This window comes from Mastigoproctus giganteus, chromosome 7, assembly GCF_048544385.1.
Source record: "Mastigoproctus giganteus isolate SK-2022 chromosome 7, ASM4854438v1, whole genome shotgun sequence".
Lineage (NCBI taxonomy): Eukaryota > Metazoa > Arthropoda > Arachnida > Uropygi > Thelyphonidae > Mastigoproctus > Mastigoproctus giganteus.
Window position 1 is genome coordinate 19,848,725 of NC_143581.1, and position 54,071 is coordinate 19,902,795.

At 36.3% G+C, this 54,071-nt stretch overlaps 1 protein-coding gene across 1 annotated transcript; it reads right to left on the minus strand.

The window, feature by feature from the left end:
* Positions 1-3,281: 3,281 nt before the first annotated feature.
* Positions 3,282-46,345, minus strand: LOC150082623 (solute carrier family 52, riboflavin transporter, member 3-A-like). The gene is made up of 5 exons (XM_090377868.1): positions 46,300-46,345; positions 27,639-28,509; positions 17,006-17,317; positions 3,560-3,790; positions 3,282-3,407 (listed from the first exon to the last, which is right to left on the minus strand). The coding sequence occupies exons 2-5, from the start codon at positions 28,314-28,316 to the stop codon at positions 3,282-3,284; spliced, it is 1,347 nt and encodes a 448-aa protein (XP_090233994.1). The 5' UTR covers positions 28,317-28,509; positions 46,300-46,345.
* Between the last annotated feature and the right edge of the window lie 7,726 nt (positions 46,346-54,071).

Below are 54,071 nucleotides of genomic sequence, written 5' to 3' on the forward strand. Positions count from 1 at the left end.
AAAATAAGGATATGGCACTCAAGAAATATTTTTATGCAGTAACAATAAAAATTATCTGATATAAATTTAACTATCCCCATAACTAGAGAACCTTCACTGTCTAACCTTGTAAAACAGTATTTAAAATGTTTCCCTTTGTGCTACCCTAATTTAAAATGAACAGCACTTCCTAAAAAAAGGATTTGCTATTTTCAAAGAGGTTCTTTGGGAAAGAATAACTGTATACATTTTAAATCAAATTTACTCTTCCACAAACCACATCAAGCAATGGAGACAGGAAATAAATCTAACAGAATGAAAGAGATTTTAATCCAAAGGAGATCAAAATGAGGAGACTAGAGGAAAAAAAAGAGAGAAGGAATCACAGAACATGTGATCAATAGAAATGAGACAAGGTATGATCAACAGAACAGATAGTTCATATTCTATTAGGGAAGGGGGGGGACCCCTAGCCTAGGAGATTTTCATTTCCATCTAAAATCTAGAACTGGTACCATGTACATTAGGACGTTTTGGGAAATGGAAAATAGACTGATAATGTTAACTAATGTTCCTGCAAAAAACTTGCAATGTCAAATTAAAACATGGAATAATAAAATAAAACTGACAATTATAATATAATCACCATATTTTTGGTCCATATGTGCACTTTTTCCCCTCAAAAATTCCCCTACACCTTATAGTCTGAAGGTATACTAATTGCCCACAGAGAATTTTTTCATCTCTGGATATTGCTAGAGAAAGTATGGTCAGGACATTCAAGTGGCATTCTGAAAAAGCTAGCTCAGTGTGCGACCACTTCATATTACACAAAATGTAGCATGAAGTTAATTGTAATTCTAGCAGACCTTAGCCAAATGCACCGCTGGACATCTAAATTAACAAATCCTTTAAAAGTATTCATGCATGCATGAGGAGTGGATCAAATGGATGGAGGCATCAGATCAGAATTTGGAAATAGAAATTGTGAAAATGATCACACACCTGTGACCATTTTCAAATACTTGACAACTGTCTTATGTTTCACTAATTCCCAAGAATTTTTCAAGCATGAGATAGTTGCCATGTAAAATTAGCAATGTTCTTTACAGCACTGATAATGTACTCTTTGATGAAAATGAAAATTCGGGCCATAATGTCATCAACAATGAGTTTTTGGAGTCCTATGATATGTAAAAGCTTCAGCACCGTGCTGAATTTGTTTAATAATCAATTGTGAATTTTTCAAATATTTTTTCATTTGAAAAAATATTTTTTTCAAATGAAAAAATTTACCTTTTAAAATATAGGTGCATCTTTTCATCCAGAAAATATGGTAAACAAAATTCAAGTTAAGATTTAGCTTGGTCCTCTCACCAAGGGAACCTACGTTGATGAAAATATATAGTGTCTCTTATCTACCAGTTTACTACAAATAGCACTGTGGTGATGCATTAGTATATGCAAAACTGTAATGTAACCAAGAACTCAAGAATGACTCAAAGCAATATATACTGCATCAGGATACCTGTTTAATATGTACTCAAATGGAGATGTACTTCAAATAGAAATTGCTTAGGGATTCCAACATACTATGAGCTAGTTTGAAACAAACCAAATATCTGACACCACTTTGCTTTAATATAACTTACTGGGCATTATAGCCAAAGTAGCTTATGCACCATCAAACCCCCATATAACTTACTGTATATACAAGAGTGACTCAAACCCAGAGTTTCTGCAAATTATAATAAATGTAAAAAAAATAATGAAAATATTTTGGCATACTGTTTCCTTAAACTCTGATCTAATCGTTAATCAGACAGAGTAAATGCAAATGGCTCTGCTACAAGAAGATAAAGTCAAGAGAAGATTGGCATGCAATCTGCAATCATTTTTTGAATGCAAAAGGAGTAAAACTACAAAGCAAGCACAGTACCATATCAGGTAATAACCACAACCATAGAAATTTCACATCCAATCATCTGCTGGAAAGACAAAGAATAACTTTGTAATTCTATATTTACAGAGAAGAAATCTCAATTGAAAATATGAGCTTATCAAGCTCATATTTTCAATTGAGATTTATGAGCTTATCAAGCATATTGCGATGTGAATTATCTAAATCCAGCAATTTCGAATAAATAGCAGGGTTTTTTGTTACCTGGAGGTTCTGCCTGCAACAAGACAATGCCCACACCGGTGTTGGATCCACTGTTGTTTTGTATATTTATCAATGATATTGATGAAGGTATATCAGGCTTAATGTCGAAGTTTGCAGATGATACAAAGGTTGGCAGGGTTGTTAATGACAGTAATGGCAGTGTGCTACTGCAACAGGATCTAGATAATTTGGGCAGATGGGCTAAGAAGTGGCAACTGAAGTTTAACCTTGACAAATGCAAAGTACTGCATATGGGTAGAAGTAAGCCCAGAGAAACGTACCAACTGTGTGGTACTACACTTAAGGTGGTAGAAAATGAAAAAGACCTGGGAGTAATTGTGCAGTCAGATATGCAGTTTTCTGAGCAATGCAGACAGGCTGCCAGGGCAGGTCATGGGGTTTTGTCAATGATATATAGGAATTTTGCTAGCAGGGAGAAGGTGATCGTCCCTCTGTATAAGGCAATGGTCAGGCCACGCCTTGAGTACTACATACAGGTCTGGAGGCCTCATTTTAGGAAGGATGTAGATTTACTTGAGCGTGTACAGAGAAGGGCAACAAGATTGGTGAGGGGAATGAAGGGATCCTCTTACCAAGAGGCTTAAGTTCTGCAAATTGCATTGGCTGGAGACTAGGCACCTGCACGGTGATCTGATTGAGGTGTATAAGGCCTTGAATGAGTTGAGCACGCTGAATTCTGATGGGATCCTTCCAGTTGTTCAGATTACGAACCTAAGGGGGCATAAATTCAAATTAAGAAAGGACAGATGTAGAATAGATGTGCAGAAATTTGCCTTTAGCCAGAGGGTGGTTAATTGCTGGAACAAACTTCCATCTGTCGTTGTGGAAATTGATAGGTTGAATAAATTTAAGGAGGAACTGGACAGGCATTTGGAGGGAATGGTGCAATTTTTTTTTTTTTTTTGGCTGATGCTGCATAAGCTCATACACTTGCTTTCTTGCATCACATGCCACTACTACTACCTTTCATTCTACACTGGAAATGACACAGCTTTGAAGTGTCATTTCCATGATTTTGTTTGAAATGTCTCCTCCCCTGTAAACACTAGACTTAGTGCAGAGTGATTTTCATTCACCTTTCTTGACCATTGAAAGAGAAAGAGGATATCACTTCTTGTCAGATGGAGAGGTCAAGGCAGGGATGGAAAAATAGATCTGAGAAACCAGCTGAAAGAATTGTGTCAAAGAATACGTCAACTAGTTTGGTACTGGGTGAAATGTCTAGAAAGTAATGGGAACTACCCTAAAAATTTAAATGTATAAATATGCTCTCTTTTATATGTAACTAGTTTTATTATACAATAAAAATTACAAAATTTATATAAAAACTTTTGCAATTTCTATTTGAATCACCTATATACACACATATATTAGCAGCTATACTCTTTTACTTACCACAAGGGTTTCTCCAGCTGATGTACCCTGCAGTGGTGAATGTTGACCAAGGGCCGCAGTTGCCATTAGATAACAAGATATACTTGTTGCTATAAATGCCATCACTGATACTGTTTTAACTGATGTGACAATAATAAATATAGCTACAAAGCATGCAGTAGTATTTGATATACTTGAAAGAGTAGCTGTCATGTGGTAAACCAGATTTCCATATGGAAGGCAGGAAAATGGCTGAAAGAACACAAGTAATAATATGTATTAAGAATTTTATTTTGATTTATTTTAATTATTTCCAGAATACTGAAAGGATTACTTAAGAGGAAATGGAGAACTTTACTTCCACACAACTTTTAACAGATTTAATTCTTTATTATTACTAATATTTCAGAATCAAATTAGTTTCAATAAATATAATGCTTTTAATGAATGATTTATAATTTTTTTTTTTGTTACTTGTTTACTTAGTTTCTTACTTCTAAAGAACAGTCAAAATATTTTTTAATGCACAACAGCAACACTAAGGTGTGTGTGTGTGTGTACGCACATGCGCGCGCACACACACACACAATATTTCTTATCTTTGCAGCTCACATGTAAATCACTAATTTCCAAATTAAATATTATGTATAAATGATATCTGAAGAAAACATAATGGCAAACAAGTAATACAAGAACAGGAACTTTATGATCACATAATTATTGATTAGATTTCTTTTATATAATCTATACCCAAACCCATGACCATAACTGGGATACTCCAACTGCAAAAGTTTTTATCAGTACCAGCTTATGGTATGTAAGATAATCCACTATCTGTTTAAAAATGCCTTCCAAGAGAGGTTCTTCTGTTTTAGCAAACAGTTCAAATTTCAGTAACTCTGCAACTGAAAAAAAAAAATTCCAGAAAGAGCACTATGCAAAGTGAAGGTTATGCTAATTGAAAGTATAGCAATCTCCAAAATGCTGTGCTGAGTAGTACCATGATCAATCCATAGTACCATTACTCACTTCTTCAGCACTATTTTGTGACTTAAACGCAATGAAAGCAGATACATTAGTTAAGACACTTTTGCCCATTATCCTTTATGATACTATGATGTGAAAGCAACTTATGAACAGAAGTGACCACAACACATTAAGGCAACCATAATTCCTTGACATGAGCCCCTGCTGCTTTGACTTGTTCCCAAAAATGAAAGAACCTCTCTCAGGTTAGAATTCTGGAAACATATGGAAGGTCTTACAGGCCACAGGCTGGCCTATAACAGATACTGAAAAAAAACTGCTCTTCAGATGGAACTTCCTGATTATTACATCTATGCAAAATGATTAAATAAAATTTAAATGCTCAAGGCATAATATATTATTAGTTTAAAATACACTATAAAATATCGATTATTTCACCATAGTGAAATAATAATGAAAAACTACATAAGTCGTGTAAAGGTATAGATTTAATTTTATCTCATTGTGACTACCTTCACAACGAGTTACATATATTGCACTACCTCGAATAAGTAACGCTTCACTAATAGAGAAGACTATTGTTACTTATTCTCAGTGGGCACCACCACCCAGATGGCACTGTTTCAAGGCTTATTGGCCTATCCTCGGTGGGTGGGCAGGTACCCTGATGTTGCAATCGTGCGAACCCAGTTGTGAAGTTATTTCCATAATATGAGAGATGCCAAAAGGTGTGCAGGATAATACTTAAATAAAATTTAAATGCTCAAGGCATAATACAGCAGGCCCCCGTTATAACGCGGTTCGCTATACGCTGATTCACTATAACGCTGTTATTATATTATAACCCGTGTCTGACTATAACGCTGTCATAAATCACTATAACGCTCTTTTACAGATTACATTTTTGACATATTTAACGAAATCGTTTCATTTGATGGAGTCGATAGCTTGAAAATGAATAGAAAAACAGCATTAAAACGTTTCCCACGCCGACTTGAGAAATTTTCCCACGCTCAGTGAAATTTTCTCGCACGCTAATTTAATTTCAGTACAGTGACTTGTTACGTAGTTCCTAGATCAACATTTTAAAAAATGACAAAGTATATTGCTTGTAATATTTGCGTTATATGCATTTATCCGAAGTCTAGTCATCACTCAGTACCGTATTAGACAAAGTTGCGAAACGGACAGTTTACTTGAACATTGTATCATAATTAATGCAACCAACGCAGTTACATTTTCGAAGAATGAAAAAAGAATAAAATCAACAACGTCTGAGCACAGTACGAAGACTATAAATGTAAGAAAAGACTGAATTTGAAAATTAGACGTTTTGAAGCGAATCGATTCCAGTCAACGACAAGCGGATGTGTGCCATAATTTAGGACTTGCAACTTTAACTGTAAGAACAATTATAAAAAAATAAAGAATTAATTTTTGCAGCGGGAAAGGTAGCTGTTCCACTGCAAGCAACTAGGACTAGGCTGGCTATTAGGATTGAAATGGAAAGACTTTAATTTTATTGAAGATAATGTCCAATGCAGAATTCAGTTAAGTTAAATATTAACAAAAAAAAAAGAGAGAGAGAGAGAGAGAGAGAGAGAGAGAGAGAGAGATTAGCCAATATGATGATCTGAAGAAAACTCGCCTAAAAAAAAAAAAAAAAATGTGGAACCATTTAAAACTGGTAAGGGCTGGTAGAATAGATTTAGAATCCAGGGAGTGCAGATCAAGGAGCCGAAACTTTCAAAAAAGAACTTGTTAAAATTATTGAAGAGGGGTATTATGTGTTATACTTCTCAACACGTTTTTAACATAGATGAAGCAGGACTTTTGTGGAAACGAATGCCTAAAAGAAGTTTCATATTGAAAGAAGAAAAAACATGCCAAGTTTCAAAGCGGCGAAGGATCAGTTGACGTTATTGTTGGGTGGTAACGCTGCGGGCCATTTAAAATTAATACCCCTTTTAGTTTATTTGGAAGAGGGCCAAAGTTCAACTCAAAATCCACACATTTTTCATGATTAAATTCATTATTTTAATTGGAATTTTAAGTTTACTTTTGATACGCAAGTACAGGCATACCTCGGTTAACGTTACCTCTGATAACGAAGCTTCGATATAACGAAGTCCGCAATTTCAAGCCCCATTTAACATAAAAAAAAATATTTCAGTTTAATCACCTGAAATCTAAACAAACTGAAGAAATTACGGAAACCTTTGGGGCTTCTCTTGGTTGGTTCGAGAAATTTAAAAAACGGGCCAGGATTCATAGTGTAAAATTAACAGGAGAAACTGCAAGTGCAGATGTTGAAGCTGCAAATAAGTTTCCAGAAAAACTAAAGGAAATAATTGAACGTGAAAATTTTCCACCAAATTTGGTGTTCAATGTTGACGAAAGCGGTTTGTTCTGGAAACGGCTACCAACAAAAAACTTCATTTCTATTGAAGAAAAATCAGCTGCTGGGTTCAAAGCAGCCAAAGACCGTTTAACGTTACTCTTTGGATCAAATGCGTCTGGCGATTATAAATTAAAATTGTTATTAGTTTACCATTCAGAAAATCCGAGAGCGTTAAAAGGTAACATAAAAATGAATTTACCTGTAATATGGAAAGCAAATAGAAAAGCGTGGGTTACCAAGGAGTTATTTACTGATTGGTTTGTTAATCACTTTTGTCCTGAAGTAAAACGGTATTGTCAAAAAAACAACTTTGAAGAAAAAGCTCTTTTGTTGTTAGACAATGCTCCAGGACATCCTACTGATCTTAACACGTTGGACACATGCATTCCTGTCAAAGTTGTGTTTCTTCCAGCAAACACAACTTCCTTGATTCAGCCATTGGATCAGGGAGTAATAGCATCATTTAAAGCTTATTATCTGCGTCGAACATTAAGCAATTTAACTGAACTAGAGGATAAAGAGGAAATGACAGTTAAAACTTTTTGGAAAAACTACACCATTAAAAACACAATTGAAAACATTGATAGTTCTTGGAAAGAAGTCACTAAGAAATGCTTAAATGGAGTTTGGCGCAAAATATGGCCAGAAGTTGTACTAGAAGAAGAAAATAACATCCAAGAAATTAGAAATGAAGTTATCCAGATGGCTCAATCAATAGGTTTCGAAAATGTCGATGAAGAGGATGTTAGAAATTTATTGAATGCAGAAGATGATGGTTTTTCAGTGGAAGATTTAGAAAACCTTGTTAGCAACGAAGACGAAGTTAAAGAAGTTCCTGCAGAAAAAGTGTTAACAACCAAAGATTTAAAAAGGTGCTTAAATGACATTGAAAACGTTTTAAATTTTTTTAGTGAAAATGATCCTGATTTAGGAAGAAAAGTTTGGGTATATGGGATGTGTTAAGCGATCAGTGTTAAATGCAATAACTCCGTATAGGCAATTGTTAAATGAAAGAGAAAAAAAGCATAAGCAATCAACTTTAGACTCATATTTTAAAATGTGATTTCACTTTGTATGTAAGTTGACTGTTTATTTAATAAAACTTTTCTTTGTTCGAAAAAAAAGCTTTTCATTTTCTTTACGTAGGAACGTATCCCTATTCTGGCCATAATATTTTTACCTCTGAAAACGAAGTTTCGCTTAACGAAGTAATTTCGTGGAACGCATCCTATTCGTTATTCGAGGTATGCCTGTAGTTACCACATAATTATACGTATGTAAAGCAGAATATTTTATATGTGCAAATATTTGAATATTAAATATTTTGACCGACATTTGTGCATCTTTACATTACCGTTTATTATTGATTAGGAAATATCCAATGGCACCGACTGCAGCTCACAAATACATATGTTACCTTATGGGAAAGCGGCGCTCGCTTAGCGCGGATTCACTTAGCGCTCTGTTTTTCCGGAACGAATGATCAGCGTTAAGCGGGGGTCACCTGTATATTGCAAGTTTAAAATACATTATAACAATAGTTTTCTCTATTAGTGAAGCGTTACTTATTCGAGGTAGTGCAATACATGGTAACTCATTGTGAAGATAGTCACAATATGAGATACAATTAAATCAATGCCTTTACACTACTTATGTAGTTTTTCATTATGAGTTCACTATGGTGTATTTACACTGATATTTTATAATGGGAAATGATTACAAACAAACAATGATCATACTGAAACAATGTAATCAATTTAAACTTTATTCCCTAGTTAATACTGTTATTCACCAATTACCTAGTTGCCACTAGGTTTTATGTGCATTAGCAAATATCCATAATGCACCTCTTGTCTTCACCATATCTGTCTGTCCATCAGTCCACATGTAATAACTTGATTCTTCTCAGTGGAAGGATTTTCACAAAATTTTATATTTAGACCTTTTAAGAAGAATTGTTGGATCACCCCAAATTTCATTAAAATTAGACTTGTAGAAATATAACAATGATTATTTCTCTGTCTGCATGTAATACTTGACTCCAAAGTGACAAATTTTTGTGAAATTTTATATTGCATTCTTTATATAAAGAAACTATTTCTTACCAAATTTCATTAAAATCAAGCAATTATTTTTATTATTATTTTTTTTTTCATGCATATAACCTAGGTAATACATATAGTGTGGCTGAAACACTGGATATTATCTTTGTTGCCATGCACTGGTTTGAAGAATAAATGGGCTATGTGGCAGATGCATAGAAATTAATTTTTTTTTTTGGTTTGTGCATAAAGTCATTGCTTTATTTGTTCCTTTCTTTCTTTTGTTATTAACCAAGAATCATATTTGTTAATATGCCTGAAATGTAATACACTGTATACACTGTGAACATTTAACTAACTTATTTCTAGACATTCACATTATGAGGATGGTATTCAATTCAAATCTGAAAGGGAGTGAGAGAGAATGCTATTCTGATAAGACAACTCCCTCTAATCAACTTTCCACATCCTTTTCTCTTTATCATCTTACAGAATTTTCTTATTAGGTTAGGGTAATACTATCCTGTGATAGCAATCTTTTTCAAAAAAATAACTATAGTTGTTCATTATCAAGAAAAAGTCAAGATTTCTTCATTTGAACTGGCTATTCATAAGCCATATTTATTACCACATTTATCTAAAACAGCAAATCTTTTAATAAGATCATCCGGATTTTTATTAAGCATTGGTCTCCTCTTATATGTGATTAAAATTTCTGAATTTGCAGGTGATGTGAAGAGTGAGAGTGCTACTAATAAAGTTCAGTACTTTCCTTTCTGGTTTTTGTTAAAGAAAATGGTGTGTTAGTATCACACACATTAGAATTAAAAATGACATATAAGAGGTGTAGCAATAAAGTTTCAGGACTGGTGCAATAAAAAGAACAAAAGGAAAGGAAAGGAGCTCAAAAATGGTTTTATCTTTATTCAAAGTAATCACCACCCAACTGAATGCACTTATCACATCATTCTAAAAGTTTCTGAAAAGAGTCAGCAAAGGTGTCCAAAGAGATGATGTTGAGTTCGACAGTTAAGTTTTTTCCTTCACATCCTCAATGTCCCAAAATTATTTCCTTTAAGGGTAGTTTTCACCTTGGGAAAGAGGAAGACGTCTGCTGGTGCTAGATCAGAAGAGTAGGGTGGATGGTTGATCTGTACAATGCCGTGTTTCATCAGAAATGTCTTCACAACGAATACAGAATGGGCAGGGGCACTGTCATGCAACAAGAATCAGCTGCCTTTCTCTCAAATTTGTAACCTCATCCAGGAAATGCTTTAAATCACCAACACATACAAAGAAACACTGACTCTCTCCCCTTCAGGTATAAATTCCTTGTGAATACACTGTTGTCAAAAAATATGGTCAGCATTGTCAAAAAAATATGGTCACCTGGACTTCTGTAAACAAAATTTTGGGCCTTCCCCTCCAGTCACTAGCTAACCTGAATGCCTCTTAGAGAGTTACCAACTGCTCAGCCTGGTGGACTATCTAGTGGCCAACCATATTCTAGAATTTCCTCCAAACAGACATTTTTATCAGAAAATGTGGTTGTCAGTTTGCATATGCCACCTGATCTCAATGGAGGACACCACATTGGACAGTAATAGTCTAGAGCAGTGATTTTCAGTACGTTCTACAGATACATCAGGTTTTGCCAAGAAAATCCCAGCCAGAGGTTCTGAAAATATTCCATAATTTTTTTATAAGTGAATTTTACTTTTATTCATTTGGACATGTGTTACTATTTTTAATTTGTTGTTAGTGAAAATCATTTTTAAAACTATTAGGGTCCTGGAAGAGTGATTTGCAAGAAAAGAAAAAAAAAAAAAAAAAAAAAAGGTTCCATGGTCAGAAAAAGAGATTTAAAAAAAAAAAAAAAAAAAGGATACGCCCTTCCCACTAAACTGGCAAAGCTATCAAAAATAAATAGATAGAGATCAAATTTAGAATAAGGGAAAAAATACCATAGAATTTAGTTCTTACCACTTTTTCTCAAAGGCTTTCCAACAAAATACACTATTGAAAGCCCACATAAAGTTAGTGTATTACATTTCAGGAGAATTAGCAAACAGTAATAATTTGCTATAGGAAAAAAAAAAAAAGTGATGACCTTTAAGTCCTAATTGAGAAAATTTTGTTTCTGCACATCCAACACTTCATTCATTCATTCCTCCAACAATTAATCAATCAACAATCAAAATATAATATTCAGTGCTTCAGCTACAATATACAGTATGTGGATAGCCTATATGATAAATACAAAAAAAAATAAAAAAATAGTAATAATTGCAGGATTTCTATTGGTCCAATTTTAATGAAATTTGTGAAGGCCCAACAAATTGCTCTGACAGAGCAAAATATAAAATTTTGTGAAAATCCACCTACTAGAAGTAGAGTCATTACATGAGGATCGGGGGAAAAATAATCACAAGATTTTAATTAGTTCAATTTCAATAAAATTTGGAATGGTGTGACAAATAAGTTGTCTGTCCTGCGTCGGTGTGGATGCAAATTCTGTGGTCCGTGTGTACGTTCAATAGTGAATGATATTCCCTATGAACTGTTCCACGTGTAGTATCTACATGATCCTTAGGATACCAGGTACATGGTGACATTCATCTTTGACCTGTGTGTTAATCAGGTAATTATTTATTAATATTTTTATTAATAGTAACTGAACTATGGACGTGGGCCATAATACCGCCTGACCTCGTTTCAAGGTAATTGTTAATCTCCATGAAGAGAGCTATTTGACTGGATAGCCTCAGGAGTCGAAAACGGCCACTGCCCCACCTCTTGGAACTCTAATCTCTTAATTCAGCAAAAATACAAAGCTGCTTGCTAATGGCAATAATGACTCAGACTAAGAAAACAGCACTCACAGTAACTGCTGGGCCATGCGACCTTTGCCACACCTCAGCAGACGAAATCTTAATCTGTATCAAGTCAAAGCACAGAATATGCCTGTTATGCTCAGGGTATTCAAGCCTCTCTCGCTTGTCACTGAGCAAAAGGAAAGGGTTCTTGGGGAAATGTTGTCTAAACAGTAAACAAATAGGCACCATGGCAACGGCAATTAGGAAAGGTGATACCCCCCCCTCCACAAAAAGAAGTAAATGCATCGGTAGAAGTACTTCATACTTTGGAAGAGGGCAATTCCGTAACCCCTCACCGCTGCACAGATACGCAAAACAGTGACTTGGAGAATAAAGAAAGCAATTTTGATAAAGAAGTTATACATCATTTGGAATATGAGTGAGACCAGGCAAATGACCCACCAAACGATGTTAAGGGAAACGCTGGGAGTTCACAAACGCAGCCCGATACAATCAATGAAAACAAATCGTGTTGTTGAATCTCTCCTGGCAACTGCCAAACTGCCAGTCATTGCAGCTCCGTGAGTGAACAGTCACACACCCCACATCTCAGCAACCTCACTAATAGCCTTAGCAGCATAATAGCGGAAGCATTTACACAATTTGTTTACCCTGTTGCTATGCAGGCTGAAGAGTATATGCACAATTTAGAGGATAAATTTCCAAAACTTTTTGAATGTTTATCTGCTCTACTCAGTATAAACCAAGAACTTTGTGCACAGAATGAGGAAATTAGAAAGGAAATGAGCTTTTTGAAAAACCAGATGATAGACCTGAAGAGCAATATTAGGCTATCAGAGAGATCCGCATATCAATTGTCTCTGCGGGGTCCTCAGACCTCGAAACCAGCTTGCAGAAATCTGGATACCGTATCTTCTCAATTTGAAAAAGGTTGTGTTGACCATGCATCCTTCGACAACTAGCTCTCGCGTTAAAGCTGATAACCGACCAAAACACGCAGTCACGAACCTGCTGCCCATTACTCTCTATGAACGTAATAGAGAAACAAAAGATTTCATTGAACACTCTTCTGAGAGAAATAAATCATATCTAAACGCGCTCAAGCTAAACCTGTCCAAGGAAACAATAGGTGGTGATGTGCCACCCGACGAAGTTAGCTACAATCAGTACATAAATAAAAATGCCACATTAAATGCCCTTGAACTGCACCCAGGAAGTCACTCGTCAGCTAGGCCTAAACAAGACCAAACCACTGTTAGGCCTGCGACCAACTTGGTGATGGGTACCAAACCGGGAAATAACCAGACTACCAAGTGCAAGACAGCTAGTAGAAACAGTCTGAACAGGAAGAAAACCACTTGGGCGGGCACTGCACTAGTCTTGAAGCTTCAGCCTTTCAAATGGGATGGTTCATCACCCAGACTCCCCCCACCCCCCAGCAGTTTGTTTGTCTCACGTTTTGCCCCAGACACGTCAGCACAACTCGTCACAGATGTACTATACTAATTGAGGAACTATAATTAGACTTAAAGATTCAGAGATTGAACACTCGAAGCACAGCATATGCTTCTTTTCGCATCTATTGTGATAGAAGTCAGTTGGAAATGATTGGAACGTGCACCAAATGGCCCCTCGGCACCATCATCAGGCCATTTTATGAAGCACAAAGTAGAAAAGAAGTGATATCCATAAACGCTCCTGAGATGTGTCCACAACAGTCCAGACTGACTATACGATGTATCTCTATTCTCCACTAACAATCCAACTGCTTGTTTGTTATTTGGTTTTTAGGAGCATTAGCAACTAAGGCCATATTGCTCGGGAATATGCGGTGGTCATTCCCTAACCTTTCCGCATCCTCCGTATTTGGTGGTGATGGGCTCGAACCCCGGTCTAATCAAGAAGCATGTGCTACGCACTGCTGCTCCTTCCCACCTGGCTACGGAGGCGCCAATCCAACTGCTCCGCATAGGAACAGCCGTAGGAAAAACAAGGTAAATCCATGCTTCGCCCTTAACATACCCACGGAAAAGGGGCTCCCAATGGTCATTGAAAATTATCCAAAATCTCTGTCATCTCTCTTCCCAAATTTTGCAATCCCTGTCATGGTTTCAACATATCGAAGACCGGCGATGCATCACAGATGGATCAGACCGCATACATCCCTCGCCACGGTAAAGAGAACAGCTTCATTCCAACTCCTATTCTAAAATGTGCGATCCATGAGGAATAAACTGAATGAAGTTGGGCTCTTGCTGTCCAGTTCAATGGATGTGGTTTGCTTTGCGGAAAACTGGCTTGACCCCAATGAAGAAACACTTGCCTCTACTTGGCCTGCAAGGTATCAGATGGTGTGCACATCTAGAGAAAACTGGAGGGAAGGAGGAGGAGGAGTTGCAATTTTTTTTCAATGAGCAGGTATTTTCTATCCTCCACTCAGTATCGAGCCAGTCTGACTCTTTCGAGGCAATTCTAGTTACACTAAAACCTAAAAACAATAACAGCCAGAACAATTCTCTCGACATTGTCACAGTGTATATCCCACCGGTTCCAGACGCACAAGTAGTTGATGAACTCCTCAATTGGCTGCTTAACTATCTCCATTCATCACTTAAACACGTCGTGTGTGGGGATTTCAATCTCCCGAATACTCAGGGAAACCTCAAGAGGAGACCGAGTCAGCGTCTAGGTATATTAAGTCTCAAACTGGTTAGCACACCACCCACGAGGGGCGAAAGCACATTAGACCTTGCATTCGTGTCATAACCCCATCATTCGCTCTGTGCAAATAGAAATACCCATCACTTCTGGAAGAAGGAAAGTCACAACCAAAACAATTACAGCGCCCAGATACCTTAATCCTGAAAAGTATGTTTATGCGGCTCAAGCAATCCCATGGGATGTCCTTGAGGAATGCGATCCCGAACTCAGGATTGACCTGATGACAAGATGGATAGCCACTTTCTCTCTATGCTGCAACGAAGAAACTAACCATCACAGAGCATTCAAAGGCCTGGTGGAATCCAAGTCTCTGAAAGTTTCCACGTTAAACAGAATTTGCACAAAAAGTGGGAAAACTCCGGCTCACCCTCGGACAAAACTGCCTATTCCCGAGCTAGGGCGCTTTTTATTCGGAACAAGAGGGAGGCAATAAAACTTCACCTAGAGGATACCATAAATAAGGGGAAGCCCTTCCATAGAATCCAATCAGAGGATGCCATTGACTCACTCAATATGAGCAGTTGGCTCGACCATATAACTAGGTTCGCTGCTCAGCCAGAATTCACCACACCAATGGAATTCCCAATCAATCCGATTTCGACAGACCCCTTAAATTCAGTTCACCTCACCAAATACCAGTTGATTGACGCAATGAATAGCTTAGCACCTACGGCTGCATCTGGTGCTAACGGGATTCCCCAGTTTATGCTGAAATGCCTCAGTACATTTGTTGTTGATCCCATCCTGTCGTTATTTAACAAGATCCTTAATCAAATTTTTTCCTCCTATGTGGCATGTCTATCTAGTCTATCTTCTCTCCGTCCAATTTCCTCTGCATCATGCCTATTAAAGCTCTTTGAGAAATCTCTTCTAAGAACATTAACCATCCAAATTATGCCACAACAGCTACCACAGATCCACTATGCTACCTGGTCAAGATCCACTGCTACAAATCTAATCACCACCACTACCAAGATCCTCAAGGCATTTGAGCACTGTTTGGAAATAACTGTTACATATATCAACGTCCAGGCAGCATTTGATTCCGTATCCATTCATGCATTGGCAAGGCTACTACATGAGTATTACATCATTGGTGGAGACGTGCTCTGGTTTATTCAGACAATGCTGGGGAACAGGACCATTATTGTTCGCAATGGCAATCTGTGCTATACCAGGACCATTACAGCTGGAGTCCCACAAGGCAGGGTCCTGTCCGGAATCTTGTTCTCATGCCATTTGTGACAGGCCGAACTGATATCCTCACCTTTGCCGATGACATAAAACTGTTTACTCCCATCAGCCCTGAAGACACTGCTGAATACATCAATACCTTAATCCTTCTGAAAATCCGGAATCTTGAGGCCTTCCTCTCCGGTTTCGGACTTCAAATCAATCCTGAGAAGTCAAAAGAGATGACTTTCTCTCTCAAACTGAGCCCAACAATAGCACAACCCATTTTAAGAGGATCAGCAATTTCTGCCGTCCAACAACATACAGGTCTGGGTGTTATTTTTGATTAAAAGCTCTCCTTTTTACCACACATAGACCACTTGCAAATAAAGTTCTGTCGACTCCGGTGGATGATTAAACAACAACTAATGCACGTCCATGACCAGGCTGTTGGGTGCAGATATATTAAGACGTGTTTATCCGGTCACTCTATGGCGCTGAAGTCTGGACTTCAACTGCTATGCCCCATCTTAAACGGATTTTCGGGGGAGAATTCTGGTTACTGAAGTGGGCCATATGGAAATTTCGGCTGTCCCCTACACCAAGGACCACCCAGATGGCGGCAGCTCTCAACATCAGACGTCTTCCTGCAATCATTCACGAGAGAAGACTCGTCTTTGTCATCAAAATGATGGTCAGCATTATTTCGGTACCAGATTTCTGGGCTAACTGCGGATAGAGGATCCTGGTCCCAAGCCTTAGGGTTAATCCAGTCCTACAGGCCATTCCAAACCGGTTAAAGCTAACTGATCGGTTCCTACCCATGCAAATGCTGCAAGACATACAGTCCTTAGATGGCGACTTCTACAAATTAGCAGTCAACAAGGAATACAGGCAGAAAGTACTCGGTCAACTTCCTTCCCAGGATATTAGAACCTATTTCCGGAGACCTATTCATCACTGCCTTGAATTTCATCATCTGAGTGTTCAAACCTTTCAGGAGTCATAATGCTTTTTTTTCTTTTCTTTTTTTTATAGGTGCATTAGGCATATATATTAAGATAACTAATAAAAAAACAGAAAAATTGGATTAGCATTCCAAAAAACTCCTGACTCAGAAATTAATTTTTTTTCTTCTGAAAACAGATCAAATAAAAATAATTTTATTTTAAATATTTATTATTTATCCTATAATTAGTTAAATGGCATTATGATACTGGAATAGAAACATAATCTTTAGCCCTTTTATTATTACAAATTAAAGAAACATGAAGAGAAGTCAGACAAGATAGAGAATAAAACTTACCTGAACTGCTGGAAATACTCCATTACTAAGTGCAGATATCCAAGCTAATAGTATCAAAAGATATATATACTTTTTTGGAGTTAGAAAACGAATGCATTGTTCCCACCTTATTCCTCGGCGTTTATATTCTGCCTCTTTAAAAGTACCATTACATACTTGATCTGCATAGTTTAAACATGGTTGCCTCTCAGCAATGTTTTCCTCATTTATTAAGTAACCAAAAGTCCTAGTGCCACAACAACCAACTGCTTCAGTAGAATCAATTATGAAAACATCACCATTATCATGATTATTCTGAAACAAAGCAAAGACCTGAAAGCAAAAAAGAAATCATCACACTATTAAAAATATTTCAGGGACAGAGCTGAATACTGATGAATTATAAAAGTAAAAAAAGAATAAAACTTAATAAAAATACAATCAAAATAAGGCCTTTCAAATCAGTTACTTCTTCAAACCTCCTCCCCATCAGTGAAAAGAAAAACAAAAAATACAGTTGAAGTCTGATAATTAGGCATCCATTACAGTAGTATAAAAAAAATACTACTGTAAAGTAGTAGCTGATTATCAGCTATTTTGTATTACTGGACATTTAACCAAAAAAAAAAAAAAAAAACTTAAATTCTTCAAGTAACTGAAAATTTCTGGAGTGCCTGTATTACTATCTATTATGTAATTAATAAAAAAAAATACATAAAGACAATACTAACAATGAATTAACTTTCAGTTGGTCAACTGTTCTTTTTGCTCTTTAATGACATACATAATAAAACTAACACTAAAATTTAGTGTTAGGCAATGAAAACATTTAATTTCTAAGCTTTGATCCTGTCAGAAAACTTACCCTCTAAAGCAGTGTCTGCAAATGCCAACTATGATACGATTGCACAATCCACTGGTAATTAAAGTATGATAATTAAATGTAAATTTCTTTATGTGATTAACTTTATCCTACATGCCAAATTAATTATAACTAGCATATTGAAGCAACACAAATCAAAAAACACACAAGAGACAAATTACAGGACTGCTTCCCAAGGTACACACTCAATTTATGCACACTGTAATGTGATGAATGCACAATCACTGATTATTTCTAATTTTTTTTTTTCCTTGGTCAAATACAAAGGGATGGAAGTTGATGTATCAACATTGTTTAAAAATACAACAATCAAAATGAGTAAGAACCCACAGGAATTAGAAACTAAGTTCCCCATCACTAATTATCAACAAACTACTAATTTTGCTTATGAACAGCAACAGCAAATTTCCCAATGGAAAAGATTAATTACAGATGTAAAAATTTCTTAATTCTGAATCAACTGAACAACCATACATATTTCACATTACAGTGTTCACTTCAAAGTTCGAGTGGCCCAATTTGTATTGCTCTGAAGGAAAGTGAACCAAAACCAGAAGTCTCCACCATATACATAATTATTTAAGGGGGTAAAATTAAACTACAGTGGCACCCAAAAAAACTGCATCACTTGTGAATTTTGCAAATAATGTGTTTTGCGCTGCATTGTGGGTTGCAGAAATGTTCAAAATGCATTTGTTAGATGGGATATATATCTCTGTGAATGAAATCCAATAAAGAGACTCCACCTGATATACCTATAAATATCTTCTCAAAGGGTAAAATATGTAATTAATGGAAATATGAGAAATCATGCAAATCGCTGTGTAGTTCTCAGCTTCTCTTCAATTCTTTTGGTGAGTGCCCAAGTTTCACTTCCATAAGTCATGGTGGGTAGTATACATTGGTTCATTATTTTACGTTTCAGACAAATTGGGATATTGCTCCTCAGTATGTGACTATATTTCCTGAATGCTATCCATTCAAAATTTATTCTTCTCTTGACTTCCAGCCATTTATCATTATTACAGCTAATAACTTATCCCAGATAAGTATATGACTCCAACTTTTCAATTACTGCTCCTTCAATCATTATGTCCCTTTCTGTGGCATACTTGTTCATCATTACTTTTGTTTTAGCCATATTCATCTTTAGTCCAAAATCCTTGTTAACTGTGCATAACTGATTGAGATTTTCCTCTAATTCTTTGGGATCAATTTACGATTTGCAGATGACCACAATGTCATCTGCAAATCGTAAATGGTTTAGGTACTCTCCATTCACATTGACTCCTTTCTGCAACCAGTCTAATCTCCTGAAAGCTTCCTCAAGGGCAGCAGTAAACAACAGAGATATTGTGTCTCCTTGTTGAACTCCTTTCTCAAATTTAAATTTTCTACTGTCTTTGTCTAGTCTAATAAAGGAGGTAGCATTCTCATATATTTTCTTCAAAATCATAATATATGGGGTATCTATGCCTTGTCTTTCCAGTGCACGAAACATTGCCTTATGCTGTGTGCAGTCAAATGCCTTTTCATAATCCACAAATGCCAGGCATAATGGTGTTTTATATTCATTTGCTTTCTCCATTAGCTGTGATATTACGTGAAGGTGATTCTCATCAAGTATTCTTTCTAATCTGTTAATAATGACCCTTGTGAACAACTTGTAGATGTGGGATAACAAGCTAATTGGTCTGTAATTTCCAATTTCTGATTTATCTCCTTTGTTATGCAGCAAAACTGACTGCATTATTCCACTCCTTAGGCATCACACCTTTCCTAATGCAATTTGTGAAGAGTCTTGCCAGTTTTTGTGTTATGTTTCTTCCTTCCAATTTTAACAACTCTACAGTAACTTCATCTTCCCCTGGGGCTTTCTGATTCTTCAACACATGTTCTACCTCATCAGGAAAAATATCAAGTATGTCATACGTGTTACTAATTTGCGATCCATTTTCCCCACTGTTGCATCATTCCCTCGCTCCTTGTATAATTCTCTATAGTAGTCTTCTGCTATTTGAATTATGCCTTCTCTGCTATTTATAAGTACACCATCGCTATCCTTCAGTTTCAGTATCATTTGCCTTTCTGTATTACTACTCGTGGCTGCTGATTTAATTCCTTTGTTTCCCTTAATGCTTGTTCTACTTTTTTTGTGTTAAATCTTCTTATGTCCTCTCTGAGTCTCTTTCTAATGGCTTTGCATAACTCAGTATACTCATTTTTCTCCTTGTCAGTGTTTATCTTGCTCTTCATTTGTCGTCTTCAGTCCATCATGAGAAGTGTTTCTTGACTAATTTTTTCTTCTTTGGATTTCTTTTTACCTATAGGTTTCTTGGGCTTTATCACTTACAGAAAGTTGTAATATTCCTCTTTGATACCTTGGTCCTGAGTGGTCTGCAGAAGCTCAAACTTGTTCTTAAGTTCCAGTACATATTGCTTTTTCTCCTCTTACATCTATATGATGTGTGCATCTTTCCATTCTGTGATCACTTCCAACATTTACCTTGTTCAGGACAGTAACATCATTCACGATATATTTTCTGTTAGTGAGGATGAAGTCGATTTCATTAGTTTTTAATCCATTTGCACTCTTCCATGTCCACTTCCTGTTCACCCTTTTCTTGAAAAAAGTGTTCGTTATTGACAATCCTCGAGATTCTGCAAATTCCACAAGTCTTTCACCAATTCCAAAATTTTCTATAGTTCCCCTTTCTGCACTGTTTTGTCTCTTTCCAACCTTAGCATTGAAGTCTCCCATAATTATAGTATAGTGGGTTTTCTGCTCATCTAGAAAACTCAATTTCAGTGTACATTTCTTCAACCTCTTCATCATCATGGCTTGATGTTGATGCATAAATCATTATAACATTTAGCTTGTACCTCTTAGAAATCCTGAGTATTAGTCTTGACACCCTTGGTGATGTACTTTTGAATTCCAAAATGTTGTTTTTTATATTTTTATGGACCAGAAAGCCAACTCCACATTCACTCATTTCACTGTTTCCATTGGTGTACAGCAGATTTCCACTTCATAAACTTATAAGTGATTCGTTTCTTCTTCTTGTTTCAGCCAAACCGATGATATTCCAATTCACATTTTCTAATTCCTTTTCCAGCTCTAATATCCTGTCTTCACTGATTAGCGATCTTACGTTGTAACAGGCCAAGTTCAGTTTCCGTGCATGGCAGCCTTGTCGTACCCAGAGATTCTTAGCACCCTCTGCTTCCACTCCGATCCTCTTGCTGCCATAAGAGGGGGAGTAAGAGCCACTGGGGACTGAGGGCCATTTGTTTCATCGTGCTGTCGGGTTTGGTCTTTTCCTCTTCACGCTGACCAGGCATCTTGAAGAGAACCACTCTACACATTCGTTGTCACCTAAGTGACGTAACAGGGCTTACCATTGGGAAGGTGTGCATGAGTAGATTTTAGGGAGGCAGGCCAACCGGACTTCTCCTAAATCTTCTGTAATAGAAAGATATTGGATCCATCAGTGTTTTAGACTGAGTGTCTGATAACACACAGAATACGTAATCCCCTCTAAGCCCCAATGAGTGTGTATACCCTTTCAATGCCGTATTTATAGAAATGGCTGATGCAATACCTTGCAATTACTGTCTGATGCAATACCTTTGCTTTGCGACAAACAAAATGACTGTAATCAAACAATATCTTATAAGTTTCACTACAAATGTACTTTCCACTGTATGTGCAGTGTGCTGGTTGGTCTGCTCAAATGCTGCATTATAAATTTTCTGGACTTAATGCATTTGAGTACATTCACACTCTCATTTTGCCTATGTTATTTACTAGATATAAATCAAAGTACAATATTTACTGATAAAGTAATTACAAATAAAAAATTCAGAAAGAATAATACATTTACCATTAATTAATTAAGGGAACGGAGCAAAGATTTAGATGTAGCAACAATCAAATATTATTAAACTATGATTACAAAACCATTTATTCAGTTAATGCTACATCAAAATCTCTTAATTTTCATTTCCAAATTCAAAGGCCTTTCTACTGAATTAACCAAATGACAGATATATGGGAGGGAATCCATTTTATCCTCCATTTTTTTTTTTTTTAGCTCTTTTGTACTCTAAAACTACTTTGTCCATCTAGCCACAACTCAATGTGTAAGAAGTGGTTCCCCCCCCCTTGATCTCTTAAAAATTCAGGAACTCTGCTGAAAAGGATTAAGTGACGCCCCCCCCAACCAAGCCTATGAGTTTTTATGTGCCTACCAATGATTTAACTCGCTACAGTTTACAGCCGACTAGAACTCACAACAAAAATTAATGTAATATCAGTTACAAAAATCAAAAGTTGTTGTTTTGGAAGAAGCAAAATTAAACCATAAATGTGTCACATATGTAGTTAACAAGTAGCAAAACAACTTGCCCACAGAACCCAAATGAGGTGAAAGTTTGTTTTTTTTTTGTTTTTTTTTTTTGGAAAAATGAATAATCTTGCTCATTAATTACTTTGCATTACATATTTTCATGTAAACCATCCTGAATCTTTCTGTAACACTTGGGAAATTTCATGCCATTAAAGCAGAGATACGTTATCACATCTCTTCAATAAAGCTTATAATTGTATATTTTTTGTGGATGCTATAGTGAAGATAAATGGTGTCCCTATGGTAATGGATCAATGGAAAACAAAAACTCATTTATTGGAGTGCACTGATGTTTGGTGTAATCCACAGAAATCACACTTCTGATTTTTTTGTAAAATCAAATGCACTACACCACTACATTGTAAACACACAATAATTTAGAAAACTTTAATTAAACTTTAAAAAATTGTAATTCTTTTTTATGATTCTTTAAAAACTTTCAGAATGTGTGTATGCACATACACACATTTTTAGTGTGGGTGCAGAAAAGTACAATGTATATATACATTTTTAATTTGTATATATACAAATTACAGAAAAATCTCCTTATTTCAGTACTGTGTAATTCAGGGTTCCCCAAACGTTTAGGGAAGCAGGCCACATATGAATTTTGGCGGGCTGGAGAAAATTCCTAATTACTGAAAACTACATTCTCTGCATTACTTTAATACATGCAGAGAAACAAATTTTATACCTACCTATATCTACAGATTCAAAAATAAATTGATGGATATGTAATATAAATTATTTATTATACTAAACACAAAAATACAGTTAGTAATACAAAATTATAATTAATGTGGTTGTAAAGTGCAACTAAGTTTTGTAATATCGGGTTTTAAGGTAATAGTTCCAATTGTTAAAAAGTCATGTAAATGAGGGTGGGTAAGATGTGATCATATTTTTGATTTTGCATATTTGATTTTTGAAAATGCCTGCTCACATATGTCATGACCACTGATAGCAAATCCCAATTCAATTTGAGGCCATCAATTGCTTCTGAAACACTCAAAAATATATTTTCACCTGTTGTATCTTTCAAGCTTTTTAATGCAACTAGCTCTTCAGTTACTACAAAATTTTGATTTACACCTCTGATATAAATTAGTAATTGAACTAATTTTATGACTTGTATTTTCAATCTGATCAATTGGTATTGAAATGTGCGAATTCACAAACTTTTTCTATGAGTTGATTTTGAACATTGGCTCCTAACTCTCATTAGGAGCCAATTACAGAAGCAAAATTCTTTTTTTCTCAGGACATACTTCTGCAATTGCCAAACAAATTCATTTTACAAATTATCCATCCATAAAGGTCCTTCCTTCTTTGGTAATGATTTGGGAGGCTCAAAAACTAGCACTAATTGCAGATAAATTTTGATGAGTAAAAGTTCTAATCTTCTGTTGTTGACTTTGAAAATTTGGGTTAGTTCTTTGAGTTTTTCTGCTGCAAAACTCCTTGAAATTTATCATAATTTGAGGCATGTTTTGTGATGTAGTGACATTTCCCATTATATTCCTTGAACAACAAGGCTTCATTGCAAATAAGACATGTGCAAATATCATTGAGCAGTGCAAAAAAGTAATTAACTGGCCACCGCTCATTAAAAACGTGACACTAAGCATCAACTTTTCTTTTTTTTTTTCAATATCAACTTCGACATGATTTTTATGGGGTCACTGGAATAAAAAATATAAAAAATACTTGTGAATATTGAAGTAAGCAAGCACTGACATGTCTTAATTTTATGAAATATTTTAACATAAAGGTTATTATTATATTCATATCTCTTACATCACATGAAATTAATATAGTTTATTAGGCTGTTTGTCTAATAAACTACATTATTATAATATAAAGATTAGTTTTATATCATAATATAAAACTATATTATTAATTATAATATAGTTTAATAAGGTGACGTTTCAGGTATCTTACCGATACCCATCATCAGACCATGCTGTGGGGGAGAACAGAAAGGGCTACAAATTTGAATATTTTACAATATTACAGTTACAATTCCCAATAATACAATTGTAATTACCAATATTACAATTTGCAAATTACGATTCTAAAGAATTAAATTTTGAATTGCTGTTACAATAGAAAACAGGAAATCAAAGGTAATAAAAAGAGATTAAATTCACACTTGCCGACAGTCTCCTCTTGCCGATACTATCAGAAAATTTATGTACATATAGGCTGCTAGCAGTTAATTTATAGCAGAGGGATTAACTCCATTAACCAATAGGATAGTGCTATGTTTTTATTCTGGATCTGGGGTTCTTGTATAGTAGAAGCCAGGGGTGACCTTTGCTCCCATACTCTGATATCAGGGTTCATGTGCAGGGTGGTTCAGGATCTTACCGATACCAATCATCAGACCATGCTGCTGGTGCCAGGTTTTATCCTGGATCCAGGATTCTTGTGTACTAGAAGCCTAGGGTGACCTTTTCTCCCATACTCTGCACATCAGGGTTGGTGTACAGGCTGGCAAGGGATTAAGAAATCCCTAATTACTGAATTACTGTGTCTAATGCCTATTGCTATTTAATGACAGGGTCAAGGTTACTGGATTATTAACGATGTTTCAAAGAATAGCTTTAAGTGGAAATAAGAGAATTAATATCTAACAAGACTAAGCTGATGACATAGAGACATCAATACTATTAATCAACCAACGAATGTTAAAATAATCTGCAAAATGTGTTTTTAACAAATTTTATTGCGATCTAATATAAACATTAATTTTTACGATCTAATTGAAATATCCGTAGGCTGGATAAAATTCTTTTGTGGACCGGATCTGGCCCACGGGCCACAGTTTGGGGCCCCTGGCATAATTCAATGTATCTAATAATCCAAAGTGATTTCAATTTCCCAGCTTTGTGAAATATGTAGTTTTGTACACTTTTTAGTACAATTAGTTTGAGATAGAGTAATTTTCTATTTGAATATAAATTGAAGTCCTGTGAAAACTTATTGAGTTACTGAAATAAAACATTTTAGACATTCTGTCATAAGAAGGTAAACAATAGCATAGAAAAGAAAACAAAGTATTAATATCAAAGAAGCTGGAGATTAGTACAAGAACGAGAAAACAAAAATCAAAATTGCGAGGGAATTAGTCATTCCATTATACATGCTATCCCCATAAATAAGGAATAGAATGGCCAAAGAATCTGTAGCAACAAAAGGTGCCCCTCACAAATAAAAATGAGTATGAGGAGCAAAGCATGCAGAAGAATTTTAAAGAAAAATATACATATGAAACCTGCATATTCAACACAATGATTTCAGACATTTGCTCCTGTTGTTTAACTAAACTGTTTGGGTTAATGTTAAAGAAATTTGACTTGGTTAATCAATTGCCTATCGAACATTGGCATTTCTGTCAAATCAATGCCCTGAAAGGTACTTTTTAAACGTGGAAACAAGTGACAATCAAAAATAAGGTTGTTCCAAGTATCCCAAAAAATTTTTGAAAATCTGCATCTAATGTGCTGCATAAAATTTGGCATATCATGACAAAGATGAACTACCATAAGTAATTAATCTATATTCCTTCCATTTAACACATTTGCTGCATCTGATGCATATAAGCATCAAAAAGTACTAGAAATGATGTGCCATTACCGCATAAAAGCATTCTAAAAGCGATCAAGTGCTGTGCTGTGCTGTAGGTGATCATTCTTAAGCAGTCAATATACAAGTGATGTAAAAGTAAAGGCACATGAAATCGACTGCTTGAGGCTAATAGCAGCAATACTCATTCTGTTCAGAACTAAACTCAATAAAATTGAATTTAGTTCTGATTTACAGCTTAGCCTAAAAATGAACATGCTTAGCTATGAATTCCGGATGTTAAAATTACTTTTAAAACATATGTATACATTATTTATGAATTTCCGGAATGTTGTTATTTCTCAACATTCAGAAAATTACCGCACACTGAATGAACTCTTTTAAATATAGGTCGCAGCAAATATGTTAACTGCTTCCTGTAACTTTATGGTATTATATAATATGCACTGCCACTGATTGTTTTTCCATTATCCATGAAATGCACACGTACCACTCCATGAATGTGCCAAAAATAAGTGGGAAAACTTTTCGGGCTAAAGTTAACACTTTTTTTTTTTTTTTTTTTTCTAGTAAGCAAGTATTTTAAATGCAAATGAGGCTGTTTCATTTCTGGTATGAAATGTTAATGCCATATTTCGTCATTAGTAATAATGTTATGCAGAAAAGCATAAATTCCTCTGCAAAAATGTAAGTCATACATTCTGCTTTCGTGTTTCTAGTAATGCTCTACAGATCCAGTGCATGTGTGTGTGTGTGTGTGTGTGTGTGTGTGTGTATGCACACGTGCGCTTACAAAAGTGCACATATACATCCCCCCTTATGGTAGTCAAGAATATCACAGCTGATACTGCGCACAACTCCACATGACTTGTCCATTTCACAAACTACCTCATCCAGTATCACTTCCCTGTTGCATGGCATCAATTTGCATTTATTCACCTTAATTGTTAATGTATTTGGTCTGAATTATGATCAATCATTATTCAGACCAAATGAACCATGTGATACCATCCGCACCACACTGAAATGACGTTGATGCTTCACCATAAACCTCAACCTGTTGTAGAATCTCTGCTGCTGAAATATGAATAGTTCACAAAAACCAAATAACTTTATAGTTCCTCACAGTACTAAGTTTTCCACCCTATGCAATCATATGATGGGTTAATCACTATGCATGTGTAACAGAGGAGAGGAAACTTAGATTTTCTTTTCTCATTTGAGGAAGTCTGGTTTCAAATCCCATTAGAGACTGGAGCAATTCTTAGAGACCTCTTCAGCTGCAGCTGTAGATAACAATTTAAATAAAAACAGTAAAATTTTCCCCGTGAGCCACACAACGTGGAAATTGGCCTAAAAACATGTTCAAACAGAAATAATGCATACTAAACCATATGAACTCATGCACTAAAACCAAAGTTGTAAACCTGCCAAAAAAATTCTCAACCAATCAATTCCAGTCTGATCTCCAAGTTTAAGCTAACAACTGTGGATAACAAACTTTAAGGAGTGACAAATATATCTATGATTTAAATATTAGTTTTTGACATTTTAATAAAAATATTGTCATTATAACATTAGTTTCTGATTAAACCTTGTATTAAGAGCTAATGTTACATAATATTACTAAAAAAAGTTCATAATTGATATGCTAATAAACAAGAAAATTTTATTGCTACAACCATTTTTTCATATGCTAATAAACAGGAAATTTAATGTTGCAACTGTTTTAAATTTATTAACAATGCATAGCTTTACAGAGATTACATACCTGTTCTTTTCTTGCCATAGGCAGATGATTCAATAAGATAAATGCAATCCAACTAATTATCATAAATGCCATAAGACACAAAAAGAAATCCTGAACAGGAAATCGAGGTGCAGTAATGTGAAACCTCTGTTCAGTATCATTTCTAGTAGAATTGTAGCATTCTGCACTTCCTTGAGCTAGGGCAATCACACCAGACAATAAGCCACCCATGCCCTCTCCTATTAAATAAGGATTCAAATATTTTTCTTTCATATGAGCCATAAATGGCAAAAATAACACAGGTGATGTAGAATCTACAAGTGATAAGAAAAATGCCAAAATTAATAATGCTATACTGTGTTCTTGCTTTCCAACTACAGATTTATATGACCAAAACAATGCCAAGAAAAAACAAGACACACATCCCACTGCCATTACAACATGAATAGCCCAGTGCTCCAAGTACCTGATTTGGCAATATTTTCTCAATACAAAATAAATCATAGGTCCAACGTTTGCAACTTGAATGATAACAGTGAGATACGATGCAAGACTCCATCCTTCTGGAAGATCTTGTACAAGCAAGGGGAGTTCTACCCACAGTCCATTTACTCCAATCCATGAGCTAATTCCAAATAAAATAACCAGAAACCCTATGAACAATTCTCGTGCTGTTACTGAAGGACAGATAACAGCCATTTTAATAAATATATGCAGATAATAATTGCTTTAGAACTTGGAACATTGAATTACATTTAACAGACCAAGAATAATAATTTACATTGTATACTACAGGAATTTACTGCAGTTTAACAGTTCCACTTGATGATTCTCCAAACCTGTACACATATATGCATGTTTTCTTTGTGTATTTCATTGCATCCATGACAGCCTACAAATAAAAAACAAGAAATTAATAAATTCATGAAATAAATGAAATGTTTAAATGGTAAAACTATTCAATTTTTACTTTAATGATTAAATTTTTAAAAGAAAATTTAAACTTATTACTTAGATTAATATTAAGAGCTATAGTCCAACTCAATTAACTTTTGAAGCTCCCACCACAGAAAGTAGTTCTGCATTACAATGGGAATTGTAGGTGATGACACAAACAAGATAATATTTAAGTCTGAATTTCATACACAGGGTTGTTAAAATTAAAGTATCCTTTGTAAAGGGCTCTGGAGCAAGTTCTAAAGCTTGCACCGAAGAGAAATTTGGTCAACAGGTACAATAAAGAATGTGCTCGCCATTTATTGGGGAAAAAAAATTTATTACAAAATTTGTCACTGTATGGCATGTAACTATCTTAGTTACGATTATGCAAATAACTTACATTATTTGCATAATCGTAAGTTATTGCAATAGCGCCACTACTCAGCTCTACTGTACTGTATAAAAGCAAAGCAGTCTCTTCAAAATCATACAGTAGATGCTTGCCTGCATTACAGCAGCAATGCCAACAACGTTGAAGGAAAAGGTGCTATTAGTGAACCTGTACTATCAGAACAGCAATGCAGTTGCGGCTATCACAGAATTCTGGCATCAGAAGTGCATAAGGCGTGGACCTATGACTGTTTGTGCTGTCCGCAAAATGATTGTGAAATTTGAAGCGATGGAACATCTTGGTGTTCAACCAGGTAGAGGTCGAAAACAAGTGGACTCCTCTCGTGTTGAAGATGTGGCTATGGCTGTCGTGAATTTATCAAGTCAATCTCCATGTGGTAGTGCCAGTGTGCCAGCTGTTTCTCATGAAGTGAACATGCCGTATTCCACTGTAACGCTAGTAATGCGTCAGGTGTGGCAGTACTATCCTTACAAGATGCACATGCCACAGCAGCTAAAGCATGGTGATGCAGATATTCGTTTCACATATGTACTTCAGTTTCTGGCACGAATGACAGTGGATATCACTTGGCCATGGAACATCCTTTGGAGTGATGAAGCCCACTTCTGCTTAAATGGACAAGTGAATACGCACAACTGTCGCATTTAGGCAACAGAAAACCCTCGAGTTATCCAAGAGGTCCCATTGCATTCTCCAAAAGTGACAGTGTGATGTGAATTTACTGCCACATTCATGATTGGGCCATATTTTTTGAACAGGTAACGCCGACTGGACCCTGCACCTGTTCCATCACTGGACAGCAATATTATGAAATGTTGGCAAATTTTGCAATACCAGAGCTGCAACATGGGTACCTTCAGGATATCATATTCATGCAAGATGGTGCGCCACCCCACATCCACCGTTGTGTCCAAAGATTGCTAAGGCAACACTTTACAGATAAACGGGTCATCAGCCGTTGTTTCCAGATATCTTGGCCACCCTGATCACTGAACCTCACCCCATGCAACTTCTAGTTGTGGGTTTTTTTTGAAGAACCAGGTGTATCGGGAAGGATGTCAAACTCTGGCAGATCTGAAGGACAGCATTAGATGTCATGTGCTGGCTATTCCAGTTGATGTTATTTGGTTTTCAGGAGCATTAGCAACTAAGGCCATATTGCTCTGGGGATACGCGGTGGTCATTGCCTCACCTTTCCGCATCCTCCGTATTTGATGGTCATGGGCTCGAAACCCGGTCTAATCAAGAAGAGTGTGTGCTACGCACTGCTGCTCCTGCCCACCTGGCTACGGAGGCGCCACTATTCCAGTTGACATGTTACGTTCTGCTGTAGAAAATGCCATTCTTCGAATGGAAACTGTTGTTGACCAAAATGGAAGACACATTGAAAAATTTTAGTGCTGTTCAAGTGATTTGTATTGCCACAGCGCCATATAGTGACAAATTTTGTAACTATTTTTTTTTTTTTTTTTTTTACCAATAAATGGTGAGCGCAAACTTTATTGTACCTGTTGTCAAAATTTCTCTTCAGTAGGAGTCTTAGAACTTGCTCCACAGCCCTCTACATAGGGATACTTTAATTTTAACAACCCTGTATATGAAATAGATGAAAACTTGGTTGATTAAATCATTTATTTTTTATTTTAAAATGAAACTGTTACAAGGAAAGATCCTGACTGGACAACAGTGATAAGCCCTGGCTTCTCCCTCAAACAGCAAAAGTTAAGATGACAAAGACAAGTGGTAGTGTTTTGTTGAAAAGAAAAAAGCTTACAGTCAACTGCTCAAATTATGTTGAGAAATAGTGCTTATTTCATAAAGGAAAAAAGAAAATAGACGACCTATTAAACATTGCAACCTTTCACAAAAGGACAATGCAGACATTAGGAATTTATTGAGCAAGTGTTGCAAAGTATGCAGCGACTGAACAACAGCCACTGTCGCTAAGGAAAATGAGACCCAAAAAAATGTGTAAAAACTATTGGAATGGAAAATTTCAGTAAGCATTATTTAAAACGTTTGATTTATAACAAATATGCTGGCCGAGTATCGTTAAACTGCATCATGAAAGATCTTGGGTTTGAATAGTGGAAGTACAACATAATCAAAGTTTTACTGAATGTGGAGATATAGTAGTTGCCAAGTAAAGATATCTGAGAGACCAACTCAATGTGTATGGCATGTGAGAGATTTGAAAAATAATTATTGAGTTGAAGGTGATATAACTGAAGAGATAAACCCACATTTTTTTATAAATGGCAGTGAAGGTGAAACTAATAATGAATCATCTGGCAGGAAAAATTTAAATAGCAATTTGTACATGCCTATTTGTAAGTCCCCATTTCTGTGAAATAGACATCTATGAATTCTTCTGAAAAATGGCTCTTTTCGGGGCCAACAAATTTTGTTAAAGTATAACCAGTTGTTTATAACGTTTTATACTTAATTTGTAGTATTTATAAAGCAATCATTATAACAAGCATTATTTATATTGTCTACCTATCCTCTAGAATCCATTCAACCTTTTCTGATATGACTTATGTCGAATTAGTTAAAAACAATACACCTAAAAATTATTTTTAAAAGCAATATATAATTGAAATTAGTAATTTTAAAATTGAAAATGCACAAATTTAGTAATTTTACTTTAATTTTAATATGGTTAGAAACATCTGAACACAGGGTGTTCAGATGTTTCTAACCATATTAAAATGAAATTTTTAATTAAACTTAAATTGACATTTTATTTACAATGTATTTACATTTTAAATGTATTTAAATTTATATTGTATTTACATTTTAACCCTAAGGCTGTCATGCAGGGTCAATGAGACCCCAGGCAATATTTCAGCAATTCACTCTTCCTCTCCTCTTTCCATGAAACTCATAGCTATTTTTGAAAATATTTTCTTTGATTTCTCCACTGAAGATCCCAGAAATTTTTTAATTATCACACAATTAGGAAAAATTCAGGAATTAAGTTAAAAGTAATTATATACAATTATAACAGCAAACTGGCTTTACTGACATACACTTTCCTCCACTCAGTAGAAATCTCTGGCTTTGTGACATTCAGCATCTGGAATCAAGCTGTTAATGCATGCTTCATGTTTTATGCAGCAGGCATCCGGTTATTGACAGACTGAAGCATGCTGGTTTTTCAATTGGAATCTTAATCACTAACAAGTCTCTAAAGGAAGTTTTAATTAATTAAAAATTATGTTTTTAATATAAAAAATGGATTTTTCACAGTTGTGTTTAGACAAGACTGAAAATAAAGTTAGGCATCAAAAAAAGTAAACAAGTTTGAATTATTTTTTACTCACTTTTCAAATGATGCATGTGAGGTCAAAGTGAGCTCACGCACATAGCAGAAGAACAATCCTTTGAATTCTTTACATTTAACCCATTACTAGTAGTGATGGGTTAAATAAACAGAATGGCACCACAAAAATTTTAAATATTATTAAATTAAGCTTTTGCATTTTTAAACACACAGGAAGGTACCACAATTTTTGTGATTGCTCTACAGTTTCTGAATAGGGAACACTTTACAGACGGATACAATGCCATACTGATGCAGCGATATGGTTGTTAAATAGGAACTCCCATAAAGTCTGAAGTTAGATGTGATGGCCTTTATATTCCAGTATGTCCTTTTTGAAGTTGCTTTGTTTCTTTAACCCTTAAGTGAGCATATTAAAAATGCAGATGGTAAAAATTAGACTGCAGAATGGTAATTTATTCTAACACTAATCAAAATTCAGCACATTTCAAGATAGGCCCATATTTGTGATCAGTTGCACAATCATTTTCAGAATAACATTAGAGGCAATACAGCACACATATGAAACACTAATAGTGGAAATACAGGGAGTATACAGTATATTTTCCCACAGTTATAGGTCACCTTTAGATCGTGATCAACACACATTTCCATTTAAGCAACAGAACCTTCAGTGCGCCACCCAGGCAATAGCCTATCTGCGCAAAAGTCTTAAACTTTTGTTTTGTTACAGTTATATTTTATGTGATTTATCATCACTACATTAGTTATCAGGCCAAAATTATTCTAGACATTTCTGTTGATTAAAGGACTCGTTATATCGGTCTTTAGCCTGTGGTCACACAGAGATAAGTAAATATCCCGTGTGACCACAGTTACCGCCCCTTCCTCGTGGAGGAAGACCTCTACAAGTTTGGAGGTTAAAATTATTTAACTTAACTTTATAAAATCTTAAAACTGTAGTCTCACACTGAGTCTCTTTCCAAGCATAGCACTATCTCAATAAGCCTTCCCTAGCAGGCCAATGACAAGCCACGGCACCTCCTGACACAGACCCATATCTACAGACAACATCACTTAACAATTTTAATCGTAATCTGTTCTTCTCCGACTTAGGGCCATTGCCTTTTCATACTCGGGACAAGTATGGTCTACAACATTATGTTCTGCTGTTACTTTTCTGCGTTTGCAATTTATACAACAAGGCGGTCTTTCCTTGTTAACACAATCTTTATAGGAATGTCCTTCAATGGAACAATATCTGCAAAACGCTTTCATTTTACAGAACTTTGCAATGTGGCCAAAAGCCATGCATCTGTAACACTGGGTCACCATGACAATGTCGCGAAACCGACAGGCAGACCAATTCACAAACACTTTTCCTTTTCTAATCAACTGCTTATGGACGGAACCTGCTATCTGCACTATCCAGTTTATAGGATAGTGCAGATAGTAGGTTCAATCATTTTCAGAATAACATTAGAGGCAATACAGCACACATATGAAACACTAATAGTGGAAATACAGGGAGTATACAGTATATTTTCCCACAGTTATAGGTCACCTTTAGATCGTGATCAACACACAGAAAAAGATTTGATCAACAGGCAGGTACTGCAATGTAACAGCTGAGGGAGTGTAAGTGAGAAAGTATCTGCACTGAAAGTCTTAAGCCAATCATTCATATATTTATGGTAGCCACTTACCTGTTAGTTGAAGCATATGACTTATGCAGGGAACCTACAACCATGAACAAAGCAAGCATATTTATTTCCTGTATCTCATTAGCTTTAATCCTCTAACTGGCATACAAAAATCAATAACAACAGCTACTGCTCGACAACATATTCAGTTTTTTGGAAAAAGACAGCAACAGTTAAAATGCAAAACTAATATTTTATTATTAATTTTTACATTATATTGCATAATAAGATCAAAACCTTCATTTAGAAACAAGTCTTGTTATTCAAAATTTTCTAGCAGGGATAAGGAGATGATTATACCCTTATATAAGGCAATGGTCAGGCCACACCTTGAGTACTGTATACAGGTCTGGAGGGCTCATTTTAGGAAGGATGTAGAGCTGATGTACAGAGAAGGGCAACAGGATTAGTGAATGGAACAAAGGGTTGCTCTTACAAAGAAGGGCTTAAGTTTTACAAATTACAGTGGCTGGAGACCAGGCACCTGCGAGGTGATCTGATTGAGGTGTATAAGGCCTTGAATAGTTTGAGCATGCTCAATGCTGATGGGATTCTTCCTCTTGCCCAGATTAATCACCTGAGAGGACATAAATTCAAATTGAGGAAAGACAGTTGTAGAATAGATGTGTAGAAATTTGCCTTTAGCCAGCGGGTAATTGATTGCTGGAGCAAACTTCCTTCTGTCATTGTAGAAGTTGACAGCTTAAATAAATTAAAGACAGAACTTAACAAACATTTGAAATGAACGGATGGGTGAAATGGGAAGGGTTTTTTTTGGCTGATGCTGTATAAGCTTGCTTTCTTGCATCATATGCTTCAACTAATGCCAATGCTAAAAATAAATAATAATAATTTCTCAAATACTTTTATGGTTAAATCTCAGAGCAGCAAATCTAGTAAAAAAAAAATGGTTGATTTCTATGGAAAGTTACCAAAGAAAGGGTGTTTTTCGATAAACATGGTGCCATAATTAAATTTTTTATAGCTATGCTTTTACAATTAAAAAATAATTAATGATAGAGATCAAAAGTGAATACCATTGCTGGAGGAATACTTAAATTCACACTGTTGTAATTCTAGTAAATATTTAAATCGACTATTTAAAGTTATTGAGTGTTCCTAATGTAATGCAATGTATTTTTTTTTATAATTCCCCATATCACTATTCAGTAACTACATCAAAAGATATTAAAAATATCTCTAAGAAGACAAAGAGAGCACAGTAACCTGGTATATTTTTTCCAATTTGAATTTAACTTTAAGATTAATAATCTTAGTTAAATTTAAATTCATGAAGGTATACATATGGCAAAAATATTTTAATGCACTACAAAAATTTCCAATACATTCCAGATAAAATAACCTGGTTGAAAATCTGAAAGTTCTAGGTTTTACTGGACTGCCTGCCTTCATTCCTACCACCTGGGTTCATTGTTCTCTCACTTCCCCCAACCTGGGTGGCCCCTCCTTAGCTTGGGGTTAACCCCCACTGCCACCTGTCAACTCCCAGGGCAGGATGGGCAATCTACCCCAGGGGGCCCCTCTTCTGTCTCCCTTTTCAACTAAGCAAGCACCTTTACTACTGTCCCCCCCTCTTTCTCTCTACCACTTTAACCCCCTTCCTCTTTCTCTCTACCACTTTAACCCCCTTCCACTTCCTGTCTTTCCCACTATCAACCTCACCTTTTTTTTTTTTTTTTTTTTTCTTCTTACTGGGCTCACCCTGTCTGTAGCCTTGGCTACCACAGGGTTTGCCCTGACAGTGCTTTCATATTCCCTACTGCCTAGCCCACCTCCTCATGGTGTTGGAAGGCACACTAGAGGTTTTTGTGTGAAAGCACAGGCCCTTAGGCTGAGAGGCCAGATAGACAACATAACCAACACAACACCACACTAATACTATACAAACGCTCACTCAAACCTACATAAATCTGGCCTTTAAAGAGTTTTGTATTCATCACGTTGCCTGACACAAAAAATACAACTAGAGTGAATGAGTTATTCACTCCAATAAACAAATTAACTTTTGTGTTTTCTATAAAAAGGAGTAGCTCTGGGATCAAAGAATTCAAGTGTTTGCTCATCACAATCTTATTTTGTCATCAAGATAAAATAATTGCAGTTTTATAGGCATTTTCAGACATGCACAATTAACAGTACATGATATCTTAGTCTATTGTGTACCAAAATAATCCCAGAGGTTAATGAACATGGTTTACATGAAGGCCAAAATTCCATGAGCATTTTGGCTTCCATGAAATGGTAGGATGCAATCTTCTAGATTGCATCCTTCAAATCTGAAAATAGAGAACATTTCAACAGAAATTGAAGAAACAGTGGAAAATACAATGCCCAATTTTGAATGCTTATTAGAATTAATGGGCAATTGGATCACAATCCCCACATGTCCATCATTATTAGAAATAATGGCAGCCATATAAAGATTTAAGTGTCAATGAATAATGATGAAAAATTTACCTCTTTTACTTTGCTAAATTATTCACTTTGCTCACCCCCAACCCAACTTTATAATCATCTTGTAGTTACTGGCAATCACAGTCCTAATAAATAATATATTCTCAGAAAGTGGGGCTCCTCCTCATTTTCAGTACAGTGAGTGCCATTCCGAAAAACACACTGAACAGTCAATCAGATTTTCAACCTATTTGATCTCCTCTAATTGGTTTAACCTTTTTCCAGTGAGTTTCCAGGTAGCAGGCTACATGGGTTTCCCTCGAGTTCTCAATTGTTTTTTTTTTTTTTTTTTTTTTTAAATATTTTGCATATTTTGTGAAAACTGAAAAACAGTGTACATATATAGTCTTTAAATATAAATTTTTCCTATGAAAGGCAAGTAGTCAAGCAAACATGCTTTGAGTCAACCTTCATTCAGGCCCACGACTGCTAAATACAGTTAATCATTGTATTTGTAAAAATAATTAAACTCCTTTGACCTAGTGGTTGTGCCAGAGTATAATCAAGAACATTATTGACAAAAATAAATTTTGGAAAAAAAAAAAGGTTAAAAATAACTATAGCCATGTTAAGGAGCTGTAGGGGTAAATAAACAATAGCACAATTACTGGTACAGTGAATCCTAAGTAACAGCACCAAGGGCAACGAGTAGGATATTGGATCAATTTGAATAAAGCATTAACGGTACCTGCATATAGCAAGGAATAACGCACAAAGAATGACTCAATTTGAGTCCGCAACACTCGACATAGTTGTTACTTTTATTTTGATGCCTTATCTTCTACATTTATATATGTACAGTCAAACCTCCGAAATTTGGCAACCTGGAACCCAACCCTTGCCAGATTAGGTCATACTGTAGTTATAAAAAAAAAGCCATTCAAAATATTTCATTTTTGTACTGCAACCCTTTGTACACAGTACTGCACAAATGTGCACTTTTTTCCAAGAGAAAAGTAACATACAGTAAATAAATATACAATACATATTGTAAAATAACAGTAAAAATTTAATTATTTCTCCATCTTATGCTGAGTCAATCTGTACTGTCGAGTGTCTTTGACAATATCACAATAGATAAGGACTTGCATAGGGATTCTGAAAGGCCATAATCTCTAACTACTTAATTTTCTTTTATGCAGCACATGGACAAATATCATACAGTGTATATTTTAGAATGAAAAAGGAGAAAATTTACACAACTGCTTCATCCAAGTCCCAATGTTGAGTGTCTTTGACAATACAATCTTTTCCACAATAGATAAGGTCCTGTGTAGGAACTTTGAAAGGCCATAATCTCTTGACTACTTAATTTTCTTTTAGGCAGCACATACAAATGAACAAAAGATAATTTGTCAACAGCGTTTACAAATGACAATCTAAAAGTTGCAAAAATAAATATTTAATGTATTCAAGTTAATTGTTTATTCCATCTAATCCTTCACGTATAAATCATGAAACTGAGTAATATACTGTTTTTGCCATGACTCAAAACAGCATATTTTATTAAATGGAATGGTCATAACAAAATATGTTATTTTTAATAATTAAGTATTTACATGACATTACAGATGCATATGATGAACCAGAATGCCATTCTAATGTGCTCCAATCTACTTCAAGCCCTCCTTTTGCCATTCTGAAAATGGAATTTGCTGATTCTTGTGTAGTTTGCTAGTCATCCATTTTCCTCAATAGAGCCAGAAATTGGATGACACCAGATAATACACTGCCAGATTTAGGATTTGACTGTATTACTTAAAGGTTTCATGTCCCATTGTTATCCAGGGTCGACCTATAATTGCAGTTCTGGTATTTAATGCATTAATCACCATAACATTAATAAAAAATAGATTCCTAGTTGCCACAATTTTTTTTTCTAAAAAAAATTATACTATACCATAAACTATCTACTAAAAAAAAAAAAAAAAAAATTAAATTAAATCAAAATCATATTTTGGTTTGCTAGGCTAACTAGATTCATTTTACATTAAAAAAATATGCTATCCGTGATGCTAGAGTAGAGTCACATTGCTCGAACAGTAAAGTGAACTGTGAAATAAATGTTCTGTAACATGGCCTAATGCTTGAAAAAAAAAAATAAATAATAATAATAATAATAATAAAATACAACAAGAATGCTCTATTTTATGGCAATTAACGTGTTAGTTTCTTGGCATCATTCTAGCCTTGAAACACCTTTAAAAATCCATGCAAGAGTATCATAACAAAAGATTATTAAAGAATTCCTAGTTCGCGAAATTAGATCTAAAAAAATTAATAACAGGAATTTCATTTTAAAATATATATTTACATATTTTCTGAAATCTTCATGCTGATAATCTCTGGACAGCATGTTTCCTGACATTTAAGGATCCAGGATTTGATGGTGAATATACCAAATTTTCCCCTAACCCTGAATGGATCCCAGCTTCTTGAGGAATTTAATTTTCCTTCCCTTGCTCCCAACTTCACATCAACTAAAATTAAATTTATGTGGGGAAAAAAATGACAGGAGAATAAGATCATGTTAACATCCAAGATTTCATTTGTATTGTAGGTCCAAAAAACCCATCTAATTCACTTACATTAACTTCAAGACTAGATAACTGCTGAAATTTGATCATTGCTCACCAAACTCCAAAATAAAGCTAATCAATAAGCTTGATCTTTATGTAGATCAATAGACATTACACATACGGATACACAAAAATACAGGTAGATTCGTGTACAAAATGTGTTCGTGTAGAAGTGTGCTTTCTGTGAACTCTACTATTAATGACTACAATCATTCCACTTGATGTAGATGGTTTAACTGTTGATAATACTGCTCAGGCTGCTGACAAAACTGAATAGGTATTTTGCATCTACAATCACATGAGGAATTCTTTATGGAGGGGGATGCCCGAAGTTTATCGAACAGCTAGCTAAATGATTTTCTCATAACTGAGAGTAAAGTGGAAGAGAAATCGTTGAACCTTAACATAAAAAAGGAGCCTGGGGTGGACTGGATCTATCCAATTATATTAAGGGAAGCAACAAAGGAGGTAAGGAAACCCTAAGCCATAATTATGAGGGCATCCCTAGATTCAGGGAAGTCCCTATGGACTGGAGTGTGCATATGTATCTCCAATTCACAGAGTTGGAGCAAAAGGTAATATGAGTAATTACAAACTGTAGCTTAACTCCTGTTCCAGAGAAAATAATGGAGTCATTTGTTAGAAGTAATCCATCTAAGACAGGAACACAATTACACTGCAGTCACAGCATGGAACTGTTAAGGGGTGATCTCTTCTTACCAATCTGATTGGATATTATGATGCAGAAAAAAAGGAAGTGGATGCAAAAATAGTATTTTGATATCGTACAGTTGAATTTCAAGAAAGAAAATTTACATATTCTTTTACTGTTGCACTTTTTTTTACTTTTGATACTGTTGCACATAAATGACTGCTGTACAAATTGGAGAAGTGTTGCATTAAGAGCAAGTTACTCCTTGGATTAATTTTATTAGTGGAGTGCCCCAGAGTTCAGTGCTAGGCCCATTGTTGTTTTCTATATTTATTAATGATATTGGCAAAGGTACAGCAAGCTTAATGTCAAGTTTGCAGATGATATAAAGGTTGGCAGGGTGGTTGATGATAGAAATCAGGGTAAGCTACTGCAACAAGATCTAAAAAAAATAAGGCAGGTGGGCTGACAAATGGCACTTGAAGTTTAACATGGACAAATGCAAGGTACTGCATATCAGTAACAATAATCTCAGCTTAACATACTAATTGTATGGTAATACACTAAGGTTAATGGAATATGAAAAACAAGGAATAAGGAAGTGATTATTCCATTGTATAAGGCAATGGTCAGGCTGCATCTTGAATACTGCATACAGGTCTGGAGGCCTTGTTTTAGGAAGTATGTAGATCTGCTGAAATGGGTGCAGAGAAGGGCAATGAGACTGGAGAAGGGAACAAAACAGTGGTCTTATCAAGAAAGGTTCTTTCAAACTAGAGCACCTGGAGACTAGACACCTGCACGGCAATTTGATTGAGGTGTTTAAAGCTCTGAATGGATTGAGCAAGCTTAATGCTGATGGCATTCTTCCTCTTGCTCAGACTACACATGAGGGAGCATAAATTCAAACTGAGGAAAGATGGTTGAAGGATAGATGTGTCCAGACTTGCCTTCAGCCCATGGGTGGCTGATTGCTGGAACAAACTTCTGTCTGTTGTTGTGGAAGCGGATAGTTTACATAAATTCAAGGTAGAACTATATAAATTTTATTGGAGGAGTTTTTTTTTTTTTTTGGCTGATGCTTTTTAAGCGTGGTTTCTCAAATCATATGCCAATAATAATAACTATTAATTTCACAAGTATAAGTTCTGGAAACCACTGACTGCTGTTATACCAGAGTTTATTACTACAAAATATACAGATCAACCCAGTACAACATGATTGGCTTTTACCTATATCAGGGGTCGACGACCTCCAACCCACAAACATGCATAATCGGTCATTTTCAAATTATATTTTTGAATTACTGGAATTTCTGATGTAAATTTAGAAAATACTCTGCACCTTGCTACACCAAATATCGTATAAAAAATAAACAGTATCAAATCTCTCATTAAATATTGCAAAAAAAAAAAAAACTGTTCCATGTTATTAATATCGTTTGTTTGTTATTTGGTTTTTAAGAGCATTAGCAACTAAAGCCATATTGCTCCAGGATATGTGGTGGTCATTCCCTGACCTTTCCATATCTTCCGTATTTGGTGGTGACGGGCTCGAACCCCGGTCTAATCAAGAAGCGTGTGCTACGCACTGCTGCTCCTTCCCACCTGGCTACGGAGACGCCTATTAATATCACATAATTTATGTAAACCCCCTGGCTTGTCTGTAATGGGTATTACCCTTACTTTATTTGATAGCAATAAATTATTTTTATATATATATATATATATATATATACACAGGGTGATTCACTACCAGTGCGACAAACTTGCAGGAGGTGTAGGGGGCACAAAGACAAATCAGAATCACATAGCATTGCAGGGTCCGAAATGCCTTCGTCATGCGGTAGAGGACGTTGAACGGGAGGTCGCGTGAACAGCGATCCCACTGGAAGTCAGCATTTGCGAACCGGATCCTGAGGCAGTAGGATGGACAAGTATTCAAACGTTGAACTGGTCGACATGCACCTCGCATATGGATCTGCGGACTGTAACGGGCGCGCCGCTCTGCGCTTGTACCAGGAATGTTTCCCATACAGGCGTGCTCCTCATCATATGATTTTCGCACGTGTGCACAGAAGGTTACGTGAGACTGGTTGTTTCACGAGAGGTACCATGAATCGAGAGCGAACAACGAGGATGCCAGACAATGAGAAGAATGTCCTACGTCTTGCAGAAGGCAATCCGAGAACAAGTACTCGAGCGATAGGCCAACAATTGGGTATTTCCCAATCCACTGTATGGAGGATACTGTCAACAAACCAAATGAGTTCATACCATCTGCAATGCGTCCAATCATTGGAGCCTGCGGATTGATCCACTCCGGAGGACTTTTGCTACTTGGTTTCTTCAACAGAAACAGTTCACAAATGCTGACTTCCAGCGGGATCGCTGTTCATGCGACCTCCCGTTCAACGTCCTCTACCGCATGACGAAGGCATTTTGGACCCTGCAATGCTATGTGATTCCGATTCGTCTTTGTACCCCCTACGCCTCCTGCAAGTTTGTCGCACTGGTAGTGAATCACCCTGTATATATAAATATTCATTCTTTGTGGCATGCATTTAACCAATAAAGATTCATTCTGTAAAATAATGCTGCTGATAGTGTATCATCAATACACTATATCATCATCAATACAGCAATGCAGCTTTGTCAAAAGGTCATGCTAATCCTTGCAATATAGAGACCATGGCAACTGTTAAAGAACTGGCAGTTCAACCTCAGTCACTAGACTAACCTGTAAAACACTAGTCACCATAGCAGCTGCATTAGCATTAGTAGAAACATATGATGCAAGAAAGCAAGCTTATATAGAATCTGCCAAAAAAAAAACCCTTCCCATTTCACCTGTCCATTAATTCCAAATGCTTGTCTGGTTCTGCCTTGAACTTAAGTTGTTGACCTCCACTACAACAGTTGGAAGTTTGTTCCAACTATCAACCACCCACTGGCTAAAGGCAAATTTCCACTCATCTGTTCTACAATTGTCTTTCCTCAATTTGAATTTATGTCCCCTCAGGTGAGTAATCTGAGCAAGAGGAAGAACCCCATTAGCACTGAGCTTGCGCAAACCATTCAAGGCCTTATACACCCGAATCAGACCACCGCGCAGGTGCCTAGTCTCCAGACACTGCAATCTGCAGAAATTCAGCCTTTCTTGGTAACAGCAACCTTTTGTTCCATTCACCAATCTGGTTGCCCTTCTTTGTACTCATTCCAGCAGCTCTACATCCTTCATAAAATAAGGCCTCCAGACCTGTATGCAGTACTCAAGGCATGGCCTGACCATTGCTTTATACAAGGGGACAATCATCTCCTTATCCCTTCTGGCAAAATTCCTATACATCATTATACTAATTTGGGGCAACTGTTGAAGGCTGGCTGTGGTCTTCTTGTAACCCACATGGACAATGGCACACACATTATAGGATAGCACCTAAATGCTGAAAGAAAAATGCATAGCCCAACGTTGCCTATTATGCTGGTTTACTCTGAAATTAAAGTTACAATGAAGTTAAATTCCCCTGACTACAGATATAAATGTAAATTATTTATTTATATATGTATTTCAAAACAAGCAAAAAATGATATAGCCACCAGCCAGTGTATTATCCCTGACCAGAGCATGCTGCAAAGGTTAGGTTGTCCGAGAATGATTTACTCAGCACTAAGTCACAACCCCCAATAAAGGTTCCTCCATTTAGTGATAGGATCTGACCTGAAAACTTCTGATTCAGCAGACACAAATTACTAATGAATACACTTACATTCTTACCTTTCTAAATTTAAAATTGAGAAAGGAGTTCAACAAGGAGACACTATCTCTGAAGTTGTTTACTGCTGCCTTTGAGGAAGCTTTCAGAAGATTAGACTGGTAGAAAGAAGTCAATGTAAATGGAGAGTACCTAAACCATTTACAATTTGCAGATGACATTGTGGTCATAAGCCACGATTCCAAATAATTAGAGGAAAATCTTAATCAGTTATGCAGAGTTAGTAAGGATTTTGGATTAAAGATGAATATGGCTAAAAAAAAAAAAAGTAATGATGAACAAGTATGCCACAGAAAGGGATATAATGATTGAAAAGGTGGAGTCATATACTTATTTGGGACAAGTCATTAACTGTAATAATGATAAATGGCTGGAAGTCAAGAGAAGAATAAATTTTGGATGGATAGCATTCAGGAAATATAGTCACATACTGAGGAGGAGCAATATCCCAATTTGTCTGAAACGTAAAATAATGAACCAATGTATACTCCCCACCATCACTTATGGAAGTGAAACTTGGGCACTCACCAAAAGAATGGAAGAGAAGCTGAGAACTACACAGCGAAGAATGGAACGAATTATATTGGGAATCAGACTGTTAGATAAGAAAAGAAACACGTGGATTAGGCAGCAAACTCAAGTAAAGGACATTCTTATCAAAACTGAAGAACTAAAATGATCTTGGGCAGGACACATAGCTCGAAGACATAATGACAGATGGACTAAGAAAATAACAGAATGGTACCCAAGATGAGCTAGAAGAAAACCTTGAAGACAACAACGGAGATGGACAGATGAAATTCATGAATTTGTGGATAGTAAATGGATGGCCCTTGCACAAAACAGAAGGAACTGGAGTGTTGATGGAGAGGACTTCATTCTGCAGTGGATTGAAAATGGCTGATGACACTTACATATACCAAAAATAGATTTAAAAAATTTATTTTTTTAAATAAATATTCACAGTCATCAATAGAGTGAAAAAGCCAATTGTTTTCTTTTTCCATTCTGATAACATTTTCAAAAAAAACAAACACAGAAAATTAGATCTAGATACTGCTAAAACAAAACAAAAAAAAAAAAAAAAAATTACTTTTCACAAATCATATATTTTTATACTGTGATAAAGGTCATTTTCAACCCTTTAAAACTGGGGGAAAATGGCTCCAGCATAAATAATTGGAAAAATTATGATATACCATTCTTTATTGGGTAATACGTTGAATAAGTTATGCTTCCCCAATTGAGAAGTAACAATAGTAATCCACTAAGAGAATAAGCAACAATATTATTATTGTTATTATTATTAAAATATTATTATTGTTACTTATTCTCAGCATAATCAAAGTATAACCAAATAGGTTATACTTTGGTAGTTAACTAATAGGTTATAGGTTATAGGTTATACCATAATCAAAGTATAACCAAATAGGTTATACTTTGATTATGGTGAAAAAAGTCCTTATATAAAATTATATAAAAAATAAAAGTATATAAAATTTTATATACTTTTTTAGATAAGCAGACTGATGTCTGCTTATATAAAAGTGACAGATTTTTAAATTAATTGATTAGATAATAAAATTTTAGCCGTATTTTCCAAAAAACACAGGTAATCAAACTATGATAGAGTATGCTGGTATGATAAAGGTTATTATAAGCTGGATTCCAAAACCTTTGAGTCCTGGAAAAAAGCTGGGCAGATGCAATGTTTCGAAGAAAAATCTGTAGTTATTCATGTTGGACCCAGAAGAATATCTATGCCATTTCATAACAGTGGATAAAAATGTGGATCCACCACTTCTAACCCAATAACCAGCAGTCTAAACAATAGAAACATTCTCATCCCCAAAATAAGATATGAGATAAATGATACAAAATAAGAGTTATAAATTATAATTGATTTTATATAGAAATCAATTTTATAAATAATGAATTCACCTAAATAATTTCCAAACCACCTGTAAATTATAAATATGATGGAACCAGAACACATACTCATTGCAAATGCATGAGGATTAATTACTGTTCAAAGTTCAGTGTATTTTTGTATAATTGAAGGTGTATAAAAATTTCATATTATGTAATTAATTTTAAATCCCCATTCTCTCAATTAAGAAAACTAATTTTGTTTCAATTTCTTAAATGGCATAACGAATAAAAAATATATTAAAAAAAAAAAAAACAACTGGAATCATAAACGGCTTTATCTCAGTATTACGATTAATTTTGTTAACAATAATTAGCACACTCAAGTATTATTTTATTTTTTTGGTGCATTGGCTACTGTATCATGTCGCATAAGCAGAAAACATGTCAGTAGAAGCAAGTGTTTTATTAGGAAGAAAGAACCTTTAACTAGTAACCGACACTTGATCGCTAAAGGATTTCTTTTTAACCACAACAACCCTAAAAATCATTTAACTTACAAAAAATGGTGTTGCGAATAAATTTCACCTGCAGTAAACTTGATGTTCATGATGTCAGATTAAACTACCGCAAATGTCAAGTCGCTAAAGATGTTTCGAAACATACGATAAATATTGGTAAATCCAGACTGTGATCATGGTAATTCAAAGGCAAAATTGTGCAAAAAAAGACAGTAATCGAAATCCTTTCGGAAGTCGACTCATGTTTTCCCTCCTGAGACATATTGCATCACCTGTTTTATGACAAATTACCAAAAACTGAAACCTTATATAGAGAAATTAATTGTAGTGCATTCACCTGCTGAAAAATATTTACGAGCAACATTAAAATGCTCAATGGCATGGCTCGTTATCATTTTCAAACTCTTGTCTCCTAACCTCCAATAAGTAATTTTAAAAAATACGTCAAGTAAACAAAAATTAGTACTATACCTCGCAATTAATTACCCAATGTACAGGACTTATAAGTTACCATTCGTACGTACAATCCCAATAAACAATATTGCAACCGGCCACCTAGACATCGAAAAGTAACACAAGGCATTTAAAAACATCAGGATTGCTCAATAAATTAGCAAACCAAATATTTTCTAAACCTATTATTATTATGTTTTTTCAGTATTGAAAATGAAAATTTTGATGTTATAAATTGTAAATACCATTCGTTCCTGTTTGTAAAGATTTAAAATAACCAACACAAGAAATCCTATCATTACATCTACTGTGACTTGTGGTTTCAGACAGTGCTATAAAAAGGGGGTAACTTGGATTACACTTCACAATACAGGAGTATAGAGCAATAACTACAACAGGACTCAAAAATAATCTATGTAAATTTTTAACAACTGTTGTTGTTGTTTAGGGATGTTTGTCTATATTGTATGTGCTAATTCATTGGATTTTTTGTTACATTGTTTGTAAGGGTTTATTTATTCGCATTTGAAATTCAGATGCAGCAGAATTTCTATTAACGAACCCTCAGGGAACAAATCTCTTTTATAATGAAATGTATCCTATTTTTGCATCAAAAACAGAAAAATAATAACATAACATGACGGTTAAATAAATGCGAACATAAACGCAGCAAAGTACGTACTTTAAAATATATCCGTGGGAATGGGAACAAGAATGGGAACAATTTGTTCCCATTCGCACGGATATATTTTCCATGGAAACAAATCGTTCCCATTCCCAGTATTTCTCATTATCCAATTACCAAGAAGAATTTCTCTCTATTCCCCCCACCCAACTGAATATGATTAATTTGTTTAATGCTTTTTTTTTTTTATTGCTTTAATGCATTTTTTTCTTTAATTAATTTGTTGCTTAGTTCGACATAATAATCTTCTTCATTTAATGAACCAAAATTAATTAACTCCTTAGTGGTAGAGCAGTGAACACAAACAGCGTCCTCACCACACCGGGTAGAAAAGGGTTCGAATCCCGTCAACGGATTTTTATTTTTATTTTTTACAATGTGGTTGAGTTAGTCCGTGAAGGTTGCATGGTTTTTTCTCAAGAAAATTTTAGGTGTATCACTCAGCAAATAGGCAAATGGACCAGAGAACAGGCAATTTTCAGGCTATATAGTATCGCACAATTTGGTCTAAGTCGCCTACATCAACAGCTTGCATATAATGAAAAAAAAAAAAAAAAAAAAAACTATTATATTAGCATCACCTGATAATTTCTTACATATACCCATTATGTCTATTAATTGGGCGTTCTCTGGTCGATTTGCCTGTTTTTCTGAACAAGAAGCCCCAGTTTCTGGGGGAGAACCTTGCTATCTATGGTTGAACCCCACTAGCTCAGCAACAGAGCGAAAAAAGCCCATTCAAGTTCCTCGCGTATTTGACGGGATTCGAACCCGGGCCTTTTCCACCTGCTGTGGGGAGGATGGTAACGATACCACTGTGCTACCAGCTCAGACTGCATATAATGACAAAAAAAATCAAATTATTATTTTAGGGTTGCCCGTAATAAATACATTAACCCGTATTTGTGTCTGTAAATTGCGTATTTTCTATGGTCGATTTGCCTGTTTTGCTGGACGAAAAAACCCCAGTTACTGGGGAGAAAAACCTTGCTATCTACGCCTGAGACCGACTAACTCAGCCACGGAGTGAAAAAAGGCCTACTAAAGTTCCTCGCGTCATCGACGGGATTCGAACCGAGGCTTTTTCCACCCGGTGTGGAGAGGACGATGACGATACCACTATGCTACCCGCGCAGACTGCATATAATGACAAATCGTAACACTACTATACTACACTGCTATACAAAGTTGAAAGAACAAACTGTTTTTCATGAATATTTTATTGTGACTAGTGTCGCCGAAGGCGAATATTTGATACAATAAGCATCCTGGCATGCAAATTCTGAGTATACAATAGAAATCGATCTACCACACCTCACATTATGCAAATTATTCATGCCTATAAAAACATGGGATGCGACCACATCACTTAATTCCCGTTTTTTGGCTTGCTTATTGGGACAGCCTCAGAATGACAAGTCATCGCTGTTTAGACGATTCTCTGATACGGCAGGCCGTTGGATAACTTGAAGTCGGGCAGACGGAGGTGGCACGTTGGCTTAATGTGTTACGCAGTATCGTCTTAACACCATGGAAGCAGTTTCAGAACCATTGAAAGAAGAACTGGCCAAGGTCACTTGAGGGCTACATCAACCAGAAAAGACTAATATCTGGCTCTAACAGCAAGACTGGACCCTACGATGCCCTGTCATCAATTGTCCCTTCAGGTTGCTGCGGCCACAGATGAAAACATTTCAAACCGGACTGCGTTAAAAAGGCTCAATTGAATTGAACTTTACGCTAGGAAGCCAACGTTTTGTATCCCATTAACCCCCCGCGAGCTCGTCGAATCTCGTGCCATGAACATGTGACTTGGAGTCCTAACAAATGGACTAGAGTTATTTTCTCTGTTGAGTCTCGTATTAGCCTAAAAAAAGAGCTCCTAGATATTATTTTATCTAGAGACAACGAGGAATGCAGAACCACCCCTCGGAGAAAGGGGCACTTACAGTGAAGGTAGTGGTCTCGTGTAGGCGGAATAATGATCAAGAGTCGATAGAGTTGCGATAATTATGCAGAGATAGCGAGAACCGATCCTCGAACCAGTGGGACTATTTAGGGGTGCGATTGTCCCAGATTTTCTTTTCGTGCACGACAACACCACTGCATATAGAGCTCAAGTGGTATAAGTGTAACGTATTATTATTATTATTAATATCCATATGATGCAAGGAAGCCTGAGGCTTATGCCGCACCAGGAAAAAAAAAGTTCCCAAGTAACCCTGAGAGAGAGAGAGAGAGAGAGAGAGAGAGTCAAAAGTAGAAGGGAATCACCAAGAAAGAGAAGAATGATGATATCCAGCTCAGGACCCTGGGTGTGCCAAGCCCATACTCACTAGATGTGAGCCCCCGGGGTAATATGTTACCTGTCTGACGATACCAGGGGTTCCCCCATCTCTGCGTTGTATACTATTTTTCTGCATCACAGTACTCTCTGGAGGGAAGAGATTTAAAAGTGTGTGGAGAGTGGAATGCGTATAGTGTTATGTTCTGTTGTTCTTCTGACCATTTAGCCGTTGGGCCCTAGTGGGACCCACCGTTGCCCACACTTTTCCAAGAAAAGGTATTTCAGGCATCTAGTAGATTTTTAAGTACTCTGGCGAAGAATATCTTGAAACTGAAGATATCGAACGAATATCGTGGCCAGCACAATCACAGATTTAATTTGAACGAATGTGTGAGACGTCCTTGGGCGGCGCATTCGAACGAATATCGTGGCCAGCACATTCACAGATTTAATTCGATCGAATTTGTGGTACGCCCTTGGGCGGCGCATTGCACGCCAATAGATAACTCCTCGGTCACTTCTTGGGCTAAGGTCAGCGCTGGTGGAAGAATAGGATTTGTTCCCACAGAATCTTATAGACACCCCTATATCGAGCATGGTTGACCGCTGTCAGGCCTGTCTAGCCGTTGGTGGGGATCATACGCTATAATGATGTTATATGATGTAGACTGGTGTGCAAAATATAAGGACCAGTCAGTTTTTCACCTGTAGCTTCTCATTGGAGTGGCCTGGATATGGGGAAAGCATAGCAAAGGAACCTCGTTAGGTACAGAAATAATGAAGGAAACAAAACGGTACAGAGGGACTTTATTCAAAAATGGCAACATAGCACTGACTGCAATGATACAGATGCATCACTGCCAAAGATGGAACAAAAGGAAGAGGTGGTCCTCAGTAGGAAATATGGCCACCAATAATGTCTATGCAGGCTTTGCACTGCCTGTCCATACTTAAAATAATGTTGTTGATAAGTTCTTGTGGTAACATCGTCCATTCCTCTGTCAGCGTCATCTTCAGCTGGTGAACATTTTCTGGTGGGTGTGGACGCGCCATTAAGCGTCTATCCAGAATGTCCCATGTGTGTTCGATGGGATTTAGTACGGTAGAACGGGCAGGCCAATCCATACGAACAATGTGATTCTATTGTCATGGAAACGGGGAACATGTTTTGTAAAAAGGATAGGTGAAACAGGACCAGGGTATTTCTGCCAGGAGCAAAGGCTGATGACGTAATAGAGCGGATATCATCTCTTAAGGGCACAAAAGGTGATATAGTTGTACACGTTGGCACTAATGATATCAAGAGTAGGAGACCGGCAGAATTACTTAACAAGTACAGGTCACTGTTGAAAAAAAGTCGTGAATTAGGGTTGAATTTGAAAGTGTCTGCAATTCTGCCCAGACACGATAGGAGGGAGTATATGACGAGAGCCCTGTCTATCAATTCGGCCCTGGAAAGATTGTGCAAGGCTCAAGGGGTAGAATTTTTTTTCAGCCTGGACTGTACTTGTTAACAGGAGAGACTGCTTCTACAGGGATGGGATACACTTAAAAGAAAGGTTGCAAGAATATTTGCTGATGCAATCAAGGCAGTGTTAGGTGGGTCGGAAAACTGCTAGGTTGGGGGAAGACAAAGACTAATAGATTAACAGCAGCCAATGGCAGAGGTGAAAGAGATTCTTGCACTGCTTCTATTGGAATGAGCAGAAGCCTGAAAAACAAGTTGCAGGATATTTCAGAGACTCCTGGGAGTTATTGCGGTACAAGTAAACACATGGGTTGTGTTAGAGTAGCTAAGAATAGAAACAGGTGCATGTATACTTGCGTGTACACCAATGCTAGGAGTTTAGTAAATAAATTTGATGAATTTGAGGTATTGCTCAAAACATCAAAGGCAGATATTGTTGGGATTTCAGAGACTTGGTGTCACACAGATATAAGGAATGCAGAACTGGAATTTGGTGAGTACAACGTCTACAGAAAGGATATACAGGATAGGAAGGGAGGAGGGGTTATGCTATTAGTTAAGAAACACTTAAATCCAAGGAAGTGAAGCCAGTGGATATCGCTGGACAGTGCAGTGTCGAGTCAGTTTGGTGTGACATAAGCATTGGGAGATCAAATTTGAGAGTAGGAGTGTGCTATAGGCCTAATGACTCTGATGAGTATAATAAGAAATTGTTGAAGACAAACACAAGAAAGGCACCTGGGGTGGATGGGATTTATCCAGTGATAATAAAGGAGGCAGCAAAGGAAGGAAGCAAACCCTTAGCCATGATTATGAGAGCTTTCTTGGACTCAGGGAAGCAACCCACAGACTGGAGATGTGCAAATGTGACCCTAATTCACAAAGGCTGACACAAGTAATATAGACCTCTGAATTTAACTTCTATTCCAAGAAAATGAATGGAGGCATTGGTTAAAGTAGCACTGCAGGATCATCTAGACAAGAATTCAGTTATAGCTCGGACACAGCATGGTTTTGTTAAGGGGAAGTCTTGCCTGACCAACTTGATTGGATACTATAATGCAGTCAAAAAAGAACTGGATGCAGGGAATAACTTTAATATTATATACTTGGATCTTAGAAAGGCTTTTGATACTGTTGCACATGGAAGACTGCTGCACAAATTGGAGCAGTGTGGCATTGGAGGCAAATTGCTGCTATGAATAAAGGGGTGGTTGAGAGGGAGTAGACAGAGAGTGGAAATCAATGGACACTGCTCATCGTGGACTAATGTTATTAGTGGGGTCCCTCAGAGTTGAGCGTTGGGTCTATTATGGTTTTCTGTATTTATAAATGATATTGATGATGGTATATTAAGCTTAATGTCCAAGTTTGCAGACGATATGAAGGTTGGCAGGGTTGCCAAGGACACTACTGACACTATGCTGCTGCAACAGGATCTGGAAAGGTTGAACAGATGGGCTGAGAGGTGGCAAATGAAGTTTAACATTGACAAATGTAAAGTACTACATATGGGGAAACAGCAACCCAAGAGCAACGTATCAACTCTGTGGTACTACACTGACAAAGTGTAAAGTGTTCATTGTCTAACGGCCCAAGGGGTTTCCCCCATCTCCGTGTTGTGTACTCTGTTTGTGAAACACAGAACACTGTGAAGGCCAGAGATTTTAAAAAGTGTAAGGTACATGTTTATGTTGTGTAGTGTCATGTTGTGTTGTTCCTCTGACCTTTTAGCCGTTGGGCCCCTAGTGGGACCCCCCGTTGCCCACACTTAACCCCGAGGAGGCAGGTCAGGCATAGAGGGATCGCATTAGAAGTAATTACTCTGGCAGGCCCTGCCACCTAATTTCCTAAGATTTCAGTGGCAAGGGCCTAAAAAAAAAATAAATAAAATAAAAAATAAAAAATAAATAATAAATAAAAAATAAATAAAAAAAATAAAAAATAATAATAAAAAAATAATAAAAAAATAATAAAAAAAAAAATAATAATAAATAATAATAATAATAAATAAAAAATCAATAAATAAATAAATAAAATAAAAAAATAATAATAAAAAAATAATAATAAATAAATAAAAAAATAATAAAAATAAATAAAATAAAAAAATAAATATAATAAAAATAATAATAATAAATAAAAATAAAAAAATTATAATAAAATAAAAATAAAATAGAATAAAATGCATATTTAGTTAGAGTAGGGGTGAAGACTGAGGAAGGGGGGGGACAGATAGAAATATGGGGATGATAGGGAAGGCAACCCCAGAAAGGTCAGTGGAGACTGGCCCCACCAGGAGAAAAAAAAGGGTGTAGCAGGGAGGGGGAGGAGACAGAAACCCGTCCCCTCCCTCTCCCTACCAGGGGAGGGGGTATTAAAGTGAACCAAGTTAGGGTACATGGTTCGGAATGCTAGTTGGCCAAGAAAAGAAGTTGACATCTAATGGCATGCCAGTGGCGTTGTCAGTCTTTATCTAGGAGATTGTCTTATTTGTCACATCCATGAGAGACAAGTCCAGAAGAATAAGAACCTTTTGTCTTTCTTAGATTGTCTTAATTTGTGGGTTGTCTCTATTCAAAGGTAGTTATTTGGTAGTTATCTTTGGTGGGTGACATTTTGGAGAATGTATAGTAGTTCACACCAATGATGGTAATGCTGGTTAAGTTTAGCTGCCTGGTTCCAGTACCATCAGGGTCCCTGGGTTCATTTAGTAGAGGGTTATCATGTTGCTGCAATTAGTTGTCTTCTCCTCAAGAAAAGCTGCTGTGCATAGTTGGTGAGAGCTTGATACTCTTCCTTAGTATCCAGTAAGTGGTTTTCTTTGCCTTTTGGTATATAAGTCAACTTTGTGATAAGCTGGCAGCGGAGGTCATCGTAGAGGGGGCACTCGTGCATGAGGTGATCCCAGTCCTCAATTCCTCCACAGGCACATGTTGGGTGCTCTTCTAGGCCAAAGGTTGTTAGTTTTGCCTTTATTGAACCATGGCCAGTAAGCAAATACGTGGCATACAGGCCTGGAGAAAACCATAATGGGGATTTTGGATAGATTCTGCTAACATCTGGGATGAATCTCCTGGTGATTTCCCCCTTGGTTGAATTTGTCCAGCGGTCCTGCCACACCCACTGCATGTGTGCTTGAAGTCTCCTCTTCTCAAATTTTTGGTTGTTGGTAAGATTCAGCTCGAATCCCAAGCAGGTCTGAGACACGCCCTTAGACAGATGATACAACATTCCATTTCTCACCACCTCCAGGTCGAGGGGGAGGGCCCCACCAGGACCTGGAGGGCGTGAGTACTCACAGTGCAGCAGGCACGAGAGATGGAGAGCAGGACCGTGCGTTGAGTGGAATC

Excerpts from the sequence above, each read along its gene's own strand:
- LOC150082623 (XM_090377868.1), bottom strand. The coding sequence starts at position 28,316 with ATGGCTGTTATCTGTCCTTCAGTAACAGCACGAGAATTGTTCATAGGG. Across the intron at positions 3,791-17,005 it reads GAGTATTTCCAGCAGTTCAG|CCATTTTCCTGCCTTCCATA; the intron begins GTAAGTTTTATT and ends GTGTTCTTTCAG. Across the intron at positions 3,408-3,559 it reads CAGCTGGAGAAACCCTTGTG|GGTAGTTCCCATTACTTTCT; the intron begins GTAAGTAAAAGA and ends TTAAATTTTTAG.